Source organism: Primulina huaijiensis, chromosome 8, assembly GCF_012295235.1.
Source record: "Primulina huaijiensis isolate GDHJ02 chromosome 8, ASM1229523v2, whole genome shotgun sequence".
In the NCBI taxonomy this organism is placed as follows: Eukaryota; Viridiplantae; Streptophyta; class Magnoliopsida; order Lamiales; family Gesneriaceae; genus Primulina; species Primulina huaijiensis.
The window spans coordinates 20401722-20471555 of record NC_133313.1 but is presented as its reverse complement, the minus strand read 5'-3'; the positions used below and the strand labels follow the sequence as shown (position 1 = coordinate 20471555).

Sequence of the window (69834 nt, the reverse complement as noted above, 5' to 3'; positions counted from 1 at the left end):
ATATAGTTTTGATATGCTGCACACTTGTACGAGTATCGATGAAGTGTCACTCATTTATTAGATATGCGATTTAGTATGGATAATCTCCCAGAGGATTTTATTTAATTTCCATTAGCTTTATTGGTTTAAAAAATTCTTTCTTTCTTGCCAAACTTGGAGAATTCAAAGCCATGCCTAATACTGAGCTCTGTTTAAAGTAATTAAAATAGTTAGAAAATGATTAGCACAACTTAACTCGCTCTGACATGGAAGCTAATTAGCAAATCACTTCTTACTCAAATAATTGGGAAAAAAAATTAAAAGTTTCTATGTTACTTTAAATACATAAAAAAATTGAATGTTCGAGTATTAAATCTTTTTTCATCCATGCATATATATAACTTGTTTAATATACATACCATGTACTATAATTTTTAAATACACGAATTCAATATTTTTTTAAAAAAAAAAAACCCTAGAGATTAAGACACAAATGTATAGTATAGATTTAACATCTAATACCATTATTAGAATAATATTTGTTATTTTAATTATGAAATAAAACTAACACAAACAAGAGACCGAAATTTGATTAATATTTATCTAGGTGACTTGTATAAAAATATAGATAATATATTAATTTATACATTAAATGATGTTTCCCAATTCTTAATTTATGCAACAAGAATAATATCGGGTGTAGTGGAATGCACTCAAAAGGAAATGATCGAACATCCCCATTACTCTAAAAAAAGTCAGTTTTTACGGCCACAACCAGCCTAGCTCCTGCTTTTGTCTTCGATATACTTGTCTCATGAATTCGATCACTATCAAACATTGTGTGAGACGGTCTCACGGGTCGTATTTTGTTTGACGGATCTCGATTTTCAAGCACGTGTAGAAATCATTTTTGGGACCATATGTTTATGTCATTCCATTAAGCTCACGAATGGATCGTATGAAATGAATAATGGCAAATTCACTATACATATTGCAGAGTTGTGTGAATTTCACTCTCTTCAATTTTGTGACATTTTTCATTAAGGGGAATGTCTGTCAAAATCGATGTAACTTTACAAATAACCTAAACAAGAAAACATATATTCACAATATCTTCCGGGTGCGTGCTTATTAAACATTTCTTTCTCTGCAAACACAGTTTGTGTCAATTTTATTTTCTTTTTGGTAGGAAATGGAATATTCTTGTATACCTCCGGGCTTCCGATTCCACCCGACAGAAGAAGAACTCGTCGGCTACTATCTCAAAAGAAAGATTAGCTCTTTGAAAATCGATCTTGATGTGATAATTGAAATTGATCTCTATAAAATGGAGCCTTGGGACATTCAAGGTGAGTTGTATGATTAATTAATAATAATGAATGAATATTGTGATTTATCTTAAATACTCTTAATTAATTTGAATTCCTTTCTCTCTTTTTTTTTATTGGTTTTTGAATCGATTACCAAGATATGGTAACAAAACCAGTGTAATCAAGCACATGCAAAAGTTAACTGTGAATATGTTTTGTTTTTAATGCTTTAGGAAAGTAAAGTAGATTGGAGAAAAAAATTTGTGGGATGAATTTTGTCGGGTAAAAATTTATTTTTAAATTTTTTTTTTTCAAATGATATGTTTTTATTATGCATGTGAATAATGTAACATTTTGTAAAATAAAATTTTATAAATTATAATTAAATTTGCATTTGTGTGAATAATAACTAGGAAAGAAAAATTGTAATTTCCTATTGGGTTTTTGATGAAACCTAAACCAAACTCGAACAAATGTAACAATTGCCTTGTTTATATAGTTGGCATTTCTTTATAAATACTTCTAACATGATATTCGAAATATTAAATCTTGTAGTCTAGCAGATTGAAATTAAAACTAATGTATATAGCTAATTACTCAGACAAGTGCAAACTGGGACATGAAGAACGGAACGAGTGGTATTTCTTCAGTCACAAAGACAGAAAGTACCCAACGGGGACTCGAACCAACAGGGCAACAACCGCAGGTTTCTGGAAGGCCACAGGGAGGGACAAGGCAGTGCTGTCCAACGAAAGAATCATAGGAATGAGAAAAACGCTGGTATTTTACAAAGGACGAGCTCCCAACGGACGGAAAACCGATTGGATCATGCACGAATATCGCCTCCAAACATCTGAACACGAACCTCAGCAGGTACGGGCACACTCATGCACCTTATATATACATATATACTAGTGATTCTAGGCACTCGACTACGGGCATAGACATTAACTTTTATATGTGAAATGTTGTGCTTGGGTTATTTTTTTCATAAATAAATTTCATGTTTTATTTTATACTTTATTATGTCAAAATATGGTTACACTTACACAGGTATCGATAAATGTTCACTCTCATACACACCCTAGCTCGGAGTAGTATACTAGGGTAGATTGAAATTATGAATGTCTGAATTATCCTCCTCAGATGTAGCATATAGTTAAAATAAATTTTAAAATATTAAATAAATGATTATCTATAATTTCATAAATTTATGAAACAGGAAGAAGGATGGGTGGTTTGTCGCGCGTTCATGAAGCCGAATCCGACCCAAAACCAACGCTTTGAAGCTTGGAGCAACCCTAACTACTACACCAGAGACACCGCCATTAATCAAAATATGGCAACATCAATATTCTCGAGCACTCCAAGTAGTAGCACAATTATGCATAATTGTGGAACGAGCTTTCATCGGTTTCAACAAGGGACAACTGCTGCTGTCCACCCTTTTGATCAGAATCCGATGGTCGAGCTTCCGAAGCTCGATAGCCCTTCGATTTCTACAAGTTTTCCAACGATGAATGATAATAATAACTTCGAGCATGGGGTTGCGGAAAATGAAGGATTCGAAGATGAAAGAAACGAGTTTGGCAATAGTTTTAACGGTTGGAAAAGCTTTGATAGAGAAGTAATTAATCATCCCTTATCATATCATGAAGACACAAGCTTCTCCTATAGTGATTCATTTGACTGCTTTCCTGACTTGTAGCTATATATANATAATTTAGTATGCTTTTGGCAATTGGCAAATCATTATTTTGAGAACATATAGTTTGGACAGTGTTATGGATGCGATATTGATTTTACCTTGGTGATTGTTTTTTTTATGTAAGAAATTGTGAACTTTATGGTTGCGTTTTGATGAAAAGATTTGAATCTGAGAAAATATTTAAAGATAGTATTTGAAATAACTTCATATTAGAATGAATTTGAAATTCATTTTAGTGACTAAAAAAATAACTATTTAAGCGTCAAGTGATTTTCCAAACAAACAAATACACAAATTAACAAACAAATGGATATAAAATAATTACTTTCAAATTTATCAATCCAAATTCAAACTATATGTTTTGTTACAGCTACTGATTGAATTATCAAGCTCAGTATGAAAAGGAATCAACTAATTAAAGGAAAAATCAAAATAAAATTTAAAAATACCTAAAAACCCATTATAGTCTTAAAATTCATTTCATTTCAGCGTGAGATCGATTCATTCATGTTCGTTTCGCCTAGAAACATACCATAAGCCGGTCATTATCCGTGTAACCTCTTGACACTAAATATCACTCTCCGCCCTCTTCAGTCTCGAGCGTCACATGCCCACCATCTTATACTTGGTTCGTCCCCAAACTACACCGTATTAGAAAATGTTGTCTCTGATACCATTATGTAACACCTCAAATTCGATTATTATCTCCACTATATCAACACTGGTCTTGAGAGCTTATATTTTTTCTTCGCACGCACCATGAAAAACTTCTTAAAAATCACTCATTCCATATTTTCCCCAAGTCAAGCACCTCTAACCTCACGCCTGCATCCTGCAACCAAAGCACGCAGACCCTTACGTCGATTCAGTACCCACCAGAATCTGTATATAAACCCGTTGCAACCATCAAACTTCACGCATGCACTGACCCTCGGGAATCTATACACGCAACAACCCGAGAGAGCCCATGAACGCAACAATCAAGAGGAACCCACACACGCATCAACTCTCAAGAACGCATGCACGCATTAACCAGGAGGAACCCACACACAGTTTATACACATACTCACTATATATGTTTTGAAGCGTGAATGGTTTAAAGACGACCTAGATCTAGGGATGTTAATTCGAGTGGGTTCGAGTCGAGTTGACACATGATATTATTAAAAAACTGCTCAACCCGAATCGACCTAAATCTAAACCAGCCCGAAAACTCTGGACCCGAACCCGACTCGACCCGATCAACTTTACTCAACTTGATTTTGATTTTTTAAAAACAATTAAATAAAAATTCAAAAAAAATATAATTTAATTTAAACACGTAGTAACAAAACTTTCTTTATATTTGGTATAAATTTGAAGTCATTGTAGAAAATTAAAAATATATTTAATAAATCAAGTTTAAGAGTGGGTGTTGAAAAGTAAACTTGATTTAAGATGACCGAGTTTTTGGTTGCCTCCTCAACTTGCACATCAGCTTGCAGAGTTGCATCAGTGAGCATATCAAACCAACCCCGACGTAAACCAAGTTCCTGAAACGACAGGCTCTTACAGGTGCTTGTCGTTCACCGCCAATAGAATTCCCAACTGCCAAGACTCCAAATTACAACAACTGGCAGCTGAAGTTAGTGAAAACAATTGTGGCGTCTTCTGTGGAGGGGCGAGGAATATCAAATGTTGAGACGGAAATCACATCCCAGACCTATGTTGTTAGCGATAATTTGTTGGTCGAGCTGGTTCCCATATCTCCGTCGACATCTGGATGTAATAAGTTATTGCAAAAACTAAGCGTGGAAAATGTAGGGGCAATTAAAGTGAAGGAGGTCACGCTAACAAACAAGCATGTATTTTTTTCAACTTTGATTAAATTTTCAGAAAATAAAAATGAGCCTAATTTATAATCTTATATACAAACAGTTGTCGAAGATCGTGATATCTTCATAGCAAGTACTGACATATGTGTTTTTGCTTGGAAGTTTGGTGAAATGCTGATTTTTTTGCATGGAAGTTTGGTGAAATGTTGACAGGGATTTGGTAAAATGTTGTTTTGACAATCTTATCATTTTCCATATATATCTTGGAATATACGTAAAATGTCACGGAATACACAGTAGTAAAAAAGAGTTGGCTGCGGAGGGCAACGCATGGTCTCGTTTCAACCACCGATCGAATCTCTGCCATACCTCAAACCCAAAACCGAACACGTCAATTTCCACTAAAGAGTCAAAATTCAAATAGTCAGCATGAGGTCCTTCTCATGTTACATCTACATTTTTAGGCTTTTTAATTTAATTTTCATATAACATTATAAAAAAATGTATACTATAAAAACATTATTTTAATTCATTTTAAAAATTCTTACAAATATGATAAATTTTGAAATTTTTTGTTATCCATCAATAATTAAAGTTAATGTATAGATATGAAGTTCAATTTGTTAAATATTTTAGAGACTGTTATATTCAAACATGATGTTAACTAAAAAATTATTGCTCTGATACATGTAAAGGTAGAACACCATTACAATAGCAAATTTAGAAAAAATGTTCAGCTTATATTGGTTTATGAATGATTTGTCTCTTCATCAAGAATGATTGTGTTCATTGTCTTCAACATCGTTTCGTTGAGCTTAGAGCTAATGAAGATCATCAAGAAGAGGAGACACGAGTTGATCAAGTGCAAGGAAACTGAGGGTCGAGATCTGTCGTCGAAAACGCTGCTTGCGACAGATGAAGATGGCCAGTTATATCAAGTGAACACAAGTTCTGCTGTTACTTCTGTCATGAATTATCTTGCAGAACTTCCCCATATTTACGAAGCTAGAGGCTTTAAAAGGTATTGACACATTTGTGACATAGCCAAGAATGGTTTTTTCTCTATATTCAATTCAAGGCATAAGCTCATAAATGTGTCTTGTTGCCGAACAAATGGAGATAGCAAAAACAAAAGGTCCCAATGGTCTATTGACATGTGAAGACATAGAGAAGATGAAGTATTCTTGGAGTGTTGCGCGAGAATCATTCAGTCTAATGCCTCCTGCTCAAGGGGCTTTCAGAGATACAACAACTTAGTTCACCTATGCTGGTTTTACCCATCCCAAAGGGATGGAAAATAAGTAAATATAATCCAACTCTCGTGTTAAATGACATTATAATACACTAATCTTTTACTATATTCTCATTACTGATCACCTTGCAGACGTTTTGGACGGTGCATTAATCTCGTGAAAATCCTAAGCACCTCCCAGATCCCGAGAAATTCGATCCATCAAGATTCGAGGGTAGTGTACTGGCTCCTTACACGTTTGTACCCTTTGGTGTAGGACCCCGAATGTGCCCCGGAAAAGAGTATGCTAGGCTACAAGTGTTGGTTTTCATGCACAAAGTGGTCAGAAGGTTCAAACTTGAAAAGGATATTCCGACTGAGAAGATGCTTACTATGCTTCGCCTCACCTTTTTATGGCCTGCCTATTCGCTTCCATCCTCATGAAACATAAACCCATTTCACTTTCTTGTTACTTCATTGGTATAATATGCAATATCAGAGATCTGATGGTAATAAAGAAAATAAAAAATTATGTCGTATAGTAATATTTGTGTGCATGTCTGATAAATAAATGGCAATCCTCGAGTACTTGTGTTCATTTAAATTATCGAACATCACAGTTTTTTCTAGGCTACACAGCTAGAGATAACAGGGCCATCTGGATAAATTTTTTAAAAAAATTGCACATGTTTTTTTTTTTTTTTTGGTTAAAAGAAATAATGACATAAATATTCGAACAATAAGAGAAATATTTGTCAAGCAGCATTGCACTTGAAATTTTTTTTTTCTTGAATATGTAAACAATGACAAACAAATACTACTTCAGACAAACGATGTGCTGCATAAGACATAGGAGATTAAAACCAAACACAAAAGCCATGGCCACCCATAGATAGCCATGTGCAAGGAAGCTTAGCTGTTATATATGCTACGTATGTTGCAGGCAACACTTTTTTCACGAATTGCATGACCACACGGCAACTAAGCTTCCTGCACAAAGCAATCAATCAATGGAGGGCAATGACTTTTCTGTTCGGTCTTTATTACCAATGTCCGAACACGCGCAAGATTCGAGCACAGCTCGTTCGGAGGTCGTAGAAACTACTTTGAAGGATGTATATGAGATAGTGAAAGTTGTGGGTGAAACCCCAAGGTATTTATAGGGCAGAGATGAGTTCAAGATTGAGCTGCAAGATCAAGAAAAGAATCTATTAAAGTGAAAGGTGGTGTGGCTTGTAGTCTCGGCAAGGAATGATTCGTTCGTTTCTTTTTCTTTTGAAGAATTGTTGTTTGTTGCTCTCGAAACCTTTCGGTTTCTTTACTAACTTTACATTTTACTTCAAAATACTTTGATGCTAGGAGATTTGCTTTAACAGTTGGGTAAATCCACAGCTTTGAGTCTTTTTATGAGCTAGGATTAAATTTGGTCTCTAGAAAACACTTGCATGTGACTTGATGCAGTATAAAATATCACACAAGTTAAAGAAGAAGTTTGATAATTATATTTTTTGACATTGTTTGATATACATTGCTTGTTTTTTGGACGTGCTATTATATTAGTTATACAAATAAGTTGTGTTATTAGTCATAAAAATAATTGCATGTATTACCTACTGTTGTCGGTCTAATTATCAAATGAATGTTAATTTGTACTGTGATGGCAAATTTTTTTTTGGGGAGAAAGGTTTTACAAAGTCTCAACTCAAGACTTCGTAACAACTTGGGATGTTGGGTGTCATTGGCCAAGAGGGAATTATTTTGATCAATTGGAATGAGATGAATACAACGAAATTAATTGAAATATTTAATGAGAGAAATTTAAACAACGGTTAGACCAATTGTCTGTTACAATGGGAAAAAAACATTATATATATTTACCCACATTTTTATGATACAGTGTGATACATATGCAGCATACATAAGGCCCATGTAGAGCTGGGTATACACATTATGACATTAACACGACTTATAAGCATCACGCAGATTTTAGTTCTGAACTATTTTGGATTCCGCTACAGGATGAACCAGTCCTATATTCTCCTATGAAGTTATGGTTCACGACATCGACGAAAAACTATTCCATCGTCTGGGATAACAATGGAAGTTATGATGTCCACAACCTCTGCATTGTTAACTACTGGCTAAAATCAGAGGACTTCAATGACATTCTATATAGCTCGGTGAGTTTTTTAGCATCTGAAGATTTACCAGATGGAGATTGCTGAATGTTGGATGGAAATTTGTTTGTTTTTGTGGAACGTGCGGCTAACATACTCTTCAACAACATTTGCAAGCTGACCCCAAAATTTAGCACAGACCTTTGGATTTTGGTCGTTTGGTGATGGTGATGTTTCTTCAGATAAATGGCGCCCTTCGAGCAGCCTAGTTAGAGCAGAGTCAAGCAGCTGGTAGACGAACCAAACAAATCAGTATAAACACTAAAAAAGGTTTAGAAACAGCTGAAAGTTTATCCAAACGAATCCGACACAAGTTCTTTTCATAAATAAATGATGCAATTTTTACTTAGCACGCGGTAAAGCACTGGTCAGAAATTGATAGTCACCAATACAGCATCTTCTTGTGGCTGTCTTCTTGTGATAGTCCATCATGATAATATATTTCCAAATAAGAGTTGATGTATAATAAAATAATTAAAAAGACACAAAAATATAAGTTCAAACCAGAGGATATAAGAAGAAAAGAACACATATATGATATAACATACTGAAGTAGAGTGAAGGTAATTTGAGAGGCTTGAAGACAAAGCTGACATATCAATAAGAATAGTCAGATACATCACAGGGTGTGTTTTTGGCCCATAGAAATCCATGGAGTTTTGCCAGTTCCTTTCGGCTAGGGAAGCATACTGCTTTACCTTTTGAACCACGCTGTTTTCAACTTTTGCCAAATTGTTCATTTGATCTGACACCCAAAACCTCAAGCAACAATCTCTTTGATGACAAGCAAGTTGAAAGTGAGTATATGCAGCCTCCTGCCTTCGCAAGTCACCCAGTGACTCGTATAGCGACAAAGCTTCCCTGATTGTATCATTTGCCGATACTTCATGTTTCCTCTGCTCCCTCTGAGTTTGTATAACAGAAGAACAAGTGTAATCTTCTAGCACACTATGCTTCAGTAGTTCATAACCTTGAACAACATCATCCTGATGATAGCAGATGGCCAATTCCGGAACACTGGCCATAAAGTTAACAAGCCAAGCTTCAAGCCAGGTTAATGGCGTGACCTGAAAATGTCTTCAATAAATACACATACTTGATAGCAATTCATATGGAATTTCAAATAACCAAAATATAGTGTGTACAAATATGAGGTGACAACAAGTTCCATTTCAATGTTGAACACTCACCTTCCTTGACACGTCCCACAAGTGCAAGCTCACAGCAGCATATTTTTCGTTACTAAAGATGAGCAAGTCACTACCGAGAAGCATATGGAAATTGTGAAACTGCCAAAAACAGCATCCTTAAGAATGCATCTTTACCAGCTCTTCAGTACTTTTCAGATTCTTGCACAGGGTGCCTCGGCTTTTCTTTAACTTCTGAAACCTCATTGACACCATCAAGATCTTTATGCTTCTTATTCTTCTTCTTCCCCCAAAACAAAGTTTCTTTTTCATCGACTTGAAGTCCTGATTATGGACATAGCCTTTCCCTCGAATACCATAACTCTCTAAGGATGCATGTCCATGCGCCGGATGGTCCAAAGATTGACTTGACATGTAGTGATCAGGATAATTAGATGATCTAAAATTCTCGTCTGACGAAGAATTGTGACTAGGTGGGCAATCATAAGCCTCCATTCTTACCGAATGCATAGCAAAATTCAGAAACAATGACATATATACACATTTTGGCTGACGATTATGTCTTCGAACAAGTGTTTCTCCCTCTTCAGCAACAGGCCTGCAAAGAACATTGAGAAAAGCATTAGACAGAAAACTACAAATTGCAATAACGCTCACCCAGCATTGTCTGTCCAACACGGTGAACTGCTATCGACACTCGTGCTTTGGAGTATGGTATCTTAAATATCTGTTTTAAAATATCAGTTGGGGCAATTACATCAATCTCATCTCCATGCTCCACCAAACCAGGTACGGCAAGTGCTTCACCTTTCCTCATAAGACTTGATTTGACATGACCGGTTCATCTTGCCACTGAATCTGCCAGCAGTAGCACAAAGATAAATATTTCAAGAGACTATTATCTTTAGAGGATTTACTTATCTACCGGTTACTCCACTCTCAGAAAAAAACCTAAAATTCCAGAAGGTTGTAAATAGACTATCCCTTAAATCTGGAGGTCTTTGTACCAGTCTCGGAAAATCGATTATATTCACATATTAGCGAAGAATAAGCAGTTGGAGAATGAAGGTTTTCAATGATCGACTAGAGGTTATCAAACATACAATCACGTTAAATGAGCTAATGCAAAAGCTAAAACCAGAAAATTGAGGTTCTATCAGGAGACCATATATATACTAGATTATCTAGGAATTATATATATATATATATAAAAGAAAATGAGGGAATAAAACATTTACATTCTACACTATTTTTATGTTGCCCTCCTGAAATGGCAGGTCAGTGGAAAAGTCAGTTTTAGTTCAGGAAATCTTCTGATGAGAAAAACCAAATATTTCATATATGATGCGAGACAACATTCACGTAACAGATATGAAACATAGGTCATAAAATATCAACACGCAGAAAATAGTCAACCACCAACATCCGTCCATTTATTTTTAAGTTTCTGATCCAGCAAAGAATAAGGGGCAAACTCTTAAATGACACTGATCATGCAAGTGAAAAGAATACCATTGCTTGTCCTTGACTGTGCAGCTGCAATCGGGAGTACTCTATCTGGAATACTTGAAAGTAAAGGAAGTGCATTCAGATCCGTTTCTGTAGGAATCATCTGATACCTTGGAGCCTTTACCCTAAACATGAAATGCCAATAAACAACAAGATGTGACTCATAGATGATCCCCACTAGTGGCACAGTAAATTTCATCTTTTTAACAAAGAAATCCCAAATGCCTAAAACTGATCAAGGTCGTATATGCACTGAAATCCAAATGATAAAAAATCTATAATGAAAAAAGTATAAACAAAACTGTAGCTAATGACATATGTTAAAAGGTGTCAAGACCCAATTTTTCAAAGCCTGGTCACTCAGATGCACATAAATAACAACCACCACTCTTAAACCTCCAGACAAAAAAAGAAGGCATTTCAATTACCTCTACTACTAAGATTTACCAAAATTAGATTCCTACAGAAAAAGCCACTATATTCTATCAGTTTACTCATCAAGAAACACTCGCTCTGGTCCAATTTCAGAGATACGAATTCTGATATATAATCAATCAAATAAAAAATGACAACGCAGCTAAGTTTCAAGTTCACTGTGACAAAGTAAAAATTCGAACTTCCACATGAATTATGCAGATAAAACATTTTTGGCACGTATTTCAAAAGAAGGGTGCAACACGCATATAAGAAAAAAAAAAAGGCAAACACGAAGTTCCGGTAATTCAGCCGTATACATACGTATGGATAGAAGGAACCAGGGCGACCGAGGAGATATCATGAAATTCATCAGTGGTCACAGGTATGGATCCACACAGAAATCCCGCAGTCTCGGGCCTCGCGATTTCCAGTCTCCCCACGCATTGCAGCTGCCGTGAGCCCTAGCCTTGTATCTCCATTTCTCACTGAAATACCAATGGCCGACCTAGGTTTTTACCGAAGGCTAGAATCATGTGAATTATGATGATTGAATTTCTTCTCTCTGCGGTTTCTACGGTCAAATCTATATGCGTCTTTTTCAATATTCCTTTTTATGTTTAATTAATTTAATTTAATAGTTTCAAAGTCTTTTTATATATTCGTCTTTTATATTTAATAGTTTTTACTATTTTTATATATTATTTTTATATTTAATAATTTTTAGTTAAGGAAGGGGAATTTAACATTATCTTTATTTTTATTTCTTTTATTATTTCTTGTTTTATGGGCTCTAGCTTTCTTTTTTCTAAAAAAAATTTAAGTTATTCGGAATAATTATCTAAAATTATTTATTTAATTAATTAGAAATTATATTTCTATTTTTTGAACAATTTTCATTTTGTTTAATAAATTGTCAAATGAATAAATAAATTAAAAATAAAGATGATAATTGATCGGGCTCATTAGTCATTATACACGTAATGGGCCTGTTGAAATTTGGTCCAGCATTATGAAGCCCAACCCAAAATAAAAAATAAACATATTATATAATATTAATATTCAAAAATAAAATAAAAGACATATAACCAAGCTAAAAACCTCTTCCTTTGTATCGCCTGCCCTGCTTCCTTCAGTTTCTCACTCGACCTGTTTTCGCAGCATCGCTAGAAATCACAGAAGGTAATTTCTTGTTTGATTTTGATTCATCACACGTATTTTTTAATATGATTTTGTTTTTCAGCTCTAGATTTCTGAAATATCTGTTTGTTATTGATTTGTTTAATTCATTGTGCGTCGCATGCACGAAAATTTACAGATTACATTGTCATGGGGCATGAATTCGTGGTTCGATATTTGGTCATTTATGTATTTTCGGTTTTTTCCTTTTATTATTTTGTTCATGTTTTGGTTTATAGTCGACACTTTATCACCTATTTTGTTTAAGCACTACTACAAAACTGAATTCTGGTTTTGAAAAGCTTATTGCATGTGATAGAACAATAATTGGAGAAGAAATATAAATTTGGTAGGTAGATTTCAAGTTGCTGTTAAGTAAAATGTTGTATGTGGACTTTAAGCTTCCTTTCATTATTTTTTTTAGATTTTAGAGAGCGTTGAATTTGTCTGTATTTTTTTGTAATTCATTTAGAATAGGTATTTAGAAGTGTTTAATTCATTTTTAAGTTTATGGGTTGAGTAGTTGATTAACGAAGTTTGAACTGGCATGTATTGCCTTTCTAGAGAGAAATTGGGTGTAAAATCATTTTTTTAATGGATCTTGACTTAAGCCATCCAGACACGATATTTCAGATTTTGTAAATTTTTTTACTTGCTTTCAGATCGGATGGATTTAAGTGTGTATCCCAGTTTTCATCACCGTTAGTTATCTACGTCACTTGGATTAATTTGGAAGTTGGAAGAGAAAAGAAGAGAGAAATTTTAGCTTTCCTTCCATTTCCACCCACATTTACTCTAAATCTATAACAAGTTTTCTTTTCTTTTCCTCCCGTTAAAATCATACAATCATTTTTTTAAAATTTCATTTCCTTTTCATTCTTCGCTTTCCAAATCCCAACTCCCAAACTAAGCCTAGGAGTTTAGTGGCACCAGGGTGAAGGAAGGAGAACCCGATGGAGCTTATTTTCTAACTCTTGGTGACTTGGTTCAATTAATGTGTGAATGAAGACGAACTTAAAAAAAACATTTAAAACCATGGAAATATAGAGAACAAGATGTGATTACTATTTTATGTTAATTGAATTTGCCCATAAGTTTAATTTTTTTCCCTGATCCTATTTATAGTTGTTAATTTTTCCACTCTTAAAATTTATAGCTTAACTGCACAGTAATTTTTGTTGTGTGAACCTTGACAGTTATTTAAAACACTACATGGTGTAGTGTTTTTCTTCTTGCAGCCATATTGTATATGTTTGTCACTTTTAATCTTCAAATGTGATAAAAGATGTTGCCTTCTGTGTTTCAGTCTTTCAATTTTTAACATTTTTTCGGCTTTCTTTGAAGTTCATGTAAAGGCGCTAGTTGCTTCTGATGTATTCCAAAAGATCGGTACAAGAGGATGGGCCTGATTCTAGGCCAGTTCGTACAAGTGATAGGCTTAAAAGTAGGCCGAAGTTTTGTGGTCGCCAATACTTGTATTATAGTCCCACCGCTATCTTGCGAAATAAGAGGAAAAAGACTAAAACAAGGACAGCAGCTGTACAGATAGCAAAGATGTTGCGTCCTGGAAATCACCCATTACGATCATCAAATGCAAATGTATGTAACCTTTTATATTAGCTTCTCATTTAACAATTAGTGGATTATGTGTTTTAGTTTATTAGAATCAAACTCAAATTATCACTTGCTATTCTTGATCAATGCATTGTTCCTGGTCTCTTATTATAAACTAGTGCTTCACAAATTGAAAAAAAAAATTGGAAAATTGATGTGCGACTTTTTCTTCTTGTAGTCAGCGGCTACAAATCTTCGGCGCTCTACCAGGACAAGGAGGGTTCCAATGAGTCTTGAAGAATACACTGATAGTTCTGGAACAGAGGACAATGATTTAATGGTAAGTCTTGTAATTTTTTCATTGATGAAATATTTTTGCAATCCATAACATTTATCTGATTTTAACTGCTTTTATAGCTTCAATATTCTCTGTATTGCAGTGATATTTTTTCCTTGTGCTAAAATACGAGCAACTGTGTTTCAGATTCCTAGATTTCACAGAGCTGCTAAACGAATAAACAATAATAATGTGAGGCAAGATGAATTGACCCCTCGTCGTGAAGGACTTCGACCTCGTCGGGGTGGACTTCAAGCTCAACGAGAAGTAGATTCTAGGGAAGCATTAAGTATGGAATCTGATGAGGAACAGAGTTCATCTGAGGAGAAAAGGGGAGACGTTCCAGAAAATGCAAATGACACGGAGGATGCTGATGATGGGGAGGGTGAAGATGAAGGTGCTGGCGAGGATGATCGCGAGGATGGGGAAGAAGATGGTGATGATGAAGAAGGTGAAGAGCAAGAAGGTAGACGACGGTATGATCTCCGAAATCGTGCAGATGTTCGCAGGCTTTCTATTGAGGAGGGTAAACATAGGCCAAGCTCTCCACGAAGAATATTGCAGCAAGGAATGGGAAGCAAAGTGGGCAGAGATGGGAGAAGAGGAGGGTCACGAGTTCACAAACGTCATCGCATGACACGAGCTGATGATTCTGATGATTCCCTTCTAGTGGATGAGCTTGATCAAGGTCCTCCAATACCTTGGGGGAGAGGTGGCGGGAGATTTGGAGCGCCTTGGTTGCTTGGGGGACCAGACTTGCATGGAATGACAGCCTGGGGATTGAATAATGCAGCATCTGGTTGGGTTCATCAAAATGATAGCCTTTCTAATTTGACTTCCGGTATTCAAACCGCTGGTCCTAGTTCCAAGGGAGGGGCTGATATTCAGCCTGTACAAATTGATGAGCCTGTGAGTTTTAATGATATAGGTGGTCTCTCTGAATATATTGATGCTCTGAAGGAAATGGTGTTCTTCCCTCTTTTATATCCGGAATTTTTTGCAAGCTACAACATTACCCCGCCCAGGGGAGTCTTGCTATGTGGTCCTCCTGGCACAGGGAAAACATTGATTGCAAGAGCATTGGCTTGTGCTGCTTCAAAAGCGGGGCAGAAAGTAAGTTTTTATATGAGAAAGGGTGCTGATGTCCTGAGTAAATGGGTTGGTGAAGCTGAAAGACAATTGAAACTGTTATTTGAAGAAGCGCAAAAAAATCAGCCTTCGATAATTTTCTTTGACGAGATAGACGGGCTCGCTCCTGTTCGGTCCAGTAAACAAGAGCAAATTCATAATTCTATTGTATCAACTTTACTCGCCTTGATGGATGGCCTAGATTCTCGTGGGCAAGTAGTCTTGATTGGAGCAACCAACAGAGTTGATGCCATCGATGGAGCCTTGAGGCGCCCTGGGAGATTTGATCGTGAGTTCAATTTCCCCTTGCCTGGCTGTGAAGCAAGAGCTGAAATATTGGACATACATACTTGTAAGTGGAAGCAACCTCCTTCAATTGAGCTAAGGTTGGAGCTTGCAGCCAGTTGTGTGGGATACTGTGGAGCTGATTTGAAGGCTTTATGTACTGAAGCTGCCATTCGTGCTTTTCGTGAAAGATATCCACAAGTTTACACAAGCGATGACAAGTTCTTGATTGACATTGATTCAGTAAAGGTGGATAAGTATCACTTTGTCGAAGCGATGTCCACAATCACTCCTGCTGCTCATAGAGGCTCCATTGTCAACTCGAGGCCACTATCTCCTGTTGTGACATCCTGTTTACAAAGACATCTTCAGAGAGTCATGAGTACTATTTCTGACATTTTCCCTGCTGTAACAGTTTCATCAGAAGTTACCAAGCTTTCAATGCTTTCATATTGCTCTGCAATTTCCCTCGTCTATCGACCTAAGCTTTTACTTTGTGGTGATGATGGTGTTGGACTGGTAAATGTTTTGATTCCTTCTTCTTATAGATAATTAATGTAACTTGATCTTAACTACGCGTACTTACTGCACTAGTTTTGCAGGATCATATAGGGCCTGCAGTTTTACATGAACTAGAGAAATTTCCAGTTCATTCTCTTGCATTGCCTTCTTTACTTTCTGATCCTGGGGCCAAAACTCCCGAGGAAGCACTGGTGCACGTTTTTGGTGAAGCCAGAAGAACTATGCCATCAATACTCTATCTTCCTCAATTTCACCTGTGGTGGGAGAGTGTGAGTGGATGTTGATTTATATGTTTCTGTTTTTTGCGGCTCTTTGGTTTTTTTTCGATCAGCATCTTATGAGTATAATGTTTGTATTTTGTTTAGGCTCACGATCTACTTAGGGCTGTACTTCGATCGCTTATGGAAGAATTACCATCAGACTTGCCTGTATTGCTGTTTGGAACATCCTCAATGTCACTTGCCGAGATATGCGATAGTTCATCCTCAATATTCTCTGAACGCAATGTGTACGTATTTTGGAAAATCACATCGCAACATCCAGTTGTATCAAGTCTGTTGAGCATGCAAATGCAGACGTTTTGTTTGTTTGCTAGAAGTTAAACTGTTCGTTTTTTCTCCTTCCTGCTATAAGATTTTGTAATATTTTTATTCATTTTAACATCAGAAACTTCTAGGTATTGGAATAGCTGAATTCCGAGAATCCAATGTCAAACAGATTAATTACCTTTTCAGGTTCATGTACATTGTTTTACTCTTTTAAAAGGACTCAAGTATGGTCTGGAATTTACTTAAATTGGTGGAGGGGAAGAGTGAAACTTCCTTTTGTGTTAAGTAGCATTTTTTGCTTTGGTTAAATTTAATATAGTCAAAAAAGTTTCTCGTGGGACAGATGATTATTTTATTCTGTATCATGAAGTTTGAAGAACTGTCTCGAGGCTTTTATATGCTTTTTCCTATGTTCATACCCAGAGATTGCTTGTTTTTCCCTGGACTGTGTTTTTTTTAATAAACAATTGATCAGATAATTATTTCCCACGTTTCTAACATAAAAATTATGGTTTCTTATCGTTCCAGATTATCATTCTTCTTCATACTGGAAATCTCTAAGATGTTTTTAAATTAAGCTCCAATTTGATATAATTGCTTTTTTTCTTTCCGACAGCTTGCATTTAACGGCACCATCTTCCAAAGACAGATATTTGTTCTTTGACCGGCTCATTGAAGCTGCATTGTCAGTTCAATCCGAGGATGTAATAAAAGATTCTCTGAGATCCAAAGACCTTCCTGAACTTGTGAAAGCACCAAAAGTCGATGCTGGACCAAAGGCCTCTGAATTGAGAGCAAAAGCTGAAACTCAGGGACATGCACTTCGTCGACTGCGCATGTGCTTTCGTGATGTTTGTAATCGGTTAGCTTCTGTTTTTTACTTGATCTCAATGGTTTGTGTCTGTGGCATGTTGCTTTGAATGCATTCACTTTGTGATCTATATACAATGTAGGTGATAAAATATGGGTGTTCTGTTTGATTTTGTGTAGGTTTAGAAGTGGTACTAATGTATTATGTCCCAAAAGTTAAATCAATTTGATCAGTATACTTCTCATATCTTTCTTTTCTGAGCGTCATCTCTGTAATTTTCTGGCAAGAATATATCGACATAATGTTCCACTTCATTTATCATGAAATTAAGACTCCCTTGTGTGAATTTCTCATTAGGAACGAAGACTCTGTATCAATTTTCTGTGTATGCTTTATATTGGCTACAGCACCGAGTATTATATATGCTTGCAGTTGCTTCTGAAATCATGGAGTTTGGTGGTGTTTCTAATGTGGCCATTATTTACTCTTTTTTTTTTTTTTGACTCTTTTTCTGTGTCCAATTTATATCTGCAGTTGATACAATTGTCTCTCTAAAACCAGTTGTGATTCAAGATTGACTATCACAATAACTTCGAGTAGGCTTTTCATGATGTTCTCAAAGTTGTCTTCTTAAATATTTCTTCCTCTTCTTTATAGGATACTATATGATAAGCGCTTTAGTGTCTTCCGTTATCCGGTGATGGATGAAGATGCACCAAATTATCGTGCAATAATCCAGAATCCCATGGACATGGCCACTTTGCTGCAGCGTGTTGACAGTGGAAAATATATCACTTGTAAAGCCTTCCTAGAGGATTTCAATCTCATTTTAACTAATGCCAAGGTGTGTGACTGATGATATCGACCTTGAAACAGTATGCCTCTCTTGAATGGGTATTGTTTCCAGGGCTTCCTTCTGGTGTACCCAACCTTATTTATAAAAGTTTGGCATACATTCGTTCCTTGTTTTCAAACAGTTCATTATTTTGTGAAATGCTGATCTAAAAATTTGTGAACCGATTTGCTTGTTTAGTTTTGCAAGATTTACTGCTCCCTCCATTTGTTAGTTTTACCTTGTCAATAAATGTCGTTACTCGTACAATAGAACTGGACCTGTTCTTACATGCTCTGTGGCTCTGATTAGAAATACAATGGAGATGATTACAATGGGGCAAGGATTGTCAGCAGAGCTCATGAACTTCGAGATGCAGTATGCTCATCTACCACTTACTCCTTTAATTTTCCCTGTGCAGGTTCAAGCCTTTATCTTAAAAAAGCATTTCATTTTTCAGGTGCATGGTATGCTATCCCAGATGGACCCCTCCCTGGTCGCATTTTGTGACAAAATCTCTGATGAAGGAGGTCCTATCACCCTGCCTGATGATGCCAGGGAAGCTGCACTCCCACAAACTCCGGTTGTCCAGATGACTAGGGCTAGTGCACGTCTTCGTAACGCCCAGCCTGAAGTTAATCTAGATCAAGACTATGAAGGGGTCAAAAGACCTAAAAAACATATGGATGCATATCATGCAGGTATCATTCCTTTCCTTTTAATTTTGGAACTTGGCGGCCTTATTTGCTTGACTTCTCTCCACTCCCTGGCATATCAATTAGTCCTGAAACTAACATGGTTACCGTATTTTTCATCATTTTGTTGGTTGCAATTCATATTTCTTTCAATTTCTACTTCAGTAAAACTCATCCCTATCAACTATTCTCTGTGACTCTACGTGGATTTCAAAGACTAAATATTATGTGATTTTCTTCACAAAGATGTGCCTTGGCACTAATTTTCAAGTGTGCGCACTTAAGTGATTTTCCTTTTAGGAACTTACTGTTCTTTGTTTTATTTTATTCACATGCGTGATATTGGACCTCGTTGGCACAATGTTTTGGTAGCAGAAGAGGGATCACTGCTTGATTCAGCTCCACCAAAATCGTCGCAAAATACCGAGGTGAATGGTGTAGTTCAGCACCAACATCAAAATTCTATTCACATGCGTGATGAAAATACCGATCACGAGACCGGAGATGTCTCCCAGGACGTCTCCATGACTGATGGAGAGATTTCCAATCGAATCGAGTCAATCAAGAATCTGTTCGTGGAGCAGTCAAAAGATTACAGCATTCCACAGCTCGAGAGACTCTACACTAGCGTGATTAAAGGTGTATTTGAAACAAAAAGTAAGGTTAAGGTCGAAGATCTCAAGGCATCAATTCTAAGTTTTTTGTTAGAGTTTGCCGAAGATCCGTCCAGGTTTTAGCAATTACCAAAAAATTTTCCGACTTAATGAGATTGAGCCTCTCATTATTTAAAATTTCTGAATATTTTTTTATTTCAAATGCCATCGACACCTCTTACAGTTGTCCACACTTTTGACTGTCCAAGCTAAAGAAGTAAACTTGACTCAAATCCAAAGCTCATTGATATTATGAGCCCTTCACAGCGCCTTTTCAGCTTCAGCTTCTCCTACAAATAAGTAATTGTGGCATTTCACTTCTTCGGTACTAAGCTCTGAGTCGCCTCAATGCGATATAGGCTAATAATCTGTATCCTACAAACATCATCATCAACATGCTTACACTCATTGCAGGATGGATTTGGCCTCGAATGTCCTCATCAATAAATTTGCAGGTTGCTCTGTCTTGTCTTCCAGATGAGCAACCAAGGTACGTGGATATCCCTACCCCGTCTCCATATTGAACATTGATAAGAAGCCTGTAGCTGTAGAATGTAGTGGAAACATACTTTATCCATGACATGAAATACGGCACTTTGTGTACATAGTACCCTCCTGTCAAAACAAATGCCAACATTGTGACAGTGACCATTGTTGAAGCCTGCTTGGCATCCATGATCAGTGCACCTAGTGCAAGGCCGAGCCCCTGAGAAACAAGCACATAACCAAGCACAACAAGAAGAGTAAGTGCAAAAGCAGAGAGCTCAGGCTTTAGCCCTGTCATCCAGTACGATATGGAGATGAATAGTGTGGGGAGGATTAGCTCCATAGGTAAGTCTCCCGTAACCCGAGCTATAAAATACGGTGACAATGTATACATCCCAGAAGCTCTTTCCTTAATGAAAATGGCTCGTTCTTGAGGAAAGGCAAACACAGCATTGAAGGATGGGAAAACTCCCCAGAAAATGGCAATGAAGAAGAGAAGGCCGAGGCGATCCTGAACGTCCCGGTAATCTGAGTGCCACCACATGAAACCTGCTAGTAACGAAGCTGTGATCACTTGAAAAACTCGCAAAAATTTGAAGGTTTCAGGCTTTCTTTCCTTGAGATTTCTTTGGAGGAGAATGCTGAATTGATTAAACCATGTGGAAAAATGTCTAGTGCAGCCATAATATTTAGTCGTTTCAATCACTCGCTCATTGGGCGCTGTATGTGGGGTATCCATACTAGCCGACTTCGCCCGTGGAGCCAGTAAGTTATTGTAAGAGGATACAAGGGCTTGTCTAACTTTAGGCTTTTCTTTCTCACTTGCACCGTCAAGCTGGCATACCCCTACGTTCATAAAAGTGGATTAAACACATATCAGATAATGTAACAAAAGCCATTTATATATTACCCGTGATTTAAAAAAATCAACCATTTGAATTTTGAAATGTCGTCCCCCATTGGATCCATCCTTGATTTTGAAACCCCATTTTTTAACACTATATGTTGGCCATGTAAACAATTTTTGCAACAAAAACAAGTTTAAAAGTCCGTATAAAAGCAAATGTCATGTTCATAGCCTAAAGCCAGGAGACTGCATACTTCAGATGCTTGAGTGACAATATTCCAATTGGCATATCAACTTTCAACATATTACACTGTATGAGCAACTAAAGCATGCTATATTTGTGGTGTATGGTAAGATAAAGCATTAAAGTAATGATTAAGAATTCTGGCATCTGATTTCCGTTCGTGAGTGGCTTGAATTAAAAAATCAATGTGGCCCCTTTGCGTGTATAGTTACAATAAAATAAAAAATAAAAAGAAAGAGATTCACAACTTATTTAATAGTGTACTAAAATTAAAGTCATTTTCAACTAGATGAAATATATACTAGGAAATACTGCGCATGTTCAAGTGTGCATCAACTATTGGGTGTATAATGAGCAATAAGTAGAAGAGGGAAGATAATAGAACTTGTCTAGTGGTGGTGTTCAAGTGGGGAGTCCACTCAACATTATGCTGCTGATGGATTTGACCCACCATTACAACTTCCTTCATGATTTTTCGAAGTTTATTTTAGTAAAAGAGGACTTCCTTTTGCATAAAACTCTTACACGTGTTGCTCTTACAGATTTTTTTCAAGTGCACCAAGAGAATTTACTTGGTGCAACTCAATAAGATTGAATAAAGTGTCCAAAGGTTATAATGAAAGTGAACATATTAAACATCAATCATGCAGAATTTGAGAACAAATTGCGTCAACAATCTTGTAGATAACACTTCATATGCCAAAACCCACTTTTATAGTTATTGGATGGTATCCTAACAAAGTAAAATTTCAGTATTTTTCATTATCACAAATGAACTCAATTAGGTCACAGCAGAAGTGGGCAGGTATTTCTCAGTTCAAAACCCTCGAAATTCTCTGAGACCATAGAAGTCTCTTACCACTGACAACCCGAATTCTAACAATTTTACGGCAAATTATAATATGAATGAGTTGGCTTTGAATATTGTTGTTACACTTGGTCTATTCATTCTGAAGAGATGAGATGCATACATTAATATGTCAATACCAAAAAAATATTAAATAAGGATGACCACAAGCTAAGGGAAGCTAGTACAATCCAATTCAAGATTATGTAAGTATTATATTGATATATACTACAAGTGTTAAAGATTTTTATATGAAAAAATAAGATGCTACTCTCTAAGAGAACCATAACTTGTCTCTTTCAAACTACTTCCACTACAAAGATATGATGATTGGTCAACCTCCAAGTTTTCAACTTTTTTCTCTCAAAAGATAATACCAATCAGATATTTCAAACTTAAATATAAATATAAATATAAATATAAATCAGCCTCAAATTTAAGAAAACCCATATGTATCCATTCATGTATGAGATTTAAAGTCATTAAATATCTGGATTAAACACCGTGAAATAGTTATCAAATTTCAAAGCAGAAACAATCCATTATTAATTGAATCCATATCCAACAAGTTTTGTGAAATCAAGTCGCTTATTTAATACTAAGGATGTAATATTTGGATTGTTGATCGATAAAATTCATCGATGGACATGATTTAGATAGAAAGATTTGATTTCAAAAATAATCGTAAGAACAACCATAACAATTTATCAGAGAGCCAGAAAGAAACTTTCCCTGTAAAGGGCTCAACTGATATATTCTACGCTATGGTATTAACTCTTTCCTTTAAGTTAGTAAGGGTATTCTCAATCGTCGAAAGCTCCCAATGTCATGTCCAACTTCGACTGTACAGGATTACCCATGGACTGAAACTTATGTTGATATAGAGTAAGTTTGAAATCGATCCAAACGCATAATAAAGTTCATAACTCATGCAAACATTACCATTCAACACAAAAGTGAGAAGCAAAGCATGATGGCCCAAAAGCTTTGCAGGTAGGGGACACGTGGTGAGGCAAAGATGAAAAAAAAAAAGTTCCACTTTTAACTGAAGATTCATGATCTTATAAGTCTTCTATGTTGTACACTTAATATTCCAACCGAAAAGTATCTCCTTTCCATCTCAATTCTCAACAAATTAGACCATAAAGAATTAAATTTGTGTTTGGATAGAAAATTTCGAATTTCATGGGTTTTAAACGTATTTTCATTGATTTGATTTAATAATTTATGCAGCAAAAATATCCAAATTCATTTTCCTACTTATTTATAATACAATTATACTGATAAAAAAAATGTGTATTTCAAATCCTTCGAATATTGGAGTCATTTGAAACACATTCTTATTAATATAATTACAGTGCAGGTAGAAATGGATTTGAGCTTTCTCTGCTTAAATTATTTAAGAGTGAAAATAAATTCGAAATCACGGATTTCAAATTAATTAATCTAAATGCACCTTTAAGAATCAACACTGTCTCCGACCAACAACTCTATTTATTAAAAAAATCAAAATAGTATTTACTAGAAATCAATCTTCTCAAATATTCAAATTCTATTACTTTATTGACGACCATTCTTGAATCTATTATTTAAAGAATTCAAGGGAAAATTTGTATAATAAATCTGATGACCTCCTCAATATATTTGATCAGGGTTTAAAAAAAATACCCTTCATTCAATTACCTAATTTAATTTATTCAGATAAATTAATTTACTAACAATATAATAATTATGTACTAAAATTTAGTGTGGATTTGGTCCCAAAGTCAAATTGATTCCAACTTGCGAAACAATATCTACCCAACTTGCGAGACTGATTTGTTTCGAAGTCATCAGACTTTTCTGCCGATGTCAATTAATTGAAGAAAATTCTCCAAAAAAAAAAAAAAATTAATGTCGAACACCTACTTCAATTGGAAACTTAATAGGAATCCCAATCCAGAAAAAATAAAAAGAAAAATAAGGAGATTCAAGTTCCAAGTCTTGCTTTATCATATTACCTGTCTGTTAAAGAATTTAAAAGAATGATCTTTTTGTAGTGTGTGAATCAATGTGTGGAGAGAAAATAGAGACAACGTACCATTAGCGAGATCAAGCAGGAAATCAGCAGGATTCATGGGGAAACTGGGCGAGAACCCAATGCTTTCGAAATAACCCATTGCTTCGCTCCCTTTCCCGAAGTATATACACCTTCCCTCCGACAACACAAGCAAATCATCAAACATCTGGTAAACACGGCTCGACGGCTGGTGCACCGATGTCACCACTGTCTTCCCCTTCGCTGCGAGCCCACAAAGAGTCGTCACTAGTCTGAACGCCGCTGTTGAATCCAGCCCTGAAGTGGGCTCGTCCAAGATCAACAGACTTGGGTCTACCAGCATCTCATGCGCTATGCTTACTCTTTTCCTTTCACCGCCGGAAATCCCGCGGATGAAGCTGTTGCCGATTATCGTGTTCTCACATTTCGACAAACCCAGTTCGTTGATCACAGATTCGGCGACAGATATTTTCTCCTCTTTGGGTACTGAACTCGGGAGTCTGAGTAATGAGCAGAAAACAAGGGTCTCCCGAACTGTGAGGTGCGGGTATAGCACATCGTCTTGTGTCACGAAACCGGTTTTTTTAGTCACCGGTTTTGATAAGTTGTTGTAGAGGATACTTCCGGTAAGGCCGTGTCCGTGGTGGAGCCGGCTGCCGAGTGCGTTGAGCAGTGTTGATTTGCCACTGCCGGAGGGACCCAGGATGGCTAAAATTTTCCCTGGTGCCGCCCAGCCGGTGATTCCATTCAAGATTGTTCTTTCTTGATGGTGGTGAATCACCGCCACCGGATTCTCTAAATCTGGCAATGTCGTGGGACCTCCAGTGAACATGTTTCGTAGTCCTCTGGTTCTTGATTTCACGCTGCAGTCAGGCAGCTTTACTTTGTATGAAACGTCCGCAAACTGCACTCATTATACAGCTGAATCAACACTGTATTTTTTTAGAAAGAAAAGGCCACTTTTTTTTTTCTTCCATCAACGTTTTAAAAATATTTCAGATTACGGCTCAAGCATCTTCATTTTACCATCAATGCCACTTTTTTATCAACAAGTTCCTTTCGCTGGAAGAATTTGAAATTTATCGAAGTGTATATATACTCAAAGCTCAAATTTCTTGTTAAGATTTGTTACCTTGAGAGTGATTGGAAACGAAGATCGAACACCACGAGAGGAAGATTGTTGGAAATTTGCAGCTCCTCCATCGGAAGAATTAGTTTCAGTTGTTTCACGAGACACCAGCATTGTTCTCTGTTTTATTTAATTCCCCTTCGTTTTTTTACCGGTAATGAGAGGATGCGTAGTGCAAAGGGAACGGGCAAGTGGAATGACGTGAATAAAGGAAGTGTCAGAGGAAGAGAAGAGTGATGCGGAAGAGCACAGTTCGTTATTCTCGCTCCACACAACACCGTCTATAGATTTATTCCCAATTCTTGCCACGCCAAATTCAGACACCCGACGTCACATTTGCTACGTAGAGTTATTTCATAAAGCCACGTGTACTTTATCTGCATGCATTCTGATCAATATGTGTGCATGTATGATGTACATTATATGCTTCAACGTTTAACGTTATATTTTGCTCACAAATAATGGCTTTATCGTGTTCTCTTTCTTACTCAAGAATTAAAGGGCGGTGATAAATCAATCAGCCCTGAATTTGCGGGAATGCATTAGGGGAATACAACGACATCAGGCACAGCTCAACAGCAACTACGGGAAAAGATAAACATTGAATATATATGCATACATTTGATACAAAAAAATTAACACTCTGGAATTTAAAAAACGAAGTGATGATAAAAAAAATACAANATTTTGTTAGTGATATAAAAATCCGAACAAAAACCAAGGAACAATATCTTGAGAAAATATAGTAAGAAAAACAAAAACAATAAAACAAATTGATATTTGTACGAAGTACAATATCCTTAAAGCAGATTCGTCACCTCCGATATGTGCTTCAAGGATCAAGTTGGACGACTGTTTTTCATGATACAACGGAACAACCAGCAGTAACCTAGTACGACGACGAACTGAAGAAGTACCTGAACTTTATCACGAGTTAGAGCAGAGTAGCAGAGCATCAGTGAGCAAAGACGATAAGAGAGTCGAAAGTAATAAATGAGTGTGAGATGTGCTTGAAAGACTTGAGGCTGCCTCTATTTATAGGTACTCGAGTTCCATATAGACAGTCACAGCTCGCCATCCGAAAGACCAAATGTTGGTCAGCAGTCAGCCATATGGACACCAAAATATCGCATCTAGAAAGATTTGGAATGAATTTTTTGAAAACCAAAATTCAAGAAAATAACAATAGTCGGTGAACCTTTGTGGGCAATTTAGCCTTGATTGATATGACATTCGACGCACCCGGTGTAAATTGAGCTCTTGATTTGCCTCTTACACAGGCGCGCACGAGAGAGTCTATTGACTAATCATTATTACATTTTTTTCAAAGTGTAATTATATATAAATTGATCGTGAGACATTCTTCATTCTAAAATTGTCATTCACTTATCAAAGTCAAAAGATGCTTGACCAATTTACATTCAAAATGAAAAATTTTAATAGACCAAAGTATAAAGTATAAAGTCCATCATATATATGTAGGAAAATATTATTTATAAGTATGTACAAATAAAATTATACAAGGAAGACTATTGTTCCTATGATCCTATCAACCTGGTCCATTTTGTCTACGTCTGCCAGAAATTGAGAACAGTGGATTAATCCATTAATTTGTCCAAAACGTATACTTTTATTTTCTATAGAAACTAATATTTGTATTTAAAACTACTTCATTCATAAAAAAAAAATGATATTTTCGTATAACATCAATCTGTACATATCTAATCTAATAATAAAAAAGTGGTTCGATTTTGCACGTTACATTGGGTAGTGTGAGTGTGACAGAGGGATATATCATATATGGTCAACCTCAGTCATCCCAATCCTCATCCAATTCACTCGCTTATTCCCCTATTTTCTTTGGTCCAGTAAGATATTTTTCCTTTTTATTTTTGATATTTCGTGGTGGGGCGTCTACAATTTAGGATCTCAAACTCGACATCTTATCTTCTTTTTTGACATGTTATGCTGTGTGGTATTTGATGTATTTCCTCAAAGATGACAAATTAATACATGATCGTACTAGTAATATTTTTCCAACATGGTTCAGAATTCCAAGGTTAATTTCAAAGCACAGCCTGGAATGTCTACCAGCTTATGGACTTTTGGTTGCAAACAGATTTCAGTTCCTATCTATTCCTTTCACTCTCTCATTTTCAAGAAGACAGGTAATAACATAATTAGTTATATTATGATAAAATCAAAGAGTATGAGAATTATAAGTAATAATGTAATTACAGAATGAGAAAGCCCAAATAATGATTAAAGATCACTAAGTTCAAAATTTGGAGCTCATTGATCTATCTTGGAAAACTAATAAATATAAAGGTTCTTACTCTTTTTTTTTTAAAGGTATATACACCCATGTTTATTTTAAAAGGCTATGTATTTTTGTGATGATCAATGACTTGAGCGTCAGGTGGTTTTCGTCAGGTATTTCTTAGTGTTTCTAACGTTGTTTGTGATGGAAGTGACGGCCCAAAGTATCAACTTTTCATGAAGACTAGAAAATCATTTTGTCTACCTAGATCGACTAATCATCCAGATCCGCTATATTCGAGTAATGTTATTTTTGTTTTGCATCACAAGATTCGTCGTGAATTAGGGGTATTCAACTACGTTTTGGTTCTATTTTAGATAATAAAAAAAAATAGATTCAAATCAAGCCATGTTTTATCAGTTTTACAAAATTTAGGATCAACCAACTCATATCATGAATTTCGGTTTGGTATGGTTTGGATGACTGATTTTAAGTTTTAAGTTTTGTAGTTAATTACAATATTAGATATTTGTAATTTCAAAAAAATTAGTAATTTAATATTTGATAGAATTTAGAGTAAATATTTTATTTGATGGTAAACTAAAATGATTATAAGTAAAAATCATATATTAAAATATTTATGCAATCTACAAAATTTTGCACCTTGTAAAATTAAATAAACTTTTAGGGTTTTAGGTATGCTTGTTTGGGCTAAAACATGTTATTCAATGTAAGTGGATTATTACACAACTCACTAATAATATAATGCAAACTAAAAATCAAATAAAATATATTTATATCTGGTAAAAATCACATTAAATTAGCAAATTTTATTACATGTTTTTTTTTAAAATATTAATGTAATCAATTGGGATCGGTTTAATTTATTTATACATAGAATTTGAACTGAATCAATTTTTATGATTTGGTTGATTTTAAAACCAATACAAACCGTGATTATCTGTAAATCAATTCAAATCATACGGTTGGTTTTACAGTTTGGTTCAATTTATTATACCCTTTTAAATATTAATATATTTTATTTTATTAAAGTTGAGGACATGATAGTAACCACCTAGGAAGTACGCCAACTTATCAGTATATGATACTGATATTACACTTTTGTTTTTTATTTTTGTTTTCTTAAATTTCAACACACACTTTTATTTTTACTTTTCTTAATTCAACCATTCAAATATCAATTTAGTCCCTCCATAATTTGTCAAATTTCACTTTAATCCATCGATAATGATAAAAAAGACTGTACACACATGCATTGCGTGTGCATAATAATTAGCAGAGCACCCTTTTAACTATTATATAAATTATATTTTAGATTCGGATTAATAAATCCATCATGGCCGGGAGAATTTATATTATGGTGTACTTATGAGACTTGCTAAAATTTCAGATCAAATACGATTGATTATGCTGGATCGAATGGCTGCAGATCCATTGGATGAATTTATACGGAGATTGATTTTAAAGTAAAACTAAGACATTATATATGATTGTGTTTGGATCGATAGATTTGATATTTCAAAAATAATCGAGAGATAATTTGAAATTTAAATAATTCGTATTCTTACAAAAGACTATAAAAATTCAAGCAGTGAAGTTAAATTCTCTTATTTAAAGTTATGTCTCAAAATCTTATGTTGTATTTAGATTGATGTATTTGAAATTTATGAATTTCAATTATATTTTTATTGTCAACAATACATTATTACACAAAAATACTATTAATTTCAAATGTCATAACATAAAACATTATATAAACATAGAAGATGTGAATTCGAAGTTTAAGACTATCTTTTTCTAAAATTAAAAAAAAAACATTTGAGTATATTTGAAATTCATGGATTTGAAATTCGTCATTTCAAACATAACTTTAGATGAAAATCTCATATGACGAATATCATAGTTTTTATGGGGAGTATTTTTGTAATGACCATGGGCTATCCCGATCTTGGGCTCTGCTTTGAACTCTGTTGGGCCTTGGCCCCTATGGACTCTGGGCTATCCCCCTCACGGGCTTTCCCATGCATCATTACTCATAAGTTACTCCAGCCCATGCACTGGAGTTTGTACCTCCCCAGANTCATGGTCATTACAATAAAATGCGCCTTTTATTGTAATGATCATGGGCTATCCCGATCTTGGGCTCTGCTCTGAACTCTTGGGCCTTGGCCCCTCTAGACTCTGGGCTCTCCCTCTCACGGGCTTTCCTATGCATCATTACTCATAAGCTACTCCAGCCCATGCACTGGAGTTTGTACCTCCCCAAACTCGAACCTGAGCTCACATGGATATATAGATACTCAACACACCTCAATTGGTACCAGACTTGTGCTGAGTATCTATATATCCATGTGATCTCAGGTTCGCGTCTGGGGAGGTACAGACTACATTGCATGGGCTGGTGTCGCTTATGAGTAATGATGCATGGGAAAGCCCGTGAGGGAGAGAGCCCAGAGTCTAGAGGGGCCAAGGCCCAAGAGTTCAGAGCAGAGCCCAAGATCGGGATAGTCCATGGTCATTACAATAAAAAGGCGCCTTTTATTGTAATGACCATGGGCTATCCCGATCTTGGGCTCTGCTTTGTACTCTGTTGGGCCTTGGCCCCTATGGACTCTGGGCTATCCCCCTCACGGGCTTTCCCATGCATCGTTACTCATAAGCTACTCCAGCCCATGCACTGGAGTTTGTACCTCCCCAGACTCGAACCTGAGATCACATGGATATATAGATACTCAGCACAAGTCTGGTACCAAACAGAGTTCAAAGCAGAGCCCAAGATCGGGATAGCCCATGGTCATTACAATTTTTTTAATTATCCTTTGAAAATGATTAAAAAAAAGGACTGAATTTTATAAATCTCTCTCTCTCATTTATGTTTTCACCAACTTTGTAACAAATATTTAAGGCCATCACTATCCTCTGAAAAATAAAAATATTCGATTTTAAATAACTTATAGGTTGATAACCATATTATATAAGTATGAGAAACTCATGTCAACTCAATTTTATTTAAAAGATATATGTCATTTATGAAAGGTATTAATTACATGTGCAATGGAAAAATATACATTATTGCACAAAAATACTATTAATTTCAAATGTCATAACATAAAACATTATATAAACATAGAAGAAATGAATTCGAAATTTAAGACTATCTTTTCCTAAAATTCCAAAAAAAAAAAACATTTGAATATATTTGAAATTCGTCATTTCAAACATAACTTTAGTTGAAAATCTCAGATGACAAATATCATAGTTTTTCTGAGGGAGTATTTTTTTAATTATCCTTTGAAAATGATTAAAAAAAAAAAGGACTGAATTTTATAAATCTTTCTCTCTCATTTATGTTTTCACCAACTTTGTAACAAATATTTAAGGCCATCACTATCCTCTGAAAAATAAAAATATTCGATTTTAAATAACTTATAGGTTGATAACCATATTATATAAGTATGAGAAACTCATGTCAACTCAATTTTATTTAAAAGATATATGTCATTTATGAAAGATATTAATTACATGTGCAATGGAAAAATATTGTTGAGAGAATATCGAAGCCACTTTTTTTGTATTGATTGATAACAATATATCATAAATTCCAGTTGGCTCTATGGAAAATAAAAATAAATAAATAAATAAAAATTTACGCCTTTTACATTAGATAGGGCCACTAAAGCTATGTTTACATTCTAATTATTTTTTTTACACAAAAAAATCTCTAAGATCGTTTTACAATTAATTTTTACGAAACAGATCTCATATCTGACAGATTCATGAAAACATATTATTTTTTATTGTCACAATATTATTTTTCACTTCAAGTATAGATCTGACCACCCATATCAAGGAGACCTACACAATTTTTTTTTTTTTTGAAAATATGATAGTCAAGGCAAAAAAATCAATTTAATTTGAATATTTTACAAATTATGCATTTTATTTTCTTCAGATCCATTAAAGAGTCCATTGGCTGTGAGGACCTTTTGGGATTCAACAATAATTAATGTATAAGATATGATTTCCTATGAAATATTTAGATGTATTTTTTTAATAAATAAATAATGCAAGTATATTGTTTTATTGGATATGGAAACCAATGAAATAAACTCAGAATTTCGACTTTTTTGTAAAATTTGATTGATATGAAATTACGGCATAACTCCACTGATACACCATCAACGGGTCCCTCAAAATCAGGCCCAAACTTTCGATCTATCTATGGTCCAGGTGGAATGGCAATGACATGCTCATGTATTCTTCTATAAATATCAATTTTGAGTGTCTTTTATTCAAAATTCAATGTATTAACTTTCAGCAGCACCCTTAGCTGTTCTCGAATTATATTCTCACTCTTTGATTTGAGCGTCGGAGAGGCTACGTCGGGACACCCTCCCGGTTTTTTTCTAACGGTCCTCTTCGTGATTTCAGGCCTAGAGTAAATTCGAGGTCTGCATTCGGATTGCTGGAACCGAACCCTAAATTTTCAGTGAGTATCATCCACCAATCTTAATTTTTTGTCTTTCCAATTATATTTGAGCATATTAGGATTTAGGATACTGTCGAAAAACCACTAATTTTTGTTTCCTTGATCATTATACATGCAATACAGACGATGAGATTGGGCCCATAAAATTGCGCTCACTCCATAGAAGATCAATACATTTGGAGATATGCATTCTTAGCCCAACTAATCCTCCTAACTCTACAACTTTGTTGAGTCTAACTACAGTGATGAGGCCCAGAAACAAATTAAGCACTAATATCAAGTTAATAAACAGCTTGAACAAAATAATATAATAATGGGAAAAAATTTCATCTATTTTTTTTTTTTAAAAAAATAAAATACTTTTAGCATAAAAAGTAATATTTTTTCATGGATGACCCAAATAAGATATTCGACCCACGAACTTAATCTGTGAGACCGTCTCACAAAAGTTTTTGTGAAAATAAAAATTTACGCGTTTTACATGAGATATGGCCACTAAAGTTATGTTTACATTCTAATTATTTTTTTTACACCAAAAAATCCCTAAGATCGTTTTACAATTAATTTTTGTGAAACAGATCTCATATCTAACACGATTCATTAAAAAATATCACATGCATGAAATGCTAGTATTTATGAAGCATAAAAGCTATAAATGTCAAAATGAGTTAGACCTATCGGTATGAACCGTCCGCGATATAAAACAAGTGAGTTGAGTTGGTAATTTTCCTCGGTTTGAAATCTCTAATGAAACTAATATGTAATATCAATTGATAATTGCATGGATGAGGGTAATGTTTAATATCCAGTGGAAATTTTACATCCTCCCCCTCTTATCTATTTAATAAATTGTATGCATGCCACCATAGCTATTCATCATTTTACAATATAGATATCTCCATTAATTAAAAGTCATAATGTGAGAAAACTTATTTCAAAGCAAAAATGTGCCGTTCTTAAGTGGCAAAAGACATAGAGACACATAGTAGCAAAATTTATTATTGATTCGATTAGAAATTTCAAAAAAGAGTAATAATAATAGTGGTGGAAGATGGAGCTAAGAAATGGGGCTACCACGGTCCACAAGTCATCACATGCCACACAAATTGGCCACAAAACGAAGGAGATGCTCTCCAGTTTTTTTTTTTTCTATCAATAATGTATGTCCACATACTTTGGATATATATTTCAATAATCAGCACATTTATTAATTATAACACGGTGAAGATGTATAATTTTTCTATGTTTATCACATTTAATTGGTAAATATCACATCATTGATGCTCATATAAATATGTATGTGTGCCAAGGCGATATCCACATCGCGCTTACTACCCACTTGAACTACTTATAATTTCAAATTCATGTACTCTTGTTTCCATCCCTTTCATTATTATTATTTAGGATCGATTTGTCAGTTTATCCCTACTATTCTTTCCTTTTCGTTCATACTCACCAAATTGCATTTTAATAATCTTATCTATTTAAAATAGTTTTATATGAATATTAACAAAATTTCATATGTATATTCTCCACAAGTACACGAAAAGGTAAGGTACAAAACCAAATCACCTCCTCCTCCCACTCCTGTAGTGCAATGACTACTTCTGAAGCTGAAATCCGCCCAAATGAGGAAGAATCTCTCCGTTCCTCCTTAAGAATCTGGCCGGCCCCTCGCCGGTCGTCTATCATGTTGCCACCATCATCACCATCGGATTCGTCTGATTCATCCATTGGATCATCAGCGTCATTATCGCTCAATGAAGAATTCCCTCCAATATTTAGCCCAACCACAACTCTCAAATTGATCAGTGGAGTCCCATTCTCTTGGGAACAAATCCCTGGTATGCCCAAACGCCAGGCCTCGATAAAGAAAGAACCCTCTGGTCGGCGTCTCCTCCCATTGCCTCCCGCCGGAAACTCCAACTCCAGGAAGCTGCACGTTCAAGAGGAGGTCTCTCCCAAGAAATATCAAACTAGCAATAGGTCGTTGAAAAGGGATCCCTTTTTTGCGGCTCTAGTGGCATGTTCCAAGGATGAACATGACCATGGAACATATTTTGGTAGCATTTGGAAGGGAAGATCCAAGATTTCAAGGTCTTTGAGTCATGGATTTGGATTCATGAATATACACTCTTCTTGCAAGAGCTCTTGTGCCATTTCGGAATCAATCGTTTATCTTCCGAAATCGAGCCCTTATAGTTACAATCTTCTTACTCGTCACCCGAGTTGAGTTTCCACAGCTAGCTAACTAACTAGTTCAATATTGTATCTATCGTGCATGTATTTACTTTCTAGTTATTCTTGTGTAAGCATTTTCTTCCATTCTTGTTTCTTGTAAAAATGTCGTGGGAGAGACAAGGCAAGCTGTCCGAAGTCATGTATCATATTCAATAATTTAATCAAGGATGATCAGAAAATGTTGATTATGAAAATTATAGTCAAGTACTAATTATTTAAATATTTTTTGTTACAAGAATTGTACGTGTGGTATCGCCCTACAAATCCATATGTAGTATTCAATTTTGAACCTTTTTCCCCGTGCAACAGAATAAGCCCAAAAGAGGCCCAATAAAGAGGTTTTTTATTATTATTAAGTGTCCATTTACATCTGAATCTTGTGGATCCATTTGAGGCCCATTATTATTTAAAAAGGGTATTCGGCCCGTTAAATCATAATAGAGATTGTCAGCATTCTTCAAATAATCAATCTCTTGCTGCCAAAGCCAAAAGCTGTTCTCTCTCAATCGTTTCGTGAAACACGAGTTCTCTCTCGATTTAGCGTTCACTGGTGCAAGTAGGTATACGTACTTTCTCGTTTCTGATTAATTAATAAATCAATTCCATTCTTCTATGCTTTGGACCGGTGTGATTTGAATACAAATCTTGTCCTTTGGAAGGTAAAAATGTGTCGCATTTCTTTCTTTTGTTTTTCTTGGCTTACTTTTACCTTCGAAAGTGAAGGTGAATTCTTGGCATGCTTAGTTAACTCCAGTGAGGATTGTCCCGCAGCTAGGGAATTATGATTAGTTTTTAGGAAGATCTGCGATTTCGCTGCTTCGGTGAGTAAAGGTAGAATTACGGAAATGCGTTTAGGGGTTTGGGATTTTTTTCCCCTTTTGATAGATCACGTATGTATGTTTCGTATCGCACACGGCCCTGTTTTTTTTTTTTTTTTTTTTTTTGTGCGCGGCCCGTATGTCTGTCTTCTGTGTGCCAGCAAACAAGAAGTACCTTGTCAGAGCTTTTTGTCACGTTATTTGTTAATTTAGCTATTTTGTTACCTCTTAATGCTTTGAGCTTCGTATCAGCAACCCAAAGTCTAAAATGCAGTTTGTGGTGCTTTTTAAGACACGGCCCTTCTATTTTCTTGTGTTATTGGACTTGGCGTCTGGTCTGGTGACAATTTTACTTCAGTTGTGCTTATTTTACCATTGAGATCTCAATTCTTTTCATTATAGGGCTGTGTCAGGTGAATAACTTGGAATTCTTTTGATTGGTTCTCAATGAGTCATAATTCTGTTGGTCGGCAATCATATATCTTATTTTATTGATTCTGATCTTAAACCAATGGCTTTTCTGTCTGTTTTGGCAGATGTCTCGATGACATGACAGCCGCACAACAATCTTTTCTCCAGTAGGTCGACTATACCAGGTTGAGTATGCAATGGAAGCAATTGGAAATGCAGGAAATGCTATAGGCATTTTGGCTACGGATGGAGTCATACTAGCTGGCGAAAAGAAAGTCATTTCCAAATTGCTTGAAACCTCCAAAATCGGTTGAAAAATGTACAAGATTGATGTCTCGTAGCGTGTGCTGTGGCTGGAATCATGTCTGATGCAAACATTCTCATCAGCACAGCATTGGAAATTTCGGTGGTTGGAAAACTGCAGCAATTGGAGCTAATAACCAGGCTGCTCAATCCATTCTCAAGCAGATTACAAAGATGACACCACTAGAAAAGAGGCTGTGCAGCTTGCGATAAAGGTGCTCAGCAAGACTAGGGATAGCACAAGTCTGAATTCAGAAATGCTCGAACTTGCTGAGATTTTTCTCTCTTCTGGGGAAGTGAAGTTTCAGATATGCTCACCTGATAAGCTCAACAAGCTGTTGGTGAAGGCAGGATTGACCCAACCTTCAGCAGATTTCAACTTCGGCTTGTGGCCTCAACGTTCCCTTGGATAGACAACTCTCCATCACCATATGAAGGTTCAAATCCTGAAGTACCCTGTGGAGCTCCTCAATCTCCAAGTTCAAAGCTTTCCCAGCTGCAAATGCACGAGACTTTTATTCACCTCAACCCAACTTTGGCTGGGGATTTTCCTCAATCCCCTTATCTTAGCTGAGAGCCTTACCGTAGCGGACTCATCCAACCTCCCACTGGCCACGTACAAATTTGAGAGCAACATGTAGCTATCTGTTACTTCAGAATTCAAATTAAAAATCTGTAGAGCCGTCTCTTCTGCAACATTTATATTCTTTTACATTTTACACGCATTTAATAGGGCCCTCAGACAGGTTCGTTGGGTTCCATGGGCATGCTTTTCAAAATGTCACTTGCTTCCTGCAGAGCTCAGCTCTACCCAAAAGATCGACCATGCAAGCATAATGTCTACTCGAGGCTCGATTTGAAAATCATGAGTCATCCGGTTGAAAGAGCACGTCCCTCAGCAACGAGACTGGAATGGCTAAATGCAGAAAGAACAGCAACAAAAGTATCTCCATCTCGCAGTCGCCGAATTCCAGAATCCAACATCTGATCGAGCATTTTCTGAGCACTTTGACCAAATCCGTGCATGACATACCCAGTGATAAGAGACCACTATGGACATATTGTTGCGGCCACTGCTTGTGGTATTCGCAATCCAGGTACGGTTCTAGCTGCGGAGATTAAAGTAATTCATAGTGGTATTTTGTTGGCATTAAGGCTGAAGATTTCAAATGTGAAGGTTTGTTCGGATTCCATCACCGCGGTTCGGATGATTTCAGACCCCTCAGAGTTTTTGAATACTGATGGTTATTTGCTGTGTGATATTTTGAAATTCCTTAAATCAGATCGAGTCCTTCAAATTAATCATGTATATAGATCTGCAAACAAGGTGGCTCTTAGTCTAGCACAATATGTCATTAATCATCCATCTCATAATTATTGGTTTGAGAGTTTGTATCCATCATGGTTGATGAATGTAGCTAACTTTGATTTATGTGAATGATTACGTGGTTTCTTTTAAAAAAAAAAAAAAGTAATGTCCCTGTAAATCATTTTTTGGAATAACAAATGTACGGTCATCAGGCTACCACATTTCATGTACATGTTAATCAAACCATTTGTCACCAAAATGTCTGTAGTCATTAATCTTCTGAAACCATGAGCATGGATTTCTCTACCAAGATGCAGTGCTGATAATTCTCCACAAACTGAGCATGCTGGCAATTGTTACAGCATTGGCCAGTACTTGAGCAAACAGCATTTGCTGAAAAATTTCCAATGATTCTCTACACCGAGCCTTTGAAATAAATCCATTAATGACAGCAGTCCAAGTGATCACATTCCATCTTACCTTCAAATCATCTCCTTGATTAACCAAACAAAGAAACGCCGAAAAAGCCTCATTATTTCTTTGACAATAATTCCAAATGAATAAGCCCATTAAATTTTGGTCAACATTGATAACCAATCCGACTCAATAAATAGAGCTAACCGGTTAGGGCAGGTCACTAAAGGCTAAAGCCAACTCTGCGCGTTCAGAAGTGATGGAGTAGTGGAGGAGTTGAGCAGTGGGAGTTGTTGAAACTGTTTCAGACGTGAACAAAAGGAGATAATAGACAGAAGATAAAAGATCTCAACAACTCATCAATTAAACAATGCTCCAGCAGTAGATCTGCAATTTTAACATTCAAGTTTCATAGTTCAATTTCAAGTTTTTTATATCTTATTTTTTAGGTTTTAATTTCATTCCAGTTTCTGACATTTATTTTCATAACCTCGTTAAGATTTTATATTTTTTAGAATTTGTTATGGTTTTTTACCTACATAAATCATGTTTATGAATTTTATTTTATTTTCACATGCATCGTTCTTATTTCTATCTTTTTTTTTAAATGTATATTAGCTTAGCATAAATAACGATCGAAATAAGAATTCATCATCTTTTGATTTTTTTTTAGGAGTTAGATTTTTTGCAGAAAATGTCACGCCCCGAAATCGAGACGTGTCATCAGCGTTGTTTAACAATTTAAAATCATTTAACAACAAGCCACGTAGCACATGAAATAGCCAAAAGCCAGTCTATTACATAAATCAACAATCTTCTTTACAATGTGATTAAAACGAAATACGGAAGCGTAAAACACGATAATATAACTAAGAGACAATGATAAGACTGGTCTTGAATTGGATTGACTTCATCACCATCCCCAAAAGTATTCTTGTTCTTTATCTTCGATTTGTTTCTCGTTCTTATTTGGGGGTGAGAATGTAAGGGGTGAGTACTTGGGAAATACTCAGTAAATGGGGGTCGATCGGGCATAACGAATATCAAGGTTATAATTATACAAATACATTATTATAATCTCAATCTTAAGCATGTTGAATCGAATATGAACAAGATACAAACATAGCACTGAAAATCATCTCCTTTTTCATGGTTTACTGATCAGTCCCCTATATGTTACTCCTCTAAGGGGCGAGGCCAAAAGAACGGTTATTATAACCCACCGCATCAGGGCCTTAAACAAAACATATCAAATATCGGAATTTCCTTGCCATTTCTAATTCGAATCATTACAGTGCATTTCAAAGATTTCAAACATGCTTTCAAATATTATAACGAATATCAATCAACAAATTGTTCAAGGATTTTCATAACAATTAGGAACGAATATATCATGCCGATCGAATTTCAAGAAACATACTTAATTTATTTTTGAGCAAATGTGGACATACTTACGAAGAACAAGTATGTCGATATATATATCAAGTAGTACACTTATGAAATGCAAGTGTACGTAAAAGTATAACAAAAACCCACTTACTTGATGATAATCTTCAAAGATTTGAGGGAAAGACAAATAAAATTCGAACACGAAAGCTGCTGGACTGCGTCGAACCGGACAAGAATTCGGCTACTGCGGTGCTTCGAAAATGGACAAGAATGAGTTGCTGAAATTTTCAGAATGTTGTGAATGTTTTGTGCCTTCTTTTTGGTCATCATGCATGGTATTTATAGGCTCATGGAAGGGAGATGAAAATGCTCTCATTCAAGGCCATTACATCCATGTTTATGTCCTTCTTGATGGCCTTAAACACCATTAACATGTTGTTATGACTCTTCAAATTCCTCCTTGAATTCATGGCTTGAATGTGGTTTAAAGGCTTGGCTTGTGTGGTTAATTTCAGGTCACAACATCCTTCCCACCTTATGAGAAATTTCGTCCTCGAAACTTGGCTACACTCGATCCTCAAAGAGATAAGGGTATTGTTCTCGCATCTTTTCTTCCAACTCCCAAGTAGCTTCTTTTTCGGTGTGATTGGACCATTGTACTTTGACATATGGAATAGTTCGTCGTCAGAGTGCTTGATCTTTGTTATCCACAATTCGGATTGGAACTTCCTCGTACTTCATTTCTTCATTTAGATCGCCCTCAACCAGAAGTGGTCCAGCCTCCAGAATATGACTTGGATCAGAAATATATTTCCTTAGCTGCGAAACGTGGAAAACATTGTGGATTCTTGACATATCAGGTGGAAGTGCTATTCTATAAGCAAGTGTTCCCACTTTCTCTAAGATTTCAAAAGTTCCGACGTATCTAGGATTCAATTTCCCAGTTTTATTGAACCGCATCACACCCTTCATGGGTGACACTTTCACATATGCTTTTTCACCCACTTCAAATTCCACGGGTCTTCTTTTCAGGTCAGCCCAGCTTTTCTGTCGATCCTGTGCAGTTTTCAGTCTATCTTTGATCATAGCAACTTTATCCACTGTTTCTTGGATCAGTTCGGGTCCAACCATGACTTTTTCCCCTATTTCATCCCAATATAGTGGCGATCGACATTTTCGTCCATACAGAGCTTCGTACGGTGCCATTCCAATACTGTTGTGATAACTATTATTGTATGCGAACTCGATTAAGGACAGATGTTCGCTCCAATTACCATTGAAGTCTAGAGCACACGCTCTCAGCATGTCCTCCAGAGTTTGTATTGTCCTCTCAGTTTGGCCGTCCGTTTGAGGGTGATATGCCGTACTAAGAGTAATTTTTGTCCCCATAGCTTTTTGAAAGCTCTTCCAAAAACGGGATGCAAACCTCGGATCTCTGTCTGATAGTATGCTAACTGAAACTCCGTGTAACCGTACGATATTATTCATGTACAAGGTGGCCAGTTTATCCAGATTATAGTTCATGCAGACAGGTAAGGAATGCGCAGATTTTGTGAGTCTATCTACGATTACCCATATACCATCATGACTTTGTCTAGACTTTGGTAAACCGACTACAAAGTCCATGGAAATACGTTCCCATTTTCATTCCGGGATTTCCAAAGGTTGAAGAAGTCCACCAGGTCTCTGGTGTTCTGCCTTGACTTGTTGGCACACGTGACACTTGGAAACAAACATTGCAACGTCCTTTTTCATTCCACTCCACCAGAAGTTTTTCTTCAAATCTTTATACATTTTAGTACTGCCGGGGTGGACTGAAAATTTTGACTTGTGTGCTTCAGACATTACTTCCTGTCGAAGATTTTCAATGTCAGGTACACACAATCTCCCTTTCAACCACACAACTCCTTTGTCATATGTCTGGAAATCTGATGATTTTCCTTCTTCAGCTTGTTGTTTCAGTTTTACCAAAGTGGGGTCTTGATCTTGACTTATCTTGATCGTTTCTCGGAGGCATGGTTGCGCTGAAACTGACGCTAGGATTACCTTGCCCATATTCTTCCGACTCAAAGCGTCAGCTACCCTGTTTGCCTTGCACGGATGATAACATATGGTCAAGTCGTAATCTTTCAGAAGTTCAATCCATCGTCTATGCCGCATATTTAGTTCTTTTTGAGTGAACAAATATTTGAGACTTTGGTGATCAGTGAATATCTTACATTTGGTTCCATAAAGATAATGTCTCCAAATTTTCAGCGCAAACACCACTGCAGCTAGTTCGAGGTCATGCGTCGGATAGTTCTGCTCATATGGTTTCAGTTGTCTTGAAGCGTAGGCAATTACTCTCCCATCTTGCATGAGCGCACATCCTAAACCTCCTTTTGAAGCATCACTGTAGATGGTGAAGTCTTGTCCTTCAGTTGGCAATACCAATACCGGAGTAGAGGCAAGTTTCTTCTTCAAGGTCTCGAAACTTTGCTCACATTCTTCACTCCATTGAAACTTAGAGTTCTTTTGCGTGAGTTTAGTGAGGGGTATGGCTATTGAAGAGAATCCTTCAACAAATTTTCGATAATAGCCCACTAGTCCCAAAAAGTTTCGAATTTCTGTCACATTCTTTGGTCTCGACCAATCCATGATTGCTTCTACCTTCTTAGGATCCACAGATACTCCTGCTGCTGATATTATGTGTCCCAAGAATGTGACGCTCTTTAGCCAAAATTCGCATTTATTGAACTTGGCGTACAATTTCTTTTCTCTAAGCGTCTGGAGGGTGAGACGAAGATGTTCTTTGTGGTCAGCCTGACCTTAAGTCGAGCTTGGAAAAGACTGTAGCTCCTTTGAGTTGGTCAAACAAGTCATCTATCCTTGGAAGCGGGTACTTATTCTTGATTATGATCTTATTCAGTTCCCTGTAATCAATACACAATCTCATGCTTCCGTCTTTTTTCTTCACAAATAGGACAGGAGCTCCCCATGGTGATGCGCTTGGTCGGATTTGCTTCTTATCCAACAATTCTTGAAGTTGTTCTTTGAGTTCTTTCAATTCTGCTGGAGCCATTTGGTACGGTGCTTTTGAGATTGGTGTAGCATTGGGTACTAAATTAATCTCAAATTCCACTTCGCGGTCGGGGATTGTGCCAGGGAGTTCTTCAGGAAAGACATCCGGAAACTCTTGTACTACCGGAATCTTTTCTAGTGCAAGTGTGGTTCCTTCCTTTACCTCGCTTAACATAGCCAGGTAAACTTCTTCTCCACTTTTCATGGCTTTCCAAGTCTGGGAAGCAGATAGTAAGGATTCATGTTTCTTGACTTTGCCATAGTAAACGATTTCTTCTTGGTTCGGAGCCCTTAGTTTGACGTTCTTCAAGCGGCAGTCTACAATTGCGTGATTCTTTGATAACCAATTCATTCCCAGAATAGCGTCGAACTCTACCATGTTTAGTTGGATCAATTCAGCTTGAAATAGGTGCTCATTGATACAGATATTACAATCTCTGTGCACCCTATGAGTTTCAATTGTCTTACTTGTAGGAGTTGCTACTCTAAATGGTTCAATAAGTACCTCAGGTATAAGCCTTAATTTCTTAGTGAACCTCTTAGATATGAACGAATGAGTGGCACCACAATCAAACAATACATAAGCTGGCATTTCATTGATTAGAATGGTACCTGCCACGACATCGTTTGAGCCATCTGCCTCTTTCTAAGTCATTGCAAACACACGAGCGTTAGGCTTATTTTCCTTCGGCTTGTTGGAGGTAGTATCACTATTTGACCATGTCCCTTTCTTTGGCTCGGGACAATCAGCAACTCGATGTCCCAATTTCCCACAATTGAAGCATGCGCCAGTTTTTTTACGGCATTCCCCAGAATGGCGGTTATTGCAGATAGGACACATCTTGGCCTCTTGATATGTTGGATTGGACGAAACGCCCTTGAAAGTCCCACTGGACTGATCTGGTCTTTTGAACGGTTGTTTCCCTTGAAAAGATTGTCCAGAATGAGGTCGTTTATTCTTGTTCTCATCCTCCTGGCGTTTGATGTCTGTCTCGGCTCTTATTGCTGCGCCCATTAGATCAGCAAAGCTCGTAGGTTGATAAACTGCTAAAGCTGACTGAATACGACTACTCAAACCACGCTTGAACCGATGCATTTTCAAAGTATCATCAGCCATGATAGTGGGTGCATAGGTTCCAAGGGAGTTGAACTTTGAAGTATACTCCATCACAGACATATCCATAGTTTGAGAGAAATTTTCAAATTCACTCAACTTCTGTAATCTCACTTCATCCGGGTAGTACTATTTCAGGAATACCTCTCGAAACTGTTGCCATGTGATTGGTCCATCTGCTGTCATAGCTGGTGAGACTGTCTCCCACCATTTGGCTGCTTTTTCTTCTAAAAATGGTGTAACCACATCCACCTTGAACTCGTCGGGAATCTCGAGTAGGCGGAGTTGGGTCTCGATATTTTTGATCCAGTTTTGGGCAACTTCGGGTTCCGGGTCTCCTTTGAATGTTTGAGCTCGATTCTTTCGGAGAGACTCATAGTGGTACTTGACCCCATGTGCTGGAGGTCCTGGTGGTGGCGGATTGCCATTGTCGTTTATGTTTCCCAACCCTTGGATGGTAGTAGCCACAATAGTTGCTATGGCTATTAAATCAACTTGACTTAGGCCCAATCCTGGTGGTGGCGGCGGAGGTAGGTTCTCTTCATTGTCGGTGTTATTACGGTTGTTATTGCGATTTCCGTAGCGTGGGTTGCGGTTGTTTCGTACTGGTCTCCCGTCCATGTCCTACAAGTGTACAAGTTTCTAAGATATTCGTTTGCTAACATATATCAATTAGTCAAACATGAAATGAAATCGACCACTGATAAAACCAAATAAACTATTTATTGATTCAAATGAAAAGGGAAAACAATACAAATCCAAGTTTTATGAAGCACAAAAGGAGAGAAAATTCATGAGAAAGCAAATGGATTATAAATCCTTATTACAACTAGTCGAGACACTAAATCTTCAATCATCTAAAATCTCTCCATCTCCTACTGCTTCGTCTTCCATTGGCTCTTCTATTGGCTCCATTTCAAGTTCCAAGTCGATAAGGACATTCTGAAGTTGTTGAACCTGATTCTGTAAGTGTTCATTATGCAGAGTCAGATGCTGCACAGAATCTTGCAATTCTTGAATGATCACTACATCTTGTTGATGTCGTTGTACTGCTATAAACGATGTCTGTACCAAGAGAGCATTGAGATGAGCTTTCTGTTCCTCTAGCTCATGTTTTTCTTCTTGCAGAGTATGTAAAATTGCCATCAATTTTCAGTTGTCTTTCTGTTCTAGTGCGAGAGATGCTCGGAGGTCCTTAATGATGGTATCTTTGTCAGGGACAGGTATAACACTCATGCGAGCCGTGGTTCTAGTGCTAGGCATAGAAGAGTTTGAAGCCATTTCCTGAAATAAAAACAAGTGGAAAGGCTTACAAAATGATAAGGTCGTGAATAAACATCAAACGGTGACTTTCATAGTCATCTCATTCGAGATTTGATTCAGAAAGGGTTCAAAGATGGAAAATTCGAGAATTGACATATGGTTTGAAGATTATACGTCGAGATCAATACAGAATAATTAATGGAATCGAATTCTAGAGTTTCCTATGGGAAGTCACAATTTTCAAATCTAATATTGAGGTGGACATGAATGACCAAGTTTTCGCCAAAATCTAACTTCGTCAAACTTTGTCTTTCAAAATCCCCAGCCGGATTATGAACATGGCAGCTCTGATACCACTTAAATGTCACGCCCTGAAATCAAGACGTGTCATCGGCGTTGTTTAACAATTTAAAATCATTTAACAACAAGCCACGTAGTACATGAAATAGCCAAAAGCCAGTCTATTACATAAATCAACAATCGTCTTTACAATGCGATTAAAACGAAATGCGGAAGCGTAAAACACGATAATATAACTAAGAGACAATGATAAGACTGGTCTTGAATTGGATTGACTTCATCACCATCCCCAAAAGTATTCTTGTTCTTTATCTTCGATTTGTTTCTCGTTCTTATTTGGGGGTGAGAATGTAAGGGGTGAGTACTTGGGAAATACTCAGTAAATGGGGGTCGATCGGGCATAACGAATATCAAGGTTATAATTATACAAATACATTATTATAATCTCAATCTTAAGCATGTTGAATCGAATATGAACAAGATACAAACATAGCACTGAAAATCATCTCCTTTTTCATGGTTTACTGATCAGTCCCCTATATGTTACTCCTCTAAGGGGCGAGGCCAAAAGAACGGTTATTATAACCCACCGCATCAGGGCCTTAAACAAAACATATCAAATATCGGAATTTCCTTGCCATTTCTAATTCGAATCTTTACAGTGCATTTCAAAGATTTCAAACATGCTTTCAAATATTATAACGAATATCAAGCAACAAATTGTTCAAGGATTTTCATAACAATTAGGAACGAATATATCATGCCGATCAAATTTCAAGAAACATACTTAATTTATTTTTGAGCAAATGTGGACATACTTACGAAGAACAAGTATGTATATATATATATCAAGTAGTACACTTATGAAATGCAAGTGTACGTAAAAGTATAACAAAAACTCACTTACTTGATGATAATCTTCAAAGATTTGAGGGAAAGACAACTAAAATTCGAACACGAAAGCTGCTGGACTGCGTCGAACCGGACAAGACTTCGGCTACTGCGGTGCTTCGAAAATGGACAAGAATGAGTTGCTGAAATTTTCAGTATGTTGTGAATGTTTTGTGCCTTCTTTTTGGTCATCATGCATGGTATTTATAGGCTCATGGAAGGGAGATGGAAAGGCTCTCATTCAAGGCCATTACATCCATGTTTATGTCCTTCTTGATGGCCTTAAACACCATTAACATGTTGTTATGACTCTTCAAATTCCTCCTTGAATTCATGGCTTAAATGTGGTTTAAAGGCTTGGCTTGTGTGGTTAATTTCAGGTCACAACAGAAAATTAATTGCAAACAAAATTAATTGGTCCCACATATGGCAACTTGAGATAACAATATGAAAATAAATGATAAATTGGACACCGAGATTTATGTGAAAACCCCCAAAAATTATTAGAATAAAAACTATGAGCAAGATGAAAAGAATTACATTATAATATTTTATGATGTACAACCACTCATTGTGTTTCCAAAGAGAACACGCTCTCTCTTAATATAGTAGAACAAACACATCACAAATAGTATAGAACTAAGCACTCAAATACTGTAAGATGAGAGAAATAACTCGTCCTTATGAAAACGCATATAAAAGCGCGTCTTCCGTCATGAATCATTTTTTCTATCTTTTATCCGAAATTTCAACATGCACATTTGCCATCATTTTGTCCTTCATTAATGCTGAATTTTCACATTCGCCCACAGAAAAAGCTCATGGAGTTCTAAGTTATGTGACATCCATCGGCCAATCTTAATATCCACCTCACATAAGATAAGTAGTTATTGGACAAATAAATTCATCCATTGAGGGACACCAAAAAACATTTGATAAAAAAGTGAGTCTGGGAAGAAAGATCATGAAGCCAAAACCAACAAATATTCAAAAAATTTGTTCCATTTGCTCCAATTAATTCAACAGTAGGCGTAGAATCAGAAATTACTGCTGAACTAATTGGTTGATTATAACTATTCCTATTCAGATTGCTTTTGCTTCATATAATGCAAAGAATTTAGGATCTGGTTCAAGTTTATCCTAAGGTTTCTTCATGGTACATGAGTTAATATTCTTTTCACACAATAATGTTTATTGTACATGATTCCATGGCAAACATAGTTAAAATCAATGGCTAGCCTTGGGGCCATTGTCCCATAAAAGCAACATGCATGCAGGATTCTAGAGATATCGTTCATTCAAATGCTGCCGAGGCCGGCTTTGGTGGATCGTGCAAGAAAATGTCGAGGAGCTCCTCAATTGTAGTGAATTTCAGGTCGGGGTAAGCCACAGAAGCCTCGATATCTTCCTCTCCGATCTCAAAATTCATCGTCACCCCTTTAACGAATACACTGTGAATAATGGACACTGGTATGTTGAGTGGATCTAGCAAAGCTGCACATGTGGTTTCGGCCTTTTAAAATATATATATTTTTTCAAATGTCTGAATGATTTAAGCAGGATCGGAAATCGTACTGTTTGAGAGTGTCACAATTTCTTGTTCTGGTACGTGAATCTTGCTAAAGTTCCTGCCCGTTTTCTTCTCCCACAGAGAGATCAATTCAAGCTGCGATATTATGTTGGTTCTTGGCCTGAATATTACCACCCGATTGCATGCTTTTGGATCGGTTGCCACTTTGATCGTATAAATCCCAATATCTTTTTCATAATTAAGCACAGCTATGTACAAGAAATAGAAAACAATACTTATAATATATTTTATGTAATAAGATTAACTAAAATGTGAAATAAGAAATACTTGAAGTTTCAGTTTAGTGTTATATGTACGTACCCTTAGCCTCACCAGTGCCATACACAGTAATCTCTTGCCTTTGGTCGTAAGGGCAGAGCAAATAATTAACAAAGTATGCACCAAAGCAATTTGCAGACACATATGTGTAAGGTATGTTTGCTTCTTCTATGGCCCTCCGAACTTTCTTCTTCTTGTCGAGAAACGCTTGAAACGGTGGCAACACGCTTATCCTATCTTCTTCGCACCCAAAATCCGATGGTAGAAACCTCTAAGAATTATAGCTAAAGAGTTGAGACTACAAGAAATATCAAGAACCAGTTGACAAGACTTCCAATATTTTAAAAGTTGAACTTTTTATCATATCGGTTTCTTGATAACCTAAACAAGAATCTTGGCTATGCATGCTACTGTTGACTGTTGATATCAGCTCTGAAAATAAAGAAATATTTTATACAAGTACCTTGATATTACCAGCGACTTTGATAGCCTCAACTATATTGATCTGGTCAAGGACTTGAGGATAAGCTAGCGCAGAAATCACCACATCAACTTCCCCAAGCGCCAAGACAAGCTTCTCATGATCGTCAAGTTGTCCCTAAAACATGCCAACATCGCCATCGGATCATTAGTATCACCGCCACCGCCAACAGCTAGAGATTTGATAAAATAAAGTGATCAGAAAACAAAAGATTGTATAGATGCATGTATACTTTCACTACGATAGCTCCTAAGGATTGAAACTCATTGAGCACTTCAGTATGGTCGGAATGAGGCCTAGAGTAAACATAAGTGGGATGTCCCAATTTTATGCTTGCCCTCACCATGTGGCTACCGATGTATCCACTCCCTCCGAAGACGAGTATTTTGCTCATATCTTCCTCCATTTTCTAGTACTCTTGCGAGTGCTTTGTATGTTATGATCTAAAGTTAATGCAGCACAACATTTAGAGTGTGAGCTTGTTTTTCATATATAGGATGTATCGAGTCTCAGACAACATGCATGGGGCTCCACCATCCAGCTACGTACAATTATTTCTCAAAAACATCTAATCTTTTAACAAGGATGGACAAATCTTCCAAACTGATCATAAGAGCAAATTAACATTGGTTAACAATCCTTAACAGACTGAAGATAGATTGAAATTTTAAATTGTGGGAGATAAATTTTGAAATTTTTTTATAAATAAAAATCAAATATTTTCTGTTAAAAAATTAAATTTAATATATATTAAAAAAAATCAATTGCATAATGAAATAAACCCCTTGACATTCACAAGAATCAGGAAATAGTCAACGATTCTATCACTGAACAAATTAAAGGACTTTAGTAAGTAAAGATCACCAATTACTGATCTAAATTGGATAGAAAAACATTATAACCTCTCATATTTAAGAGAGGGAAAAAAAACGTAAAATTCAAAAGTATGGGTTTTAAATATTATTAAACTATTATGTCCTTTATTGATATCTTTACCTACTAATTTGTCGTGTTTTTTATGACTTTTTTTTGGGAATATTTTATGTTTCTTAATAACTCAAACACATTTTTATTACAAGATTTATAGCTTTCTTTGTTTTTCTTGATTAATTATTTCCGCGTGGGAAAAAGGTTTAAAAGATAGCGATAAATAGAGCTACCATTTGCGATGTTTTGTCGTTATAGTTACGAGATATTGGGAAAAGGATCACTTGGCTTTGAATTTTTTATTAACTTGTCTCCAAGTCAAATTCACTTGGACACAATCTCTCCATAGTCAGCTAGCTGTCGGAGAGTCGTACACTCTCTGATCCACATTAGCATTAATCTAGCATTAATCTTAGAAATATGCAATTGAATAACATGTCAATGTAATAAAATCATTTATTCTCCGTATGGATTTGTTTTCATAACACTCACTGATACCTCCATTGTCCAGGATATTTCATTTTTTAACTTTCGTTCATTTTTTTTTTAAGAAAATGACATCTTTGTATATTTGAAATACATTTGATGAAGTCATTTTCTTAAAAAAAAAGTTGACCGAGATTATATAACCAATTTTCCCATTGTTGACCATGTTATGACCTAATGTTAATTCTAAAGATGTAAACATCACCGTTTGAAGATAGCAACTATAGATTTTCACATTAAAAAAAATTAAGTAAAAATTATTAATTAATAGATGATATATTAAATTGACCACTCTGCCAACACGCTAATAGAATAAAAGGAAATTAGAACGTCATTTCTCCCTTAAGACCTAAGAAAAATTTTAGATTAAATTAAATAAAGTACATAAATGAATTATCAGTGAAGCAATTAAGTAGAAATTAATCATTAATATATGATATATCAAATTGCAACAAGCATGTTTATAGAGTAAAAGGAAATTGGAACGTCAAAAAAAAATTCAATGGAAAAATAGCAAATTCACAAAGCAAACATTTTGTCCTAAGTCCACACATTTATGCAAGTACTGGAATTTATTACTTTATTAGCCCTCATCCCTAATTTCCTTTCCTACCAATAGCTATGGATGGATATAACACATTTCCATGAAAATTAATGGCAAAATATACAAATTCGCGAAGAAAAAATTTCACCATTCATCCACACATTTATGTAAGTAATAGCATTGTTCTAAAAAGTCCGCTTAAGGAGGCTTAAGCGCGTTTAAGCTTGAAGCTCGGCAAAAACGCCCCGCTTCGGAGAAAGCGGAAAAAAGCGATCAAACTGTAGTTTGACCGAATTAAGCATAATTAAGGTGTTTAATTAAGCGTGCTTAAGCACAATTAATCGCATCTATTTATTTTTTAATTTTTTTTATTTTGAAGTTATGTATTTTTATTTTAAAATAATAAATTAGGTTTATAATTTAGATGTTTATTTTTTAATTTTAATTATGCTTAAGCGTGTCTGATAATGATTTGACAAATATTTAACATTTTTAATGTGTTCTAGTTGGAAAACAAATAAAGATTGTAATTTTGATATTTTATGATTTTATAAATATGAGTATTAATGCATCAGACTTAAATTTATCATATTTATGTATTATTTTATCTATTTATTAGTTTGAGATAATTATAATTACACTAAAGATAAAATACGCTTTTTCACGCTTAAGCCTGTGCTAATCTCGCTTAAGCTTAAAAAGCTTGGAACTCGACGTTTACGCTTCGGGACGCTTCACGCTTTTTAGAACCTTGAGTAATAGAACTGTCAATCATTCCTAATTTTGTTCCATGTATAAACACATTTACATGAAAATTAATGGCAAAAAAAATTATATATTATAGATTTCTTAGTAGATAATTTCTTTAATTTAATTATATATATATGATTTTAATATGTTGAACACATATTATGCATATTCATGTGAATAACGATGAAGTATCACTCAGTTATTGGATGTGTAATTTTTCTATATTTCATCACATCCAATAGGTGAGTGACACCTCATCGAAGATAACATAAGTGTACACGGTAGGTGTGCGTCATATCAAAACTATATTATACATATACAATATAAAAAAAATTTCTTAGCTTATTATAATAATTGTTAGCTAAGTTGATTTTATAAGGTAAATATGAAATTTATGTTTAACAATTACCAAAAGCAGTACAATTTTGTCTGCTGAATGGCCTAAAATGCAACAAACCGAATAACAACGCACACAACACATTACTATCTACATGAACACCAAAAAAGCAAATCAAACACACAGAAAGGGCTTATCATCGTATTTCTCGAAACTGTCCGGCGACCTGAGAGTGCACGGTTCGGCATCGATAAGCATCTTTACAACTTCCTTCATATTCGGCCTTGGATTTGGAAGCTTTGCGGTGCAAAGAATGGCGATTTTTAAAACCTTTATCATATCATCTTGAACTAGTTCAGTGACCACCTTTGAATCAAGAATTTTTAGTACGTTCTCTCGATTGTTTAAATGAGCCGAAACCCAGTAAACTATGTCTTTCCCTTCTCCGTATTCTTCCTCTATAGGCCTTTTTCCGGTCACGAGCTCTAGCAGCACGACACCGTAACTGTATATGTCGATCTTCTCAGTTGCTTTGAGTGAATATGCCATCTCTGCATATGAAAACAAGTAATAATAATCAGTAAAATGGACTTTAATGTATATGAGTTCTAGAATTGAAGTAAATCAACTGGCCTGGTGCCATGTAGCCATGAGTGCCTGCAAAGCAACTGACATTAGATCCCTTGGGAGAAACTTGCTCAGCCAACTTAGCAACCCCAAAATCAGCGATCTTTGCTTCGTAATCCTCGTCAAGCAATATGTTGGTTGATTTAACGTCTCGATGGATTATAGGTGGGGAATAATCGTGATGAAGATAGGCGATTCCTTTTGCTGCACCAACTGCGATCCTATATCTTTTAAACCAATCGAGTTCTGGCCTGCCGACTTTGATTTCTTTGTGAAGTGCCTGAAACAAGTTACCATTCTCCATATACTCGAAAACCAAGAAGTTCGAACCTTCTTTCGTTAAACAGGCTAATAGCTTTAGTATGTTTCTATGCCTTATCTTTCCAAGAATCTCCATTTCTGCTGCCATGAGTTTCACTCCATTTCCCTTCCATATCTGCTTCACGGCTACTGTTCCAAAGCCTTTCTTCAAATCCAGTCGATAAACTTTTCCAGAACTTCCAGTCCCTATCAGATTATCCTCGTCTACGCTGCATATTTCATCTACGTCGATATCCACTTGTTGAAAGCTCTCAAGTTTCCAGTTTGAACGTTTTTCTTTCTCCACATCCACTCTGTTATCCATGTCAACCTCATTTTGCTTAAAGCTTCTGTAACTCACGAGCAATAAACCGAGTAAGATAATCGCCAGTGCAAATAGTATGATACATAACATAACAAGTTTACTTTTGATGAAATTCTTGTGGCCACGTTTCACATGACAAAGGCCCAAGTCCGTGTTTATTATCCGTCCTGTGCTTTTCTCCTCATCAATGCAAAGACCTTTGTTTCCAAGAAACGCTCTATCACCTGCGAACGCCAATAAGTCGGATGGAACTATCCCAGAGAGCTGGTTATTTGACAGATCTATAGATGATAACTTTAGCTTATCCAAGTTTCTTGGAATTGGGCCGATGAGAAGGTTTCTTGAAAGATTCAAAGAGTTTAATGAGACCATATTTGAGAGACTATCGGGAATCTCACCACTCAGAAAATTCCAAGCAAGATTTAAGTTAACAAGCCTAGGACAGTTGGCCAATTCTGAAGGTATTGTCCCAATGAGCTCGTTTTCTTCCAACTGCAGAGAATTTATCTGCTCCAAAGCACCGAGTTCTGATGGAATTTTCCCTGATAATTTATTGCCGTTCAAGATAACCCGTTCCAATAGCATAAGTTGTCCGAGTTCTTTAGGTATCTCACCAGAGAATCTGTTGTTTGACAGCATTAATTCGTTCAAATTCTTCGAATCTCCAATGCCTGGTGAAATCCATCCAGTGACATAGTTATCACTGAAATCCATCACTTGTACATTAGGAAGTGACCATATTCCATCTGGAATGGTCCCATTAAGACGGTTCTGATTGACTCTCAACCTTTGCAAAGGATTACATCTGGCGTATGAATCCGGAAATTCCCCCGAAAAATCGTTATCCAAAGCAAGCAAATTCTGCAAATTCCCATTTTGACACAGGTATCTCGGGAATGCACCAGAGAATTTGTTCTCAGATATGTCAATACTATTCAATGGCGAAATACGGCCAAGATTTTGCGGAAATTTCCCCGAGAAACTGTTTTTGTAAAGAGATAAGGCAAAAAGGTGCTGCATATCCCCAAATCCCACTGGTATTTCTCCAGAGAAGTTATTCTTGAACAGATGAAAAACTGTTAATTTTCTCAAGTTTCCAATCTCATGCGGAACAGTCCCATGCATTTGATTATCAGATATGTCGAATTCCTGTAAAAGGGTCAAATTTGCAAGTCCTGCGGGAATTTCACCGGTCAAGTTGTTCCCATAGAGCTCAATCTTGAATAAATTCTTCAACTTATATATCGAATTCGGGAAATTCCCAGATATCTTATTCTTGCATATATCTAACGTTCCCAATGCCTCCAACTCAAATATAGAATCAGGGATTGCCCCCCTCAAATTTGAACTAGCTAAATAAATCCAATACAGTTTCTTCAAATTCCCAAGACTCTCGGGAATTTCGCCCTCATCATAATCGTTGTCACCAAGGCCTAGTGAAACTAAACCAGACAAATTTCCAACCCAAGCGGGGAATGCACCGGAGAAATAATTCCCCGACAAATCAAGTCTCTCCAACTTGATCAGATTCGACAAGTCCGGTATGGTGCCATTCATGTTGTTACCCGTGAGATTCAAAACTTTGAGATTCGTAAGATTTCGAAACTCGCTTGGAATGATTCCAGAAAAAAGGTTAGATGGTAATACTAAAGAAGTGAGGCTTCGCAGGATAGAAAGTGAAGGGGATATCACCCCTGACAAGGACTTATTATCAAGAGAAATGTCTGTAACGAAACCGGTTTCTTGATCACAAGTGATTCCATAGAATTTGCAAGGGGAACCCGAATCCGAATCCGAATCCGAATCCTTCCATGAATCCAAGTAGTTCAAGGGATCAATGAGCTGTGACTTGAATTTGAGCAAGGCTTGCTTCTCTATGGTCATGCACATGGAATGATGGAAAAAAGACAAGAAAATAGTTAGAATTTGGAGGGAAAGGTAGGGATTCAATTGTGTAGCCATTTTCAAGAATCAGGAGGGTAAATGTGTCAATTCATGAGGGGAGACAAGTCCATTGAGATATCTCCTCCATTATTGCCTTGGGTGTCCATCCTTGGTGAGTACAGGGGTAGCTGAATGTACACAAACAGTAGCAGACATTAATTCTGTACAAGATTATATATATATTAAATAAATACATGTTACAATTATATTGCCGATCTATTTATTTAATGATTCTAAAGTACTCTGTGTCTGAGAAAGGATTCAGGTTATAAATGATACTATTTCCATCATTAACCTTAGCAACTGGTCAAGAAAATCCAGACCTCAACAGCTCCTGAACAATTCCTTTGTCAAAGTCTACATTTCTTAACGAAAAAGAAATAAAGAACTTGAAAAAATAAGACACTTAATCCAAATTCAGTTGAGTATTACAGATTACGGATAAACAAGATTATGTCTTTAAACAAACACAAAATAGCCAAATTCTATTTTGCCTGAAGAACCAAAAAAATTAAAGCTACCAGAAGTAAATGACAAGTGTTTATCTTTGGAAGAAAGAATTACAAATGGATAGTTTCATGTTTCTTCGGACAAACAAACGCATAACACAGAAATGATTTCAATACAAGTAGAAAAAGCAAGGTGATTAATTATGTACCTGTAATTCCTGTAAAAAGAACTTAAAATCTAAAAAAAGATTAATCCTTTCTTTTATTTGTTCGTAGTCAGCTGCTGCAACTTCTTTACAATTCTTTCAGTACTTCTGTGATCTCTACCAAGTAAAACTTTAAAAACCAAGGAATCCCACTAGGAGTTAAAGAGACAAGAACCTTTATGAATGGAGAAAATTTCAAGAAACCTGAGAAATATAGGGATATCAGAAGTTTTCCCACTAAAGGAAGAAGATGTAATTAATTGGGAACAAATGGAACTTTTCTTGAAACATTGTATTTAAGTGGAAGTAAATGATGACAGGAAAGACGATAGAAGTTCAAGGATAAGGAGGTGTGACATACATATTTTTTATATATATTTTGTTTATTTCGCAGTACTTACGTGTGAAAACAATATCTGAGCTCACTTTTTTTGAGGAGAAGAAAATGACAAATATGGTTTAAAGATTTATAAAATATGTTGTTGTAATCACATGTTTACATAACTGCCAAAAAGCAACCAAAAAAAAAATATTGATAATGAATTCTCATCAGTTCCATTTTGATAAGAAGAATTAGCTGGAGAAGATAGCAATTCTAAGATAAATATTTCACCCCTATGGTTAAAAACTAGCATAAAACATAATATAAAATGTTTGCAAAAATATGATTTCATCAACTGCTCAAATCAAAATATAAATTTCGCATGGATAAACAGATAATAAAGAAAGAAACAAATAGATATGTAAAATATTAATTAAGCTAAAAACTACTTTAAATATAAATATAAATAAATTTAAAAATAGGTAATTTAGAAAATAAAAAATTATAACAAACCCATGATTATTATTCGTGAATATGATTTTTTTTTGGTTATTATATGGAATTAATGATTTATTAGAATGCTGTTATATTGAAAAAGTAAGTTTAATGTTGAGTTTGTATTGTATATATATAGTGGACCTGCTGGAAAGAACACTATAAAATGGCACAAGCCGTGGAGGGGACAATATGGCTAAGTTCCACAATAATTGGTGGTAAGTTAGCCCCACAATTCTATTATTTGATATGATATCAAATTAAATTCCCATTTCATAAATACTTAATCTTGAAAGACAAATATTAATATAAATTCATGCATTTAAGTGGTAGAATAATGGCAAATGTTTTTCAAAAATAATACTAGTTTATAANCGCAGTACTTGTGTTTGTTTGTTTCAAGTGATGAGTAAAAAGAAATAGAGTTGTAGTATAATGGTACAAATCATATATATTCTTTAGAATGTTGCACGACGTGCGTAACGTGTTTGTCTTGTTCGCAATTTAACCCTAAAAAATAAAAATTAAATAAACATGGATCAATATCCAAATCACTAACTTTAATTTCCAAATTATATATATATTTAAAATAAATGGAATTGATTCACTTACACGCTGTATGCTTCGATTTTAGCCACAGAAGTCTCCAACTTGTTGATCCCTCCATTTCTTCTGCGCAAGTGCTTTCTTTTCATTTCTGCAGACCATTACTTGATTATGCATGTGATCGATTAGTTAGCATAGAAAACGATGGAGGTTTGGGGTTGGTTTTTTTTTTTTTCAAGAAAAAAAAAACTACTCCCTCCAAAACTTGAGCGACCGGTCAATTTTCTGGTTAGGTTAAATAGTTATTTTACATATTATATATAATTGAACACCCTATAATTTAATGCTTCGAAACGTAAAGTATATGACTCCGACAAGAAACTAGTTATTTCATGATAATTAATTATTAGTAAAAAAATTCGGTTTAGTTCTGACTTATTTTGGAGACAATTAATTAGTTCATGATAAATACAATATTCATGGTGCAATAAAATAAAAGTTTATGTACCACACACATACCTCATATATTTTGTATTAATGATAGTAGTTGGATTTGAGTGAGGGCAATACCCTCGTTATAGCATCTCGCTAAATATTTTAACATGAAATTATTAATCATATAAAAAATTTTGTGAGACAGTTTTACGGGTCAATTTTGTGAGACATGTCTCCTATTTGGGTCATTCATGAAAAACTATTAATTTTTATGTCAAAAGTATTACTTATTATTGTAAATATGAGATGAAGATGGTTGATCGGTCTCACAAGATACGTACTAATATATATAAATATATATATATATATAGTTGTAATAGATGACATAGAATTTGTTGATGATAGCATTAAAAAACTTGCGAATGATTAACTTTGTTTTCTTATATATATTATTATATGGATATATATATATTCATAAGACAAGTCATTTTCTCCACAGTTAGTAATAATTAATTAAAATATCAGATATGTTATAATGTGAATGCATACCAACTAAATATTTTCGCCTATATTCTTATTGTGTGACAAAGAATATTAAAAACCACATTTTATTGATGAGTGATTAATTTTATATATTATTTATAAATAAAAACACAATAGAAAAAGAAGCACCACGACACCACCAACTCATTTAATTATTATTATGAATAATTTATTTTACTATTTAATCAGATTGATATCTCAAAGTTTAATCTTATCATTCTTTTTATATAAATATAAATATATATTTATTTATATATGAATCGAGTTGATNAGTCTGATTATAATTAATTAATTAATTATAGAGAAAAAAGTGGCCAACACCTTGTCGGCATATGGGTTGACTAATTGACCTAAATAGACCAGGAATAACAGGCCCAGTAAAACGTGGGCCAACATTAACTGGACACTGAATTCAGATCCAACATTCATTCATCCCTTGGAATCTGACCTGTCAGTGTGAAATCCACTCAGTTATCCTTCCACCTTTCCCAACGCAAATTTTAAAATTTCAGGATTGAGTTTATTGTACATGTTTATAATAATAAATAATATTTTTTCATTATTGACTCAAATAATATATACGATCTAATAAAATTTATTCATAAGATCGTCTCATTAAAAAATTTGTGTATATTTTATGATAGCTTATTAATAGAATTTATTTACTGCAATATTTCTATAGCATAGACTGAAATATAAGTGCACTACTGATTTTTTCTTAAAAAATATTTATTTTGTACCATAAATTATAAAAAAATTTTAAGAAAATACACATAATTATGACAAGGGATGCCTGAGGTGCATGCACCCATTGGGAAATTTTGTACCGATAAATAAATCATAATGAACCCATTAATTCTCGACAGAATGGGTGGGGTCAGATCATGCCTATGGTGTTTCCGATGCAAAGATATCACCAACGTTAGTGAGATACTATATTATTAGTTGTCTCGATTATGTACTAACCCATATTACGTGCTTATATAATATTTTTTATTAAATAAAAAAGATCGAAATTAGAATTAAACATATAACTTGATGTTTGAGAAACAAATAATCTATCTGCTAAGCATCACGTGAGACACAGTGTTAAAAAATACATTCAAGATTTATTTGGTTCATTTCATTTTCACAGTTGGATGTATTGGTTTTAAATTGGATGTTTATGTAGTTTATTGTTTTGAGAGAGTTTTGCAAATGCTGAAAATCGTAAGAAGTGGTGAGTGAAATGATTTGTTAAGAGATATCAGGTGTTGAGGGATATTATAGGGGTATAAAAACAAAAATTTGGTGAAAAATCACCATGACACAAAGAACAGTTTGTATATATTGTTTAGATTTAATAAGATAGTAAAAGATTTGTCATATTTTAATTTTGTTTGTCTCAAATATATAACCATATTTGGCAAAAAAAATTTCTAATATTTTTTATTAATATATCTATATTTAATTTGGGATCTTGTGATTAACTAACTGCTAGAAAAATAAGTGATGAGCCATGACCCAAGTTGATTATTTGCTTTAATTCAAGCCCAACAAGTTGATCCAGTCATTCTTAGTCACATAAATCACCTTATTAATAATTGAGGCCCAAAAAGACAAGGGCCCATATAGTATTTTAAGCCCACGAAACTCTTAAAACATCAATAAATAGATACTCATATTCTCAACTCTCGCAATATACTACTCTATTCTCTCTAAAGCTTACCGAGCAATCACTGAATCGAGTGTCGAACTGTCTACACTAGAAAATTCTTGGCGCCTCTGACTTTGATTTGTGACGTAAGAAACAACCAACAAACATCGTTCCCAAGATCATCCACGATTATTTTAACTTACTCCTTTCCCGTTGCCCAGGCTCGGATACAGATCCGAGCTCGTGGTGTGAACCTATAATTATCTGATAAGCTACCTATGCTAATGCCAGTTCCGGCTGATAGTAACTAAGTATTCTTTTCTTATGTAGATGGATTTTCTGTGTGGCCATCTTACCACATGATATCAATTCTAAAAACAAATTTTACTATTCGATATATTTATTTCTATCATATTTTACCTCCTACATTTCAGTTCAAATTTGGAAATTTTCAGTTTCAGGTTCTTCGAAAAATATGTATTTTTCCGTTTTTTATGGATGATATGCATCGTATGTGTCACAACCCAATAAAATGAATGACGATGGATATGCAAAATCAATTTATAGAAACATAAATTTATCAATATTTAACTTCAACCTTCATTCTGTGGCCTAACTGGAATAATGGAGATGTTGCTTTTGGTCCACTTATAATAAGAAACAACTTGTACATTATATAAAATGGCTACTACTCGTGAGTCGTGAATCACAACGTATAATAATACATATTTTGAATAAAGTAAGAATCAATCAGACTTATTTTGAATTCCATTTGTCGATTGCTTTATGAAACCGAGGCCCTCAAAGTTTCACGATATTGATTTCCCACTTACTTAATAGTCTTCGTAAATAGAAAGTTTTATTAAAAATAGTTGTACTTTTTTAAGGTATTATAAAAAGTAATTGTATTACTTTTGCTATGTATTTGTAAAATACGACGGGTACTGTTTTTTTAGTCTCGACTCGTATACATTATAATTATGGTTGGACCGGGAAAAAAGAAAAATAGAAAAATCTTAACAGCCAGTGTATGATTAATTTATTTTAGGCAAAAATTTTGTGAGACCGTCTCACAGTTTATTTTCGTGAGATGGATCTTCGACCAGATTCAATTTATGAAAAAATATTATTTTATTGTATCAAAAATACTACATTTTATAATAAGTACGAGTCAAGATTAACCCGTCTTACAAATATAAATATGTGAGATCGTCTTTAAAATCTAAGATACCGACTCTTATTGGATTTATGTTGAGTACAGGATGTATTATGTCGGCTTAAATGTCATTGGTTAAGTCATTCTTTTGACGTGAATATACATTTCCTAAATTAGAGATTTAGATAGGGAAAAAACGAAGTCTTTTTAAATTTAATAAATAATAAATTCAAACGGCTGTTCTCTAGGATAAAAAAATATTTCATTTTCTCAAATTATAATCATTAATCATAACAAACTAATATTCGATAAAATAGTAATTTATAATATATATAATTATTTTTTATTCATATCATAAAATTTTATTATCTATTACTATTTTTTACCTTTAAAAATTTTTAAAACATGTATATACATATATATACACTAGTATTTAACTCGTGCGATGCACGAGATGATATTATTAAAAATTAGTGAAAAATGAATAAATATTAAATTGAAAAAAAATAATATAATTATAAAAAATAAAAATAAAAACTATTTTTCGCTAATTTTAAAAAACTTTCTTAAATATAACATATGTCGATTAATTTTTTTGGTTAATAATCACTATCATATATCAAAATTTTAGATTGTGTTAGCCAAAGGTAATGACATGATGCTTATCGTGTTTAGTGTATTGATGTCGACCACCAACCTTAATACATATTTAATTCTTTAATTTTCGAGACGCTATATATTATTCTTTTTTAACATGTGATAAAAAAAACTATTTTTAAATTACATTCAATAAAATTAATGAGAAATACTTTTTTAAAAATTCAGTAATTTCGTCTAAATCCACATTCACAAACAATTTTGTGACATGTCATGTGTTGAGTGGGTCTCATGTGAGACCGTCTCACGGATCTTAATCTGTGAGACGGGTCAACCCTACCCATATTCACAATAAAAAGTAATACTCTTAGCATAAAAAGTAATACTTTTTCATGGATGACCCAAATAAGAGATCTGTCTCACAAATACGATCCGTGAGACCGTCTCACACAAATTTTTGCCGTCATGTGTTTGACACATTTGAATGATAACAATAATTGTTTCATCAATATCTTTATCCAAATAAGTTGTGATTTTATCTACAAAATCTCTTCATAATATACACAACAATCTATTATTCCGAAAGAAAAAAAATTATGTATAAATCAGAAAATTTATTTTATTAGCATTTACTATGTGTATTCCAAAACAATGTCAATAAATTTTATAAGGTCTCTTCTAATAAGATGCGTACTTTTTTTAGAATTGGTTTAATCATTTCCATTACGGGACATTTTATACTATCATGTATACGTGAACTTTGTAATATAGAAGAAAATTATCACATTAGTAATATGTAATAATTAAAATTTTGTACAAATAGAAGAATAATATTTTTTACTTCTCGATCACGAAAGACAGATTTCAAACTTAATGTCTCGTTGTTCTCGTTGTTTCCATATGTAGGTAGTTCATAACAACGAATAAATCTAAATTTAAACGAACATTACATCTTGGAATGATTCAACTCATATATGGTCCTGAAAAGAGAAGTCATTTCCGAATTCAATTTTGGAGTAGATAAATTTAGTAAGATAAATAAAATAAAATTGATTTATAATAAAATATGAATGTTGTATTATTTATAATTTAAAATTGAAATAAGATATCCCAAGGGACAAAAATTATACATTGGATGCTTTTGAGAGAATTATATCATACATTAACTCTTTCAAATTATGAAAATCTCGAATTGCATGCATTGGATGTCAAATATTTCTGATTATTGTGGATAATATACATGTTTATTGAGAATAATTAATGTCCATTTGAAACTCTTTTGAATCTATCTCTTTTAATTTTCTTGTACTCTCTTATTTGAATTTTTAAGAAGACAATTCAAGATATACAATATACATATGATTTTGGAAGAAAACTGCAATACATTAATTCTTTCAAATTAAGGTAATTTCGAAATGATATGCATTTGGGGAAAAAAAAATTATGATTATTAAATGGTAATTTAATGTCCATTGAAAAACTTTGTTGTAGTGATAACTTTTAACACTCAACTAATTTTATTTTTAGAAAAATTAAATAAACTAATTAAATATTGTATTTCTTTTTTAGTAAGTAATTTGGGCAGGAAATTACTTAAAATAACAAAATGTATTTTTGAATGATTCACCTCATGAGTGATACTGAACATTGCAATCATTTGTATTTTAAATTTATTTATACAACTTTTAATTAACTTGATTGATATAATCAATACAAAAATTTTAATATAGTTACGTTTTCAATAGAGTTTAGTTTCAATTTGAGTAAAAAAATAAAAAACATATAATACATAAATTACATTTGAATTAATATAAAAATTAATTAAATTCAAAATTGAATTAAATGAATTGATATAATCAATGCAAACAATAATTGAAGTGATCATTTATTGCAGTACACATAAGTCAATATTCATTATATATCTTTATTATTTATATATATATTATTCATGAGTGATGCTGAATATTACAATCATTTGTATTTAAAATTTATTTATAAAGTTTGTAATAAAAATTAAATANACCAACACAATATAGTTTATATAAAAATAAAAATACAGAACAAGCACACATCGCATACAAGATTCGATAATAATTATAAAAATTGAAATAATATGTTTTCTCAGTATTCCATCTTGATTGACTTTTATGTGAAGCTTTTCCTTAACGCTATACTATCTTAATGGTAGTTTTTTCCGCTAAGTTTCATCTTGTTATGCTTAATTCATCTATGAAAATATATGTTAGATGAGATGTCGTTATAATGAGGAAATATAAAAATATTTAGTATTAGTGTATGTAAAATTAATTAAATATTTTTATTGTAAGAACGATGAACATATTATTTTGTAAGATCAAACCCTTATAAATTTATTAAAAAAAAATTAAAGATATTATTTTAAAAATAGATTACAAGATTATGAAGGCTGTTTTAATGCATGATTAGTTGCAGTTTTTCAAAAAATTTGCGTACATATTTAGGATTTTAATATTAATATATTGTTTTATTCGACATATTCACGTCACAGCGAAATCGCTTTGTTTACTCTCTAATATTGATCAATTTGTTAATAAATTTGTTAATAAGTTGCTCGTACAATTTCCCCCCTCATCCACAACCGACGTTCTTCCTCATAAAGATTCGTGAGACCGTATCACAAGAGACTTACTCATATATTTAATGTGTGTGAGGTGAATATAAAGATAATTACCGTAATTGAATGACATATAAAAACTATACCATAAAGCTAATAGCCATAAAATTTATTGCAAGTGGCAATAATTTAATTTGACGGAGACGGTTCGAATTTTAGACATGTTTTTTTTTTAAATAAAAATAAAAATTCCTTTTACCATCTTCCTATTTTACTTGCCAAGTTTGAGACTTTGACAGCCGCCCAAAAATAAAAAATCGCTAAACAACAAAATAAGTTTTTATCAAAATAATATAAAAAATGCTGTATAAACGTAAATCTGTTTTTATTCATATTAATATATACAATTACATACAATACATTACATGCATAAAAATGAGACATTGCTCCAATAGTTAAGATTGAGAGCATGAAACCAATTAGCTGATTTCAAGTAGTTCTCCTAATTTATTTAGCTAGACACATAAGTTGTTTTTTGTAATTTCTTTGTCCGAGATAAGCAAGTTTTTTGTTCAATCCGCGTTAGTAGCACAAATAGTTACATTCTAGTCTCATTTCCTCATGTATGTTGCTCATGCTTTGAATCCCCTTCCAAACTTGTATTTGATCTTCAAGATGTTGTATTTACAGGCTTCAACAATGATATATACGTTAGATACAAGAATATGACTATTTGGAAAGTTTATGTAATGTTTCTGATATTAAAACGGTCATTTCCGCATTGCTGCATATTTTCCCAAGCCTAAATTGGTTATTGAATTTTCTCTGGTCAACTGGTTCAGTTCTGCTCATCTGCTAAACTGGGCGGTTTTGCTTTTCTGCTCAACTGAAAATGGTCAGCTGAACCTGCTCAACTAAATCAAACTGATGAGGTATGATTTCATTGATTTAAGCATGTGCAAAACCAGTAGTTTCATTATCATTTATCATAATCTTACGCTCCGATTCAAACTTTGACATGTGAATATGATTTGTAGATCATCATCTTAGCTTCGTAATGCATACTGAATCGTTTCATTGGATAATCGAGCTGATCAAGCTGACCAAAATTCCGCAACTGCTTTATGCTCAACTGATTATTGTTTTCGTGCAATCAGTTTGATCTTGCAATCATCGGTTTGCCTTGTAGCCCAACTCACGTGATACACAACTTGTACCAAATTGAATTTTCTATTTATTCGTCTTAGCGACCGCTAGTTTGGATTGCTGAGCTGTGATATATCATAAAAAAATCAAAGTTTGTTAGATTTTCAGTTTAGCTAAATTCGAGTTTCAGCTTTCATCTTGAGTTGACAATTTCGCAATTGAGTAAATATGTTAGAAACACAATAACAAGTTTTGTTATCATCAAAATCAAGATTTTTAAAGTTTCTAAACTTCACTTATAATATATTAATATACAAAATATAATCGTTTCTTAAGTAAGCATGAGTCATGACCCATGCTAGGGATTAACATACACACAACAATAATTAAAATGAAATTCATGATATTTTAGCTTATTTTATTGATGTCTCAAATCTGGAATGAAATCTAATTTCAATATTTTCTTACTCAACTACAAAAAAAAAAAAAAAAACCATTAGATAAAAAAATGTGTAAAACAACCAATGCAATATTATAAGGGTAAATTAGAAAAAATCTCTTATTATATATTAAATTTAAAATTTAGCCTTATATCAATAAAGTTTGATATGCATTTCCGGATACCCAAAAACTTTATCACAAAAATTTTTGTGAGACGGTCTCAAGCATCAATTTCGTGGGTCAAATATCTTATTTGAGTCATCCATGAAAAATATTACTTTTTATTGTAATATCGGTAGGGTTGATCAGTCTCACAGATAAAGATTCGTGAGACTGTCTTACAAGATAAATACTCGAACTTTATTTACACTCCCTAATTGACATATTTACTTATTTTTAAATTATTATTTCACTATGTACCATATATATATATATATATATTCATGTTTGCATTTGTTATTATATTCAAATAAATTGATATTCAACTTTCTCATCTCAATAAAGATTATGTCTCTTATGAAACGGCCTTACGTATCTTTATTAGTGAAACGGGTCAACCCTACTGATATCCACAATAAAAAATATTTTTCTTTGCATAAAAATTAATACTTTTCATGGATGACCCAAATAAGAGATCCGTCTCACAAAATACGACACAAGTTTTTGTCCTCAAAATAAATTAGCAAATTTACTAAATTAAAATTCATTCCAAAATAATTAAAATAAATTTATTTTGTTACAAATCATTTTTAAATAATAATAATGTTATATTTATACGACCAATAAAAATAATTTATAATTTTATTAATAATAAAAATTAATAAAAATAATTATTTTTATAAAAATATTACTTAAATAAAATTTGATTAAGTAAATAGAAAAGTGATGATAATTTAACTAATTATATAAAAAGCTGTTAATAGTAAATAATCTCAAATAATTATTTCAATTATTTTTTCTTAAATATAGAATCAAATAATTAATAAAATAATACTGGAAACAATAATAATAACAATAAATGATATGAATAAATCAATAATATAATAGTATTTATAAAATAATAAAGAATACACTAAAAAATTAAATAATATAAATAAAAATATTTTTATTAATAATATAAATTAATAAAAAATTTATTATTTTATTCGATATGTTTAAATTGAATATTTGTATTTAAATAATATAAAAATAAAAGCAAAATTGGTTAACAAAAAGTTGAAACTAAAAATTAAGTTTTTTAAATTATTAATTCACAAAAATAATATATGTGAACTGAATTATAATTAAAATATGGAGAGTAAGATTTTTTTTTCCAAATTTACGAATAATATAATTTAAATTTCTTTTTATTTGATTTTAACATATTAACATTATAATCTTTTTCCTCTTGCTTCAGTGGTCTATAAAGTATCTGCTTCCGCGTTCATGGAATTTTTTTCCTCTCTCCTCCATTTTCGCCCTTTACTATCTCTCTTGTTTGCTCCTCCGGCAATCCCACCGGCCGCCGCTGAGCTGGTAAATTCTCTGTACTGTATCATTCCAGTGCTCAGGTATCCATATTTCTTGAAGCTCGGTGTGTGTCTACTTGTGTACTGTGTGTTTCTTGATGTATGTGAACGAATTGATTTGGATCTGAGTTGTTTCTGGAAGTTTGTCTATTATTTTTCAGAGACTCTTGTAAATCTCGATGCTTTGGTCAACACTGTTTTCCTCTATAATCATCTGTAATTTGTGGTTGTGTTTTCATATTTTACCAGGCTTTAATGAGCTTATTCTGCGTTTTACGGATGTATGTAATGCAGATTGTTTATTTTTCACCTGCTTGCGAAAAATGTAAAATTTATCCACTTCCCATTTTCCTGGATATATTTTTCGTGGTTTCTTTCTTTTCATTTACTTTAGTTTGAAATACTAAGACTTTGGATAAATTGAGTGGTTGGTAGGATTTAACATTTCCTCCTTTAGAAACGGTTAGCTTCGGAGGTTGATTATGCTGGCAACGGCTGCTTTGCTTGTTGATGAATCACATTCTATTGTTTCTTGCATCATAATCTAGTACTGGGTTTCGAAAGCTCACCAATTTTGGGTGTTATACCCACATATGCGATGTCAAATAATCTGATTCCTGTTTAATCTAGATATCTTTGATGTTTATAAGTCTCTCGACTGCGCTTTCTACTTAGTGCAGCATCCTGGCGGAGTAAAGAATAGTGGCTGAGACACATGGCCTTTTAAGCATTTTTCTCCATTATCTTCTTATATCACTCGTGTCCTCTATATATCGATTAAGGTCCGAGAGGGAATGCTACTTCTTGTTGTAGAGGATATTCAGGTTTAAAAGAGAGAAATAATGGATGAAGTGAAGCTTATTGTCGATGTAATGAATGGTGGCATGGATGGTACTAAAGAAACTGGACTTAAACAAGTGAGTTCATATTGCTCAATCCCTGATTTCAATGACTACGATCTCTCGAAGCTGCTTGATAAGCCCAGGTTAAACATAGAGAGACAGAGATCTTTTGATGAAAGGTCGCTAAGCGAGTTATCGATTGGTCTGACAAGAGGTTTAGAGAACTACGAGCATGCACATTCACCGGGACGATCAGCGCTGAACACCCCTGCCTCATCCACTCGGAATTCATTCGAGCCACATCCAACAGTTGCTGATGCTTGGGAAGCCCTCCGCCGGTCAATGGTCTCCTTCCGGGGACAACCAGTTGGCACAATTGCTGCTTTTGATCATGCTTCCGAGGAGGTTTTAAATTATGACCAGGTAGAAGTTATATTAAATTTTCTTGGGTATCCATTCGGATTCGGATTACTCTGACATTACATGAAGCCAACAAAATTTTTTTCCATCAATTTATGGACTGCAGGTTTTTGTTCGAGATTTTGTACCGAGTGCACTGGCCTTTTTAATGAATGGTGAGCCGGAGGTAGTTAAGAATTTCCTGTTGAAGACACTTCAACTTCAAGGGTGGGAAAAAAAAGTAGATAGATTCAAGCTTGGTGAGGGTGTCATGCCTGCCAGTTTCAAAGTTCTTCATGACCCCGTCCGGAAGACAGATACAATAGTAGCAGATTTTGGTGAGAGTGCGATTGGAAGAGTTGCACCAGTGGATTCTGGTTTCTGGTGGATAGTTCTTCTTCGTGCATATACAAAATCCACTGGAGATCTATCTCTGGCTGAAACACCAGAGTGCCAGAGGGGACTGAGACTTATTATGGGCTTGTGTCTGTCGGAAGGATTCGACACATTTCCAACTTTACTATGCGCTGATGGATGTTCAATGATTGATCGTAGAATGGTGAGATACCTTAACACCCTTACCTTGATAATATTATTCAATGCCTGTTTTAAGAATCAAGAAACCATTTTGGAATTCAAATATATTGGAAACATTATCGTTGAACTTAAGTTAATGATCAACACTTACTGCCACTTGCATTTAAAAACTTGTATTCTTACGCCATAATTTAATTTATCAGGGAATCTATGGATACCCTATAGATATTCAAGCACTCTTTTTTATGGCACTGAGATGTGCTTTGGCAATGTTGAAGCCTGATGCAGAAGGCAAAGAGTTCATTGAAAGAATAGTGAAGCGCTTGCATGCCTTGAGCTACCATATGAGAAGTTACTTTTGGCTTGATTTTCAACAATTGAATGACATATATCGCTACAAAACCGAAGAATACTCCCACACTGCTGTAAATAAGTTTAATGTGATTCCAGATTCAATCCCTGAGTGGGTGTTTGATTTTATGCCAACACGCGGTGGTTATTTTATTGGCAACGTGAGTCCTGCAAGAATGGATTTTAGATGGTTTGCTTTAGGAAATTGTGTTGCCATATTATCGTCCCTTGCCACTCCTGAGCAATCTTCTGCTATTATGGACCTTTTTGAAGAGAGGTGGGAGGAGCTGGTCGGCGAGATGCCTCTAAAAATTTGTTATCCAGCAATCGAAAATCATGAGTGGCGAATTGTAACTGGCTGCGATCCAAAGAATACAAGATGGAGTTATCATAATGGAGGATCTTGGCCAGGTCCTTTTACCACATTCTCTTAATTTGCTGTCATAAATAAATAATTATTTGAGAACTTTTGAATCCTTTAGTTGACACGTTTTTTACTAAATTATATGCATCTGGGGACCAGTGCTTCTATGGCTTCTAACAGCTGCCTGCATTAAAGTTGGACGCCCACAAATAGCAAGACGGGCAATTGATCTTGCAGAGAGCCGTTTGCTGAAGGACAACTGGCCTGAATATTATGATGGAAAACTAGGAAGATATATTGGTAAACAAGCTAGAAAATACCAAACATGGTCAATTGCTGGATATCTTGTGGCAAAAATGATGCTGGAGGATCCTTCACACTTGGGAATGATTTCTCTTGAAGAAGACAAGCAAATGAAACCTGTGATCAAGCGATCTTCCTCGTGGACGTGCTGAAAACTCAGTGAAGAATCATTGCATCGAACAAAGTAATAGTAAAGAGCAACAAAAAGTGAGACCCCCTATTTTGTTTCTTTATCAGAGAACGATTCCTCTCGTGGTATCTCTTATCGTAGGTGTGTACTATATGATGTCATGCAATACTACCACATGTCGAAGTCTGTTCATATTTGAAAAGAAAATAGGACATTTGATAATTCCTGCTTCGTTTCTTGAATGTATTTTCAGATTTTATATGAATTCTGAATCTTATATTCGAAATTTGGACAAGAAATTATTTTTGAATCTCGGATGAGAGGTTTCAAGAAAAAGAACAAGTTAATGAGAATCTTTAATGATCTGAGAATAGTCTATGCATCTGCAGGCAAAATTTCATTAAATTTTGGTGTCAGACGGTGGTTGGATACGGAAAAAAAATGTTCTTTTCTTGAAATCGCAGGTCTTTTATGTATCAACTTTGCATATTTTTCACCTCCATTTGAATAGTTACAGAAACTAGTAATCACTTTGATTACACTAATGTTCATACATT

At 34.6% G+C, this 69834-nt stretch overlaps 8 protein-coding genes and 1 pseudogene across 23 annotated transcripts; 5 read left to right on the top strand and 4 right to left on the bottom strand.

The window, feature by feature from the left end:
- The first annotated feature begins 1154 nt into the window (after positions 1–1154).
- On the top strand, positions 1155–2997 carry LOC140982161 (NAC domain-containing protein 30-like). Its single transcript, XM_073448578.1, has 3 exons — positions 1155–1328; positions 1891–2162; positions 2512–2997. The coding sequence occupies exons 1-3, from the start codon at positions 1172–1174 to the stop codon at positions 2995–2997; spliced, it is 915 nt and encodes a 304-aa protein (XP_073304679.1). The 5' UTR covers positions 1155–1171.
- Positions 2998–7867: 4870 nt separating this feature from the next.
- On the bottom strand, positions 7868–11866 carry LOC140982248 (uncharacterized). Of its 8 annotated transcripts, none has more exons than XM_073448688.1 (7): positions 11615–11866; positions 10880–11001; positions 10125–10225; positions 9410–9965; positions 8768–9286; positions 8361–8447; positions 7868–8164 (listed from the first exon to the last, which is right to left on the bottom strand). In XM_073448688.1, exons 4-7 carry the CDS (start codon positions 9491–9493, stop codon positions 8147–8149), a joined length of 708 nt encoding a protein of 235 aa, XP_073304789.1. In that variant the 5' UTR covers positions 9494–9965; positions 10125–10225; positions 10880–11001; positions 11615–11866; the 3' UTR covers positions 7868–8146. The 8 variants fall into 8 exon arrangements, with proteins under 8 accessions (XP_073304789.1, XP_073304792.1, XP_073304786.1 ...); XM_073448691.1 differs by having other exon boundaries at positions 8918–9286; XM_073448685.1 differs by having other exon boundaries at positions 7868–8447; positions 11611–11866.
- Positions 11867–12345: 479 nt separating this feature from the next.
- Positions 12346–20020, top strand: LOC140982742 (ATPase family AAA domain-containing protein At1g05910-like). Of its 4 annotated transcripts, XM_073449413.1 has the most exons (12): positions 12386–12472; positions 12609–12637; positions 13814–14068; positions 14262–14363; positions 14508–16292; positions 16376–16564; positions 16661–16803; positions 17460–17705; positions 18312–18498; positions 18799–18864; positions 18947–19187; positions 19557–20020. In XM_073449413.1, the coding sequence occupies exons 3-12, from the start codon at positions 13841–13843 to the stop codon at positions 19916–19918; spliced, it is 3549 nt and encodes a 1182-aa protein (XP_073305514.1). In that variant the 5' UTR covers positions 12386–12472; positions 12609–12637; positions 13814–13840; the 3' UTR covers positions 19919–20020. The 4 variants fall into 4 exon arrangements, 3 of the variants coding, with proteins under 3 accessions (XP_073305515.1, XP_073305513.1, XP_073305514.1); XM_073449414.1 differs by lacking the exon at positions 12609–12637 and having other exon boundaries at positions 12346–12472; positions 13825–14068; XM_073449412.1 differs by lacking the exon at positions 12609–12637 and having other exon boundaries at positions 12375–12472.
- Positions 19963–25840, bottom strand: LOC140982743 (ABC transporter G family member 25-like). The gene is made up of 3 exons (XM_073449415.1): positions 25429–25840; positions 24339–25200; positions 19963–21166 (listed from the first exon to the last, which is right to left on the bottom strand). The coding sequence occupies exons 1-3, from the start codon at positions 25537–25539 to the stop codon at positions 20163–20165; spliced, it is 1977 nt and encodes a 658-aa protein (XP_073305516.1). The 5' UTR covers positions 25540–25840; the 3' UTR covers positions 19963–20162.
- Positions 25841–33792: 7952 nt separating this feature from the next.
- Positions 33793–34428, top strand: LOC140982160 (uncharacterized). Its single transcript, XM_073448577.1, has one exon. The coding sequence runs from the start codon at positions 33793–33795 to the stop codon at positions 34426–34428; it is 636 nt and encodes a 211-aa protein (XP_073304678.1).
- Positions 34429–35790: 1362 nt separating this feature from the next.
- LOC140982358 (putative proteasome subunit alpha type-4-B) lies at positions 35791–37422 on the top strand (annotated as a pseudogene).
- A 9366-nt stretch (positions 37423–46788) lies between these two features.
- On the bottom strand, positions 46789–48511 carry LOC140983429 (eugenol synthase 1-like). 2 transcript variants are annotated; one of them, XM_073450481.1, is made up of 5 exons: positions 48382–48506; positions 48021–48155; positions 47600–47828; positions 47284–47487; positions 46789–47202 (listed from the first exon to the last, which is right to left on the bottom strand). In XM_073450481.1, the coding sequence occupies exons 1-5, from the start codon at positions 48442–48444 to the stop codon at positions 47003–47005; spliced, it is 831 nt and encodes a 276-aa protein (XP_073306582.1). In that variant the 5' UTR covers positions 48445–48506; the 3' UTR covers positions 46789–47002. The 2 variants fall into 2 exon arrangements, with proteins under 2 accessions (XP_073306582.1, XP_073306581.1); XM_073450480.1 differs by having other exon boundaries at positions 46794–47202; positions 48271–48511.
- A 2685-nt stretch (positions 48512–51196) lies between these two features.
- Positions 51197–55270, bottom strand: LOC140982587 (receptor protein-tyrosine kinase CEPR2-like). Of its 3 annotated transcripts, none has more exons than XM_073449154.1 (3): positions 54937–55270; positions 51716–54439; positions 51197–51633 (listed from the first exon to the last, which is right to left on the bottom strand). In XM_073449154.1, exons 2-3 carry the CDS (start codon positions 54294–54296, stop codon positions 51257–51259), a joined length of 2958 nt encoding a protein of 985 aa, XP_073305255.1. In that variant the 5' UTR covers positions 54297–54439; positions 54937–55270; the 3' UTR covers positions 51197–51256. The 3 variants fall into 3 exon arrangements, with proteins under 3 accessions (XP_073305255.1, XP_073305254.1, XP_073305256.1); XM_073449153.1 differs by having other exon boundaries at positions 51716–54406; XM_073449155.1 differs by having other exon boundaries at positions 51716–54406; positions 55109–55266.
- Positions 55271–66238: 10968 nt separating this feature from the next.
- On the top strand, positions 66239–69484 carry LOC140982859 (probable alkaline/neutral invertase D). 3 transcript variants are annotated; one of them, XM_073449625.1, is made up of 5 exons: positions 66239–66358; positions 67165–67616; positions 67720–68151; positions 68333–68891; positions 69004–69484. In XM_073449625.1, the coding sequence occupies exons 2-5, from the start codon at positions 67194–67196 to the stop codon at positions 69297–69299; spliced, it is 1710 nt and encodes a 569-aa protein (XP_073305726.1). In that variant the 5' UTR covers positions 66239–66358; positions 67165–67193; the 3' UTR covers positions 69300–69484. The 3 variants fall into 3 exon arrangements, with proteins under 3 accessions (XP_073305726.1, XP_073305728.1, XP_073305727.1); XM_073449627.1 differs by having other exon boundaries at positions 66243–66358; positions 67176–67616; XM_073449626.1 differs by having other exon boundaries at positions 66271–66393; positions 67176–67616.
- Positions 69485–69834: the final 350 nt, after the last annotated feature.

Coding starts and splice junctions, on each gene's coding strand:
- LOC140982161 (XM_073448578.1), top strand. CDS start 1,172: ATGGAATATTCTTGTATACCTCCGGGCTTCCGATTCCACCCGACAGAA. Junction 1,329..1,890: donor GGAGCCTTGGGACATTCAAG/GTGAGTTGTATG, acceptor CTAATTACTCAG/ACAAGTGCAAACTGGGACAT. Junction 2,163..2,511: donor CTGAACACGAACCTCAGCAG/GTACGGGCACAC, acceptor TTTATGAAACAG/GAAGAAGGATGGGTGGTTTG.
- LOC140982248 (XM_073448685.1), bottom strand. CDS start 9,493: ATGCTTCTCGGTAGTGACTTGCTCATCTTTAGTAACGAAAAATATGCT. Junction 9,287..9,409: donor TGTGGGACGTGTCAAGGAAG/GTGAGTGTTCAA, acceptor AGACATTTTCAG/GTCACGCCATTAACCTGGCT. Junction 8,448..8,767: donor ATTACCTTCACTCTACTTCA/GTATGTTATATC, acceptor TTCGTCTACCAG/CTGCTTGACTCTGCTCTAAC.
- LOC140982742 (XM_073449414.1), top strand. CDS start 13,841: ATGTATTCCAAAAGATCGGTACAAGAGGATGGGCCTGATTCTAGGCCA. Junction 17,706..18,311: donor TTTCGTGATGTTTGTAATCG/GTTAGCTTCTGT, acceptor TCTTCTTTATAG/GATACTATATGATAAGCGCT. Junction 19,188..19,556: donor TATGGATGCATATCATGCAG/GTATCATTCCTT, acceptor TTTTGGTAGCAG/AAGAGGGATCACTGCTTGAT.
- LOC140982743 (XM_073449415.1), bottom strand. CDS start 25,539: ATGCTGGTGTCTCGTGAAACAACTGAAACTAATTCTTCCGATGGAGGA. Junction 25,201..25,428: donor CGTTTCCAATCACTCTCAAG/GTAACAAATCTT, acceptor TAATGAGTGCAG/TTTGCGGACGTTTCATACAA. Junction 21,167..24,338: donor CCTGCTTGATCTCGCTAATG/GTACGTTGTCTC, acceptor TTATGAACGTAG/GGGTATGCCAGCTTGACGGT.
- LOC140982160 (XM_073448577.1), top strand. CDS start 33,793: ATGACTACTTCTGAAGCTGAAATCCGCCCAAATGAGGAAGAATCTCTC.
- LOC140983429 (XM_073450480.1), bottom strand. CDS start 48,444: ATGGAGGAAGATATGAGCAAAATACTCGTCTTCGGAGGGAGTGGATAC. Junction 48,156..48,270: donor TAGGAGCTATCGTAGTGAAA/GTATACATGCAT, acceptor GGCATGTTTTAG/GGACAACTTGACGATCATGA. Junction 47,203..47,283: donor AATTGTGACACTCTCAAACA/GTACGATTTCCG, acceptor CCACATGTGCAG/CTTTGCTAGATCCACTCAAC.
- LOC140982587 (XM_073449154.1), bottom strand. CDS start 54,296: ATGGCTACACAATTGAATCCCTACCTTTCCCTCCAAATTCTAACTATT. Junction 51,634..51,715: donor TCATGGCTACATGGCACCAG/GCCAGTTGATTT, acceptor TTTCATATGCAG/AGATGGCATATTCACTCAAA.
- LOC140982859 (XM_073449625.1), top strand. CDS start 67,194: ATGGATGAAGTGAAGCTTATTGTCGATGTAATGAATGGTGGCATGGAT. Junction 68,152..68,332: donor CAATGATTGATCGTAGAATG/GTGAGATACCTT, acceptor TTAATTTATCAG/GGAATCTATGGATACCCTAT. Junction 68,892..69,003: donor TAATGGAGGATCTTGGCCAG/GTCCTTTTACCA, acceptor TCTGGGGACCAG/TGCTTCTATGGCTTCTAACA.